This window comes from Populus nigra, chromosome 10 (assembly GCF_951802175.1).
Source record: "Populus nigra chromosome 10, ddPopNigr1.1, whole genome shotgun sequence".
Taxonomy (NCBI): Eukaryota; Viridiplantae; Streptophyta; class Magnoliopsida; order Malpighiales; family Salicaceae; genus Populus; species Populus nigra.
In genome coordinates, this window is record NC_084861.1 from 11975014 (window position 1) to 12025602 (window position 50589).

Genomic DNA, 50589 nt, shown 5'->3' on the forward strand with positions numbered 1-50589 from the left:
TTGAAAACGGAAATTCTTATTCAATGAAGGCGAAGAACTTTTTTGTCATGGATGACGACTAGGATGACGAAATATCAATCAAGTTACATACACAAACCAGCTGGGTATGAGAATTTGGGGTGTTATGTATTTTAATGAATTATATTTTTTAAAAAAAGTATTAAAATATTGTTTAGATTTTGTTTTATTTTTTAATATAATAATATCAAAATCATCATAAAACACTAAAAAATCAATAATTTAATAGTTTTTAAAACTAAAATTATTGTAAAAAAACTGCGACAAACACTACTTTGTCACAATTCTACCTCTAAAATTTCCCTAGAGAATATTAATGTATACAAACACTTTATAAGAATTTTCAGAAGCGGCATTTCACTAAAGATATCTCACTTTTATTTGAAATTTTACTTGACTTTAAATTAACCGGTAGCATCTATATTTATAGGCAGTGAATTATTACAAGGGACTCGCTTGGTATAAAAGTGAGTTACAGTTGCAACTTTGATATGGTTAGAGTTGTTGGTGGTGAAGGACTCTCTGATCAGTAGCCAAATAGAGTAGGCTTTTTCATCCGAAGTTTGAATTTTTGTTCAAGATTTCCCCTGCATTTATAAATATAGCTTTGGTACTTTTACATCCCTTCCCTAAAAATTTACAAATATAGATTCTCCTCTTATAAAGTTTTAATTAATCCCTGGCTTTGATTGTTGTGCTTCGAAAATAATTTGTTGAATAATACTCAAAAGCTCCAAATCCTTCAATTTCTGTATTTTTCAATTTCGAATATTTATTAGCTAATTTCAGGCTTTCAAAAACTCCATTTCGAACAATTTTCGAGAAATACCTTTTCCATGTTGCCTGGTTCAGAAATTTATGAGTATGGGAGGATATTTATCGCTAAGAACCCACTTGATACCATTTTTTATTTTCTATTTTTAGAAAACCAAAAATATTTTATATTTGTTAATTCTTATTTTATAAAAGCTATTTGTGTGTTTACCTAACAAGTCTTTTTATACATACATGAAAACATATTATTAATTAAAAAATATCAATAATTTAATAATGATAATTAAATGATGAAATCACAACAACAATATTTATAGTAATAATGGATATAATAACTGCGGTATAATAATTATTGATACATTGTTAAAATTTATATAATAATTATATTAATACTGAATTTATAATGATCATGACTTTATTAATAAATAATGATAATGGTCGTGAGCAATAATAAAATGACAGAAATGATCCTCAATAATATGATAACAGTGAGGGTATTAGTAATATTTTTGTAACGGTTTTGAAAATAATATTTATGATAATGTTAATAGATTTTATGATAATGATAAAAAAATTTTAAAAAATAATAACAATAAAAAAGATAAAATAAAAATAAAAAACCAGTGATTGATTTGATATTTGAAAACACAAGAACAATCTTCAAGATTGCAAAGAAAAAGACATCTACTACTCAAGTGGGTTGTCATTTTATGCAAACAATTCCAGTAGGGGGGCTGTGTAAGTAGGAAATAAGCATAAATTAAATTGATTAGTTTATTATAACAAATATATATGTATATAAAGATAAATAATGATAATTTTCGTTATTGAAACACCTGTTTTTATAATTAATTATAAGCATTAAAAAGTTAAATAATTAATTATAGTATTAACATGAATTAATTTTTATATTATCAATTAACATTTGATTAATTCTTATGTAACCATAACAAAACTTGAAAATTATGGTCATAAAACAAATGCTTTTTTACTTTGAAAAACTTGTTTAAGATTTGTTGAAAAAATATTGTAAAAATTGATAAGATTCTTATTTTTTTATATGAATAAAATAATGGGCTAGATTGGAATAAATAATTCTTCATATACTAAATCTAAGCTTGGATTTAAGTTGATAAAAAATAATTTTTTATAATCTAAAAAATTATTTTACATTTAACCCAGACTCATATATAAGCATGTACTGGGACCCAAGGCTTGAGCACGAGTTGATACTCTCACCTCAACTTAGGTGCCATTTAAGCCGAATCTTAACTCATCATCTATCCTTTATAAATATAATGAGAAAAAAAACTCAATGTAGAATAGAGTGTTTTTAGAAAGTTTTGAATTTCATTAAAATATATTAACTAATATTTTTTAAGATAAATTTTTTATTTATCATATTAAAGAGCATACATTAAAAATTTAAATTTAAATAAAATTTTAACTCAAAAAATAAATAAAACTTACTTTTAATTTTAACTCAAATATATTGAGGGGTTCTCTGAAAAAATTTCGAACACCCTATTGTCTCTGGAGTTTTAGTTGTACGACAAAGCCGCCGAAAAATTAGATATCAGGGGTTCAGGTATCAGAATATATGTACATGGCACAAAAATCCGTTTCCTGACAATACAATCTACGCGTGTATATACATTAGCTAAATGTTTCTCAAGAAGAATCATATTTAATTAAACGAAATATCTAACTCAAAAGATCGTGAAACCTTCAGTTCGATGAACAAGACAAAACAAGCTTAGTATGGATCACTTAATCCCCCCCAACACCCCCACATGTGTGTATATGTGTGTGTGTGTGTGTGTCTATATATATATATATATATATGCGCCAAATCTTGGGATTGTAGTCATATAGCTAGGCACCTAGGAGTTTACAATCTTTATCACCCATCTATAGATTAAGGCTTGGTTTGATAAAGGGATTGAAACTCCGTTGTAATTTCATTGAAAACATAAAAAAAAAATGTTTTTTGAAATAGAATAGCAGGTTACGCCCCAAAAATGGGCACTAGCATGGCGATTAGCAAGCTTGAAATTCAAAAACAATAGTGTGTGTATGTATGTATATATATGTAACAGTCACCTACCTAACAAATGACATGAACAAAATGGCATTATTGTAGTTTTAAATTAAATGATGGAATAATCAACCCAAATGAAGTCCAAAGAAGTTGCAAGTTGAGTATCAACTTGCATAGCCTGCTTGGTAATATCAGCCTTAAAATATTTCACACACCGAACTAAATCTCTTCCATAAAACATCAAACTAATCCAAGTGGACAACAATTTCCTTATCTAGCTATGCATATATATATGTATCTTAAGCCTAACCGTTCACCGAAAAAAGAAAGCCAAAAGGTTTAAGATGCCTGCATCACTACAGCTCCAAAGAGCAGCAGCCACCAGCACCACAACGACCCGTACTGGCCATAAACAATCACAAACCACCGTGAACACATGGGGGGTCCCACTGGCATGGGACACTCCGGTACCAGACTACGTTTCTTGCCACCACACACGCATTCCGGGGCCCAACCAGTGTTGCTCCGTGGTGGTTCAGACCATCAATGCACCAGTTCCCACCGTTTGGTCTGTCGTCCGTCGTTTTGATAACCCTCAAGCTTACAAACATTTCCTCAAGAGCTGCCATGTCATCGACGGAGACGGGAACGTTGGCTCCCTCAGGGAGGTGCACGTGGTGTCTGGCCTCCCTGCAGCATCAAGCACGGAGAGGCTTGAAATTCTTGACGATGAACAACATGTTTTGAGCTTTAGTGTGGTCGGCGGCGTTCACAGGCTAAATAACTACAGGTCTGTGACAACGCTTCACGCTTCGCCCAATGGGAATGGGACAGTTGTCGTCGAATCATACGTTGTGGATGTACCCCCTGGTAATACCAAAGAGGACACATGTAGTTTTGTGGACACAATTGTGCGGTGCAATTTACAATCCTTAGCTCAGATTGCTGGGAAGAAGGCACGGAATAACCAGATATCAATAACATCATGAGTATTTGTTTTGATTGAGTTTTTTTTTCCCCTGATTTGGATGGATTGATGATCATCATGGAATCTTGATCGACGCACTTATCAGAAATTTCATAGATCGGTGGGTGATGGTATATTTTGATTCTGTACATGTCAACTTTGTTTCCCTTCGAGATTAATTTCTGCTACTCCATGAGCACATAATCACAGTGAATCCAGAAAAGTCGTATGGTCTATGAAATGCCCTTTAATTTTTGTTGTCTCGTTATTTGTGCCAGTTAAATGAAATATTTTTATTCTTCTGGGAACTAAAGAATATCAATAGTTGTGTGAGTACAGCAGTCACTAGTTTACTTGATCTTTCGATTTTTCCCTCTGTATTTGTTTTCTTTCTTTCAAGAAATATGCTGTAATGTTAAGAGCGTTGGGTCTATGCTTTTATCAACCCCAGTTTGCACGAGTATTTCCTTGGACAAATAAAATAAAATCAGCAAGCTGTCTATTAGTGATTGACAGAGTACATTTCTGTATGCTTTGTGTGTGATAATTAATGAATATAAAATTATATAAGATATCTTCGCTAGCTCTCATGGCAATGGTATATAAGCATTGTTCAATGAGTCTTTAACTCTCATGTGTTTGTTGAAAAAATTATGAGTGAATTTCTGCTGGGCACCATTGATTTATTAGCTAGCTGGCTACTAGCAATTTACCAAAATGCAAATAATTGCGCACTGGAACGTATGCCAACCTGATGATAAACAGAATCGTTGAATTATGGATCTCGTGCTGCAGTCATAATTACAGTCCAATACACAGACACCTTTGGCATTGCATTTTATATTTTTTTGAAATTTTTTAGTTTTAAATTAATTTTTTTATTGATTTTTTATCATTTTCATATAAAAAATAAAAGATATTATTTAAATATATTTAAATAAAAATTTGAATAGTAATCTTTTAATTATACTTCTAAATAACTTGGTATATTTAAACCATTTGAAAATATTAAAATAATATTTTTTTATTTTTTAAAAATTATTTTAAAAATTAGTATATTAAAATAATTTTTAAATATTTTTTTTTAAACAGGTTGGTTTGGGCACACTTACAAACAGTGCTCGAGGTGTTAAAGGTGGTTTCCAGCTTTATATTTGCTTCACATTGATGGTTTAGCACGCTTTATTTCAACGTCAAGGAGATGCAAAGGATAGCTAGTTGTTATAAGCTTGATTGGGAGAGTGTAGTTGTAAATATTTTATAAATAATTTTTTATATTAAAATATATATTAATAATATTTTTTTTTAAAAAAAATTATTTTTGACATTAATATATTAAAACGATTCAAAATATATAAATTGTATTAAATTTTAATAAAAATAAAAATAAATTTGTTTAAAAACTCGGGTTGAATTGCATTTACACAGACATGTTCATGATTGGAATGTAAAAGAATGATGTACGACAATGTTCCTTTTTCTCAATTCTTGATCCTGGAGCCGATAATACACTGTCAACCATTGAATTGGTAATCAGCGTAACTCTTGTACTTTCTAGCTGCAGGTCTCCTTAGTCCTTGCAGTATGCTGGGACAAATTAGGAAATTAGCTCACAAAAATCAAGAGTATTTTCGTACTTTAGTACTTGAAAAAAACAGCAGTATAAAAGAATTTAGAAAAGTATGAGATATCATCTATGATTCTTTTCAATTCTAAAAATTAGCTAATAAAATTTACAATAAAAAAAAGGAAAGAAAAAAAACAAATAAAGAAAAAAAGAAAAAAAAAAGTACATAGAGACACATTAAAAATTTAATGATGACATCACCAATACTATTAAAAATATATCAATAAGACAAATCCAATAATATTAAAATAACATCACGAATGATGATTAAAGTAGGCTAAGCAAACTTGAAACCTTTCAAATATGTATAAGCTTATTTGTCTTCAGATGACTCGTGTGATACACTCCAGTCATAGTTGATGATATTTTTTGATATTTTTGAATTCATCTCGTCAAAGTCTTTCAAATGATATCGATGGTGTCATTATCGAATCTTCAATATAACTTCAAGGTCTTTTATATATTTTTCTCTCTTAGCTCTCTTCAAGAGTTACAACAGGGAGAGAGGGAAAGGTCAATGAAAAAAAAGATCCTGAAGACATATTGAAGCTCCAATAATGACATTACTAGTATTGTTGGGAAGATTTCGATAGAAAGAATCCAACAACATCAAGAAAAGTCACCAACAATGATCGAAGTGTGCCACACAAGACATCCGAAGAAAAATGAGCCTTAACACATTTGTTGGTTAAGTGTTACTTTGCTAAATATTTCATGTAATGTGTTATTTATCTTTTTTTTTAGGTGTTAAAGTACAAAAAAACACTCCAAAATCAAAACAATTGGCGAATTAACATAGAAGCAAAAAGTTTTAGCAAAGTAACACATTTTTACCTTGTTGCCCCTCTAAAACACGATAAAGTAAAACTCTAACTATATGGCTCAATCGGTTAACTGGTTCACAATGATAAGTGAAACCAGTCAACTGATTTCAAAAATAACAAAGAAAATCTCAAGATTGCATGGGGTCTTGGTGAGGTTTTTGATATATAAAGATCTGATGGCTCGCGTAGTAATACAATGACTACTATAAGGAAAATAGTCTTTAGAAATTCCTGATAAAATTTAAGTATGATGCAATGGTTGGATAAAAAGTTAAAATATTGTTTAGCTGTTATTTTGGTACAGCCTGACCAGATCTTTTCCTGAGCTTAGACCTATTCTACTAATCCATAAATACATCTGTTAGTCATCCATGTAATCTGTTTAGGGCAGATCCTCGTTTAGTTATGGCAAACCTACATCTGTTTGCTTAAAATTACATGTTATCGCAAGCTTGGCTACATCACTGACATTGAAAAATAGAGGACAACTACTGTGTGAATAATAACTTTTTAAGATTTTAATTGGAATATATAAGTTGAACAAAAATATATATTTTGACTCGTAAAACATATTTGGGATAAAAAGTTCATTAAATTATAGTTTACGTGTTAGACGGTCGACCGATTCATACAACTGGATCCAATCGATCGATTGGTTGAGCCAGACGATTAGAATTTTATCTTGTTTCGTTTCAGAAGCGCGACTTTTACTCAACGTCGCTATTTTGAAGCGTGACTAATTATTTTGTCGCGTTTAAAAAATATTAATATTCAGTAAATATTATGCTTCTAAAACATGATAATATAAAAATGTATTATTTCACCAATTTTGTTTCTTCAAATGGTGCTATTCTGGCCCAAAAAAAAAACTTTGCTAATTTGTAAAAAATACCCATTAAGGACTCGGCAGTGGTATTTATTTTTTCTTTGAAACTTCTTTTCCATTCAAGCTAGAAGTTGCAAAGAAATCTCGACATTTCAACCAGTGCTCTAGTTGAAAAAACCCTAGCTAGGAGTTTTCGAATCGCTAATCATGTTTTGGATGGAGAGCTTGGATACAAATTTGGAAAACTCTCTTTTGCGATTGGGGAATCAAGAGGTGCTGCCAAGTTGATTTTAATTATACAAAACTTTTTATTAGAGACAGAGGCAACTTGTAGTTTTTGCTACCTTTTATATGCTGTCTGCTCTCTTATTTGTTCGGCAAGTTGGTATGCAAGTGGGCAAGCGGGCTTTTATTGAACCCCAACTGCACTTGCTTGTGCACGTAACGAACAAATCAAAGCCACCCCTGATTTGACCTCTCGAAGCTATTTTTCTTATTAAGCCACTATGTACACCCAAATTATAAATCTTTTTAGTTCCTGTTTATTATTGCCGCGTTGCCGATCTTTAATATATATATATATATATATATATATATATTTAAATTAATTTTTAAGTAGCTTTGGGTTATGTACTGAAATAGAAATAAATTTTCAAAAATAAAAGAAATATTATATTAATATATTTTTAAATAAAAAAAACTTTGAAAAGCAATTGAATACTAAACACCACCATAATTATTATTTTTTTAGTGTATTTATTAAAACTCTTACATGTCTTTTTTATGTTCAAATTATAAGTCTCTTTGATATTGTAGTAGTAATTATTTTTAAAATATTTTTTATTTAAAAATATATCAAAATAATATATATTTTAATTTTTTTAACTTTAACAAATAAAAATAACTTTTTTAAAAAATTCAACTCTTTTTTTTTTTAAATACGGAACCACAGAACAAACATGCGTTCAAGCGCAGCAGAAACGCCCTCCAATTTTTCGCATCGGGACTCTTGAGGCTGAGGGAGTGATAGAAAGAAGTCCAGTCAGTCTTAAATGATGGTTATATATATTTAATTAACTAGGAATAGGCCAATAAGAACATAACGGGTGAAGCCAATAGGTATACATGGGCTTGGACGAGTATTCAATTAGGCTCATTATTATCATTGTTATGGATGGTAGAATAGGATGATTATCGTCTATTTAAAATATCTAATTAAAATTTAAATTTACCAACTTAATCTTCTTTTTTTTTTACTTCAATGATAGCACTGACCATCCAATATTTTAGAGGTTTCAATTTGGTTCTTATCATAATTCAGAAAAAAAAATATCAGAAAAAAATTAGTATTCTTATGTTGTTTGCTTTTTGCAGAGGACATATGAAAAAAATTCAAATTTTGTTGATATTAAATAGCAATACCTTTAATGATAACGAGAGCAATGTTAGAATTAAGGAAAGTCCAATGATTTGTGGAGATATATTGCAAAAAAAATATATAAAAAAAGATTTTTACGGTTGTTTTTTAAAGTGTTTTTTACTCGGAAATATATCAAAATAATATTTTTTTTAATTTTTTAAAAATTATTTTTGACATCAACACATAAAAATGATTTGAAAACATCAAAAAAATATTAATTTAAAATAAAAAAAATAATTTTTTTTTAAAATACTTTTGAAATGCAAAAACAAATAGGGAGTAAATATATGTTATTGACAAGGGTATATTAAACATTAAAAAATATTAACAAGTGATTAAACGTGGAGTACGATTATTAAAGATATTAATTTTATTTGAAAATTGTGTCCGTGGAGCTTTAAATTTTAATAATCCCCTGGGCATTTGTTTGCAAAACCCATCAAACTTCAAGAAATTCTCAGTATGAGTGCTGTATAAATGAGCATTTAACGAGATCTAAGGATTGCTGTAAGAAACATTCGTTCAGGGGAACTCAGAAAACATTTTATACATAAGCTGCACATGAACCTGACTTGTGAGCATCAAGCCAAAAATATTCCTATGAGCGGCTGACTGCTCAAACAAAATTAACGAGGCACAGAAAGTAACATGTCTTGGAGAGTAATAAAGCAAGTTTAGTTTAGACTAATTTTTATTTGGATAATAATATAAATTTTATTTTAAAATTTTATTTAAAATTTTAAGATTTTAGATTAGAATAGTTTTTTAACATGATTTTAAGTCTTGATAACTAAATGGTTATGAATTTAAATTTTATAATTTTTATTTATTTGATAAAAATTAAGCATAAGATAATGTGAGTTTGTGCGAGTTTCAAACCCAAAAAACTTTCACTTGAGGAGGTGTGTTAGATAATAATATAAATCATATCTTAAAATTTCATCTAAAAGTTTAAATTTGTAAGTATAGTGTGAAGCCAGCCACCACCAGCCACCAAGATTGAATTAGAGAATGTGAAACCAGCCACCTAAGGAGTCAACAATGGTGGGAGTCAACAATGGTGGTGAAGCCATCCTTCCTTAGTCATAAATTGTAGGCACCAAACTTGTGCCACTTGCCTTGCCCCTTGTATTTACATGGATGCTTGCCTATAAATAGGCAATGCATCCAAGCATTGTAAACACACAACAAGAGAGGAAGAGAAGAGTGAGAGAGGGAAAGAAATCCCACAAAATTGTGAGGTATTTGTGAGAGAGTAAGTGAGGTGTTTTCTCCTATTAATAGAGAGATTTCAGTTGTTCTCCTATTAGTAGAGAGAGAGGTTGTAATTCCCACATTACTTAGTAAAATCCTTCTATACTTGCCCGTGGACGTAGCCAAATTGGGCGAACCACGTAAATTCTTGTGTGTCTAATTTCTCATTTTATCCTATTCTTTGTCTTTTATCTTGTCGGGTTTGCATGCCAGTATCCTAACAGTGGTATCAGAGCCTTCTTGGTTGGTGTTGTTAATACACAAAAGTCATTCGTGTATACAGTTACTATTCACGTCTACGACACTATTCACCTATACGGCACTATTCATCCATACGGTACTGTTCACATACGCTACTGTTGGCGTATATAGAAAGTCAGTGCGGTGATTAAATACAGTCTAGGAAGTTCTGTCTAAGGAGATTGGGTTTTAAGCGGGACCGTTTGTGACCCCTCCAATCTTTCCTGGGAACTTACTTAGTGAAGTATTATTCACACGATACTATTTCTATATACGTTACAGATCTGTGAAACGGTGATAGCTGAATAGATCTCGGTGAATACAATGGCAGCAAAGTACGAGATAGAGAGGTTCAAGGGGAGCAATTTCTCACTGTGGAAAATGAGAATCAAGGCAATCTTAAGGAAAGACAATTGCTTGGCAGCAATTGGGGATCGGCCCGCGGAGATCACTGATAATGCAAAATGGAATGAAATGGATGGCAATGCTATTGCTAACATACATTTAGCATTAGCCGATGAAGTGTTATCAAGTGTGGCGGAGAAGAAAACAGCTAAGGAGATATGGGAGACTCTAACAAAGCTATATGAGTCCAAGTCTTTGCACAATAAGATTTTCTTAAAGCGGAGACTTTATACCCTTCGAATGGCAGAAACCACGGCGGTGACTGACCACATCAACACAATAAGAACTCTATTTTCACAACTCACTACGTTGGGTCAACAAATAGAGGAAAGTGAACGAGCAGAGCTTCTACTTCAAAGTCTTCCAGATTCATATGATCAGCTCATTATCAACTTGACCAATAATATCCTCACAGACTATTTAGTCTTTGATGATGTTGCAGCCGCCATCTTGGAAGAAGAAAATAGGCGCAAAAATAAAGGAGACAGAAATAGTTCAAACCAAGCAGAGGCATTGTTGGTGTCAAGAGGGAGATCAACGGAGCGTGGCTCCAGTGGGAGTCAAAGGCAGGGGAGGTCCAAATCAAGAAGTAAGAAGACTGTGAAATGCTACAACTGTGGCAGAAAAGGGCACTTCAAAAGGGATTGTTGGTTTAAAAAGGGTATAGAGAACACTGCAGAGTCATCAAAACCTCAAGGATGTGTTGCGAGCACCTCAGAAGATGGGGAGGTTTTATATAGTGAAGCAGCGACAATCTCTACAGATAGAGAAGAGCTTACTGAGGTCTGGCTAATGGATTCAGGAGCAACATGGCATATGACTCCTAATCGAGATTGGTTCCAAACATATGAACCCATCTCTAGAGGCAAAGTGTTCATGGGTGATAATCATGCTGTAGAGATTGCTGGCATTGGCACCATCAAATTGAAGATGTATGATGGCTTAATTCGTACTATTTCAGGAGTGCGACATGTGAAAGACTTAAAGAAGAATCTTTTGTCCGTGGGACAATTTGATAGTCTTGGCTGTAAGATCCGAACAGACAATGGAATAATGAAAATTGTCAAGGGAGCGCTGGTGGTTTTAAAGGCGAGAAAGACAGTTGCAAACATGTTTGTATTAATGGGAGAAACACATCATGGGGCAGAAGCGTCAATTGCATCAGCTAGTCCTGCAGAAGAGAAGACGATGATGTGGCATCAAAAACTAGGCCACATGTCAGAGAAAGGTTTGAAAGTTCTCTCTGATCAGAAGTTAATCCCTGGGCTTACAAAGGTTACTTTACCCTTTTGTGAGCATTGTGTTACAAGCAAACAGCACAGGTTGAAGTTTGGCACATCAACAACTAAGAGCAAATGCATCTTAGACCTGATTCACTCTGATGTTTGGCAAGCACCGGTTGTATCCTTGGGAGGAGCAAGATACTTTGTATCATTCATAGATGACTTCTCCAGGAGATGTTGGGTGTATCCAATTAGAAGGAAGGCAGATGTGTTCGCAGTCTTTAAAACTTTCAAAGCGCGGGTGGAACTTGAATCTGAAAAGAAGATCAAGTGTTTGAGGACTGACAATGGAGGAGAATATACCAGTGATGAATTTGATAACTTCTGTCAACATGAAGGTATCAAAAGGCAGTTCACAACGGCATACACTCCACAACAAAATGGAGTGGCAGAGCGGATGAACAGAACTCTATTAGAAAGAACAAGAGCAATGTTGAAGACTGCAGGTCTAGGAAAGTCATTCTGGGCAGAAGCAGTCAATACCGCCTGTTATGTGATAAATCGATCTCCATCAACTGCAATTGAGCTGAAGACACCGATGGAGATGTGGACTGGAAAGCCAACTGATTATTCTCGATTGCATATATTTGGAAGTCCTGTGTACGTGATGTACAATACTCAAGAAGTCAGCAAGCTGGATTCAAAATCCAGAAAATGTATATTCTTGGGATATGCTGATGGAGTGAAGGGGTATCGCTTGTGGGATCCCACTGCCCACAAGGTAGTCATCAGCAGAGATGTTATATTTGCAGAAGATAAAATGCAAATGGAAGAAAATAATAGCATTTTAAAGGAGACTACAGAAGTCCAGATGGAAAATACTCAGAATCGTACTTCTTCTGAAGCTGCACCAGAGCATGAAGAGCAAGAACAAATAGAGTCTGAAACTCCTGAAGTTCGGCGGTCGACTCGTGAAAGAAGACCACCGGCTTGGCACTCAGAATATGTTACTGAGAGCAATATTGCATACTGTCTTCTAACAGAGGATGGAGAGCCATCAACTTTCCATGAGGCTATCAAAAGCACAGATGTATCTATGTGGATGACAGCAATGCAAGAGGAGATTGAAGCTTTGCATAAGAATAACACTTGGGATCTTGTTCCGCTACCACAAGGAAGAAAGGCCATTGGCAACAAATGGGTTTACAAGATAAAACGTGATGGCAATGATCAAGTGGAGCGGTATCGTGCAAGATTGGTGGTGAAAGGATATGCTCAGAAAGAAGGAATAGACTTCAATGAGATATTTTCTCCGGTGGTACGACTTACTACAATCAGAGTAGTCTTGGAAATGTGTGCTATATTTGATCTTCATCTAGAGCAGTTAGATGTGAAAACTGCATTTCTTCATGGAGAACTTGAAGAAGAAATTTATATGCTCCAACCAGAGGGTTTTGCTGAAACAGGCAAGGAGCACTTGGTTTGCAGGTTGAACAAATCTCTATACGGTCTCAAACAGGCGCCGAGGTGTTGGTACAAGAGATTTGATTCCTTCATAATTAGCCTTGGGTACAACAGACTCAGTTCAGACCATTGTACGTATTACAAGAGGTTTGAAGAAGATTTCATCATTTTGTTGTTGTACGTGGATGACATGTTGGTAATAGGCCCCAACAAAGATCGAGTCCAAGAATTGAAGGCACAGTTGGCTAGGGAGTTTGATATGAAGGACTTGGGACCAGCAAACAAGATTCTAGGGATGCAAATTCACCGAGACAGAAGTAAGAGGAAGATTTGGCTTTCTCAGAAGAATTATTTGAAGAAGATCTTGCGACGCTTCAACATGCAAGATTGTAAGCCAATTTCCACCCCACTTCCTGTTAACTTCAAATTATCCTCAAGTATGTCTCCTAGCAATGAAACAGAGAGGATGGAGATGTCTCGAGTACCGTATGCATCAGCAGTGGGAAGTTTAATGTTTGCCATGATATGTACAAGACCAGACATTGCACAAGCAGTGGGAGCAGCTAGTCGATACATGGCAAATCCTGGTAGAGAGCATTGGAATACTATTAAGAGGATCTTGAGATACATCAAGGGTACCTCAGATGCTGCCTTATGTTATGGAGGATCAGAATTTACTGTCAAGGGTTATGTTGATTCAGATTTTGCTGGCGACCTTGAGAAAAGAAAATCCACGACAGGCTATGTGTTCATAATTGCAGGAGGAGCTGTGAGCTGGGTCTCTAAACTTCAGACTGTTGTAGCTTTATCCACAACAGAAGCTGAGTACATGGCAGCTACACAAGCTTGTAAAGAAGCAATATGGATAAAGAAACTTATGGAGGAGCTCGGGCACAAACAAGAGAACATTCTTTTGTATTGTGATAGTCAGAGTGCTTTGCATATTGCAAGGAATCCCGTGTTTCATTCAAGAACAAAACACATAGATGTTCAGTATCACTTTGTTCGCGAAGTGGTGGAAGATGGAAGTGTAGATTTTCAAAAGGTTCACACAAAGGAAAACCCAGCAGATGCTTTGACCAAACCAGTCAACACTGACAAGTATATATGGTGCAGATCCTCTTATGGTCTAACAGAAACGTAAGCAGCATGAAGATGGCAAGTATAGAAAGGATAGAAGAATCACAGAAGATCATGTGTGAAGACTTGATTAAATCATCAAAGTCTTCAAGTGGGAGAATGTGAAGCCAGCCACCACCAGCCACCAAGATTGAATTAGAGAATGTGAAACCAGCCACCTAAGGAGTCAACAATGGTGGGAGTCAACAATGGTGGTGAAGCCATCCTTCCTTAGTCATAAATTGTAGGCACCAAACTTGTGCCACTTGCCTTGCCCCTTGTATTTACATGGATGCTTGCCTATAAATAGGCAATGCATCCAAGCATTGTAAACACACAACAAGAGAGGAAGAGAAGAGTGAGAGAGGGAAAGAAATCCCACAAAATTCTGAGGTATTTGTGAGAGAGTAAGTGAGGTGTTTTCTCCTATTAATAGAGAGATTTCAGTTGTTCTCCTATTAGTAGAGAGAGAGGTTGTAATTCCCACATTACTTAGTAAAATCCTTCTATACTTGCCCGTGGACGTAGCCAAATTGGGCGAACCACGTAAATTCTTGTGTGTCTAATTTCTCATTTTATCCTATTCTTTGTCTTTTATCTTGTCGGGTTTGCATGCCAGTATCCTAACATATAGATGGTTTTTTTGACAACTATCACTCTAAAAAAAATTAGCAAATATTTAAATAAACACATGAAAAATAATCTATCTGTACTTTAATATATATATATATATATATATAAACACACAGAAATTAAATAATTTTTTTTATCAGTAATTACTAATATAAATTACGATAAAATATGTTTCATTAGTAATTACTAGAGAAAATAATAAAAATTTGTTAATAATTCTATTACAAATATAACATGTAAATATCTTACAATGTAATTGCCAAAGGACATTGTAAACTCCTTCACATAGCAAGAGCATTGATATGACCTATTAACGGTAAATGTATTTTTATTACATTCAACTTCAATGTTTTTTTAGTTTATTAGAAACAACCGTTGAGTTAAGCGAACACTATTCCCAAAAATTAATCAAGAATATCTAACAGCGGACGTACTGAAATCCAACTATGCGCCTTGGGATGTTAATTTAAATAGTAAATAAGATTGTTTCTGGCTGTTGTTATTTTAAGTACAGATAAAAATAAAATAAAATAAAATAAAATTATGAGATATGAGTTTTTTGCATATACAAATAAATATAGTTTATGAGTTAGAAATCCAACTTAAAAAAAATGTTAACTCTTGGCCGACATCAAAAACCAAAGCGGGTTAAAATTACTCCCCGATAATGCAAACTGGGGATAAATTTTAATTCAGGTCAGTATCAAAGACCACACATGCGCGCGATCACATCCAAAACCGAGAAGTAAAGCTACGGGCGATTGATTTTTGAAAGGATGAAAGATTAAAAAAATTAAAAAAACATTGCCGGACAATATTGCCCCGAATGATTTTTGAAAGGATGAAAGAAGGCCTTGTTAAACAATCAATGCCCAGTTTTATCCTTTTAACAAATTTTGCTTATGAAAGGTGGTAGAACTAGTTTTTCATTGAATTTTAAATTTTTTTTTATGTAAAACATCAAAAAAAACATAAATTTTAAAAAATAAAAAAATATATTATTTTAATATATTTTGAGCCATTTAAAAATAATATCCTTTACACTTGAAAAGAGGCTATCGGATTGAACAGATGTGTTATGGGATAGGCCCACAATCAAGTTGAGTTCCAGCTGCCTCAAGCTCTTAACCATAACATTAAAAACGAGGATTGATTACATGTCTTTTCACTTTTCACTTTTCATGGATCCAAATTGATAGCTCATGTTGAGTTCTTCCGAAGGAAAGAGGCCAGCTGCATCGCACCTTCAAATGGGGGATGGATCCAACTAATTACGCAGGGAATTATTTTTACTGGAGGGGATAATTCTTTATTTATTTTTCAGAGATGAAATTGAAATTGTTTAAAATTATATCATACGGTTTCATCCTCGAGGGGCCAGGGCCGTACCGCTCCCCGTAGATTCATTCCACTGTATTGATTATCCATATAAATTGCTAAAATCATCTATCACAGTGAAGAGGATCAAAGAAAGGATTTTCCAGGTTGATTAACCTGACGTCAGATTTTATTTTCTGCGTTTAGGAGAAAAACAATGACAGGGGTGTTAAAAAAAGCTGAGGACAATTTCTCAATTCTTGTGTCATCTTTGTGCAGGAACCATGTTACATTTTTCTACATTGTTTCAGTTTTATCGGATGTTTTCAAGAACACTTGTATAAAAGCGGGGACTGTTTTTAGTTATCCAGATCCTCTCATATTCTTTTCTTTATATTTCATATCTTTCTTAAATTCAGAATAAATAAACGTTATTTTATGTACTTTTAGTATGACAACTTAAAAATCATTTCTTTATCCCATTCAATTCAGATCGTTAATGGTAAGATATAGAACATGATTGTTAATGATCAAATCCATTTTTCAGAGTCAAGTGAAGATTACAGAAGGGTAGGAATGAAAAATGCTTTCGAAATGGAGATGGTCCTTACAGTGGAGTCAATGATGTCTTGTGTCCAGGCCACTGGGCTAGTTCGTGTTGATGCTAAAAGTGGTTGATCGACATGGGACCGGGAAGGTTGAATCATGAATGCTTGGTGAGATGGGAGAAGCCTCGTGCGGGCTGGGCCAAGAGGCATACTTTTAGGGATGATCAATGATGGATAATGCTGCGAATCTACATTTACTGCAATTTCAACAGGTAAAGTGTAATTCCCGAAGTATAAGAAATTCAATGCAACTAGAATTTGATTTTGCAACCGGAACAAATCAATTCAATTTTCCCGTGAATTTTCTTCTGCAACAGTATTTTACACATGGTCATCTAATCTCTTTACAATTTTCTCATCCTGTTCGCATTTTCCCATGCACCACAATTTCCAATGAAAATCACACCTCTGTACCAACATCAATTCCCACTTGAAAAAAACAACAGGTTTCACTTGCCAGTGGATGTTAAGGATAGAACAGCTTGGCAAATAAGAGTTCGTTCCAGGTGTCTTGAAGGCCTGGCAAACACCAGTGCACACAATCTGCATAGCTGACAGGATTAGCAATTTGCTCAGGAGTCAGGGGATTCCATTGCTTCTTGTGTATTGAGGTGTGCGCATCTTTGCGGTAATTTGAGAGTTGTGTGATGTTAAGAAATGTGATGGGGAATTTTGATTTCCTAAACACATCTCCAATTACTTCCATTATGCTTTTCCTGCAATCCGATCCCCAGTACGTGGCATTGTTTATCAAAGTCGTTTCATTGAAACAGTTAAGACCCGCTTCGCCTCCCCAATCTATGCTCCTGACAAGCACATCATTTGTTAGTTAATCCCCTGTTTAAATAAACTTAAGACACCTAAATATTTGCAGCTATCTCCCATTCTGTTTATGTAATTCTGTTCTGTTTCTTAGATCCTTGGTCCTTTTTGGTTCGTTAATTTGCCACATCCATGTTTTTTTTTTTTTGGAAATTACATGATCAAATGGGACACAGTCTACTCACTTGCCATGAGAAGGTGACATGCTAGTGAAAAAGACCCTTGTTTTCTTGCGGTCCATATTCTTTCTCACCCATCTCAACATGCTTTTCATTGCCATACGATAGGCATCCTCAGTTGACAGCTCTATGATATCTTTCGTTTCATCTTCAAAAGAACCGTGCCTGAAAAACATAAGCTGTTATACCTTAATTTTTCAAGCTAACAAAACTCAAAAGCTGTGTGACAAGTTAAGAGTAAGAAGTATTTACAAGACTTTCATCTTGAGGCCAGTCATCCACCATAGGTAAGTATTGAAGACAATAATATCAACGCCTTTCCAATTTTTGCCATGTTTATTGATCGAACCTTTCCTCACAATTCTATCTGATATTCTATGAACGATGGCATTATCCGAGTTTGATTCAAGGAGAAATGGTGCCCAATAGAACTCAATTGTTGCATTGTATTCCTGTACAATCATGAACAAGGTTACTTTTCTGTGTTTACGACACATTTTGATTTTGATTAAAGCATAGTGAAGCCAATTAAAATTATAGGAGAAAATCAATTATTGTCACCTTGGCAGTGAAGACTGTTAAAGAATCGAACGTTTCCATGGATTTTTGGCCTTCAGGGATGAGTCTGTGAAGAAGACAGACCATGGAGACATATTGACCTCGATTTAAGGAATCGCCAACAAACATCATTCTTTTTCCTCGTAAGGTCTCAAGCATCAAAGTGGCATTAAAACTGCATAGTAAACATGCGACAAAAGCACTGTCATTTAAATTGGACCGTTTAGCAATCATCACTTAATTAGTTTGTTCCATTCAAAAAATATTTACTCCATGTATTGTTAATTAGATTTAGTTTTATAAAATGTAAAGGTCTATTTTAATTTGCTAGCTAGCTTAGCACCTAACTAATTAATTAAAAAACTAAAAAATAAAAAAACAACCAATCCCTTTTCCTTTAAAAGTTGATAAATATTACCTTTTTACAGTTAGGAAAGGACATAATAGCCACGCAAGATTCTAGCTCTATGGCATTATCATAACATCTAACTACAACTTAAAATAAGAATGCTGGCATCGGTATGATTTTAATTGAAACTTAATTTGCTCAAACTGTAAAATTACAGTCCAATTTAGCTAATTTGGTAAGTTTAAATTACCTGGGAAGATCACAGCCATGAGGTTGCCATCTCCAGTATTGATAATCCTTATCAGGCCTGCCATGCTCTTGACATGTCAACTGTGGCTGTATGTACGGACACTCCGATTCTTCGTAAAGAGGCCGAGTTGAATCGTCCCACACCCATCTCCCACTAAACAAGTCACAACCATCTGGGGTCTTCCCTATTGAGAAAGGTAGCTTCTCCCACCTCTTCTCTAACCCCAAAACATGACATGAACGGCCATCTCAGTAAACCACACATTTTTACACGAAAACTTTTTTTTTCTTTTTAAAAAGAAGAAATTATATATGAATAAAGAGAGTTAAAATTTGATATCCACCGATGGACTCAACTCACCGGTTATGGTTGCTAGCCGGTCCACGTTGGGGTCAAGTTGGCCAAGGAGGCACACGAAGTCCTCGCCGTAAAGGATGGCAACAAAGACAATGAAGGCTAATAAAGTGAAGAGGTAAGGAGAGAGACGGGCCTTTCTGATTAGAGATGAAGAAGAAGAGGAAGCAGTGAACGGTTGCTTCATATTTGTTAGTTTAAGATTACGTTTATTTATGTTCATGGTGTTATATATAGGAACCATGTAGGTTTGGAGCAATCAAGGAAAGGAAATACTCATGTTGTTTTTGATGTGTCGTGATAACCGTTTTGTTTTTTTTTTGTTTTTTTTTGTACGGTTCGAATACAAGACGACATAACTCTCTCTCTCTCTCTCTCTCTCTCTCTCTCTCTCTCTCTCTCTCTCTCTCTCTCTCTCTTCCCTCTTCTTCTTCTTCTTCTTCTTGTTTTTATTAATATATATATAATTGATATTCATTAATAAATTAATTTAAGATGAATGGTTGATGGCTAATTCCCACACATTATTGAATGCGAATATATATAATTGTCTTGTTCAAATGCATGATTGTAATTAGGTGGATTGATATTCGAGGATGATACAATGTTTTTGTAACTACATACATGATAAATCGAGAAAAAAACACACAATGGTTATGATATGTGGAGGAAAAGAAAAAAAAATACAATTCTGGTTCTTGATCCTTTGCCTTATCTTTCTGGCAATTTTAAAGGAAGTTCAATGACAAAATAAATCGTTTTAATCAGTTAATTATCTATACAACCATTGATTTCTTGGCGTGGAGTTTAACAAAACCTTGTGCATTTATTCAAGTTAATATAAATATATATAAAGGAAAACGAAATTCTAAAAATATAGCATTACGGAACACGTTGTTTGTTGATCTGGCCTACGACCTTACAATTTGCAATTTCACCGAACCCCTGACCAACTAACATGCATGTGATTTGTGTACCTTTTTAGTATTGTATCCACGATGTTTTATTTGACTTGTTTGGATGATTAGAATTAGTTCACCAGAGCAATGATCTTCTTGAAAGGAAAAAAAAAAAAAACAATTTGTAGACATAAAAACAAGCAGCTTTTTTCCCCTCCTCGTCCAAAAAAAGAAAAAAGCAAGAAAAAAATAATGCAAAATCAGCTCCTGGAAGATTCTGGAAATGGAGACATCCAGCTACTTCCACGCAGATTACAGCAGTATCTGATAAAAACTGAAAATTGTCCGAGATTTTAATATCTAATTTGCTCACTGTAGCTTTTCATTTTCATCTAATATCCTGGTTTTCATGTCCGCATCATCCGAGGCCTAGCGTGTTGCAAAGAGGCACCCGAAATGAGAGTCAAAACTCAAGAGCACAAGAGGAGAGAAGACCAAGCCCTCCTGGCAAGGGGCGATGATAGATAATAATTTCTGAGTTGGCCCTTGTGGGCATTGCATGATTGATAGAGGAAGCAATGATAATTTCTTAACTTATACGTTAAGATCAGCAGTGAGAGATGGCTAGCACATAATTGTCTTCACTTGTCATGGTAGACCTGACATTTTAAATACACAAACGATTCATTCACAACTATAACAATACGATCAAGAGAAGATGAGGAGGAGTTGCAATTCTTTATTCGAGAGGTTTAGGTGAGCATTTGGTGGCATTTCCGCTTCGAGTGGTTGGCCTTTTATTTATTTATCTTGTATAGTACTTTACGTTCCCCTTCACTCTTCAGTCCATATCATACAAGCTACATAATAGCTGCAATTACGCTGACTCTAGGAAGTATGTAATGGCGATGGATTAACTAATACTAGGATTAAAAAAATCGTTACCTACTAATGATCCTCACCTCCCTTGTTGTTTATTAGTTGTCTATTCGTTCTTGTTGTGCCGTCGACTTTGAGAATTCGTATAGAATAAGCTTGTGGTTTAATATAAACATGAAGAAATATTCGAATGACGAAATGGAAAAGAAATAGTGACATTTTATAGATTATTTATGATTCGTGACCTGGCTGTAACTTCTTTTTACACTATTAACCATTCACACACACACACACACACACACACACACATATATATATATATATATATATATATATATATATATATGCGCTTTATTTTCTTAAAGGCAAGCAAATACAAGTAAATTATCTCAGCTAATATTTACTGATTTTTGGCGTAAACTAAAGACTATTTAGAATTATGATTGTAGTTCAAAATATTTTTTGCTTATAAATACATTAAAATAATATTTTTTTATTTTTTAAAAATTATTTTTAATATCAACACATCAAAACAATTTAAAAAAATTAAAAAAAAATAATTTTAAATAAAAAATATTGAATTTTTTAAAAATACAATTTAGCCTAAATTTCCAAACAAGACCTAAATAACACGAGTCACACAGCAGACAGCTCTCCTACTATCTAATAGTCTTTATCCAGTGTTTATACTACTAGGATCTAGCGATTGAACAACACATGGCAACTACGGGCCTAATAAAATCTTCATCGTTTACACATCGAATTAAAGTTGGGTTAGATCTTAGAGCCATGATTCAAAATGATATCACATAAACCCTCGAGTCTTCCATACTACTCGAAACCATATTTTCATCAATCCATGGCTCTCCGTTATTTTGCACTTCTATCTGGTACAATTTTAATACCTTTTGCAAGATTCCTTATGTTCACCAAAGAATGATGCCATTCACCATTTTTTTTTATAAAAAAAAGGCATTGTGTCTTTGCTGAATTGGCGACACACAAATTGAATAGCTTAAAATACAAACCGCTGTGGAGGAAAGCAGGAAACCTTCCGAAATCATAGTTGGGTATTAGTTAGTTCAGATGCAAATGGAAGTAATCATGCCAAGTACAATATCCAAGAACGTCACTTGAAATGCGAACATTCAGATTATAACATGAGTCAGAAGCAGCTGAAGGCTTCTCATATGTGTTTACCATCTCGAATTTTTTTTTCTCAACAATTCCATGGCATCACTAGATTTCCTCATGCACAACTATCGGCTATCTGTGGTTTCCAATCCTTCATGCATTTCCTTTCTGCCTCTTTTTACCCTTTACTAGGCCAAATATGGATGTAATGAAACTTTATATTCCATCGCTTAATAAAACATTAAATAAAGTGCTTCTAATAGCTATAAAATAGGCCAGTTTCCAAAGTAAATAAATTAATTCTCTGACTATATCAACCTCTTTTTGCCTCGTCAAAACACTTTGATAACTTGCTGTAGATTGTTTAAGACATCCCACTATCTTTAGGCAAAACTAACCAAGCTTGCAGGTTCCATCTGGCAGATCACCTCGCAGGTTCCATCTGCTCCTGTCCCATGTTTCAATTACACACCCTGTAACACTCATATCAAGTTCTTATACAACATTTATCTACACACCTGTTCTATCTTTCACAAACTTCCTTTTGTGCAAAATCCAAGTTCGGAAGAAAACAAGTTCTAGAACTCACTTAAATTACCTACTGCCTGGAAAAGATTCATCACGTTTTTGAGAGGAAAAAAATGAAAAAATAAATACCATTGCAAATTTTGCTTCGGCAGGAGTGATCTAAGATTGGAGTGGGAAGGAATGTGCGCTTGGAGTAGGCAGAGTTTGAGGTGTAGCATTTTGGAGCACCTCATAATGGCTGAGAGGTTACTCATCAGGGCTATGAAAAAATTAGAATGCTTTGAAGAAAAAAAGGAAATTGCAGAATAGACCTCATTGAATTCGAGATACAGTGATAAACATTTGAATGCTATGAATGAGATAATAAAGAAAGGAAGGAACAGGCACATGAGGGCACTAAAGGTGTTAGTGGAATGTGGGGGTGCAATACAAAAATGCATAATCTAACATCAAAAAGGAAAGGAAAGAAACTTCAACACATCACATAAAAGAAAATGAATGATAATACTTGATATTGTCATGTCAAAGAGATTACAATCTATTGAATATCATCAATGAAAAAAAAAAGAGGAAATATGAAACCTGGATATTGTGGTGTAATCGTGAACAGGATGGTTGTGCAAAAGGATTTTCAAACCCTGCTTCAAGCATACACTTCAGACTTGACTACCAGCAGCTTTTCTAAAATGGAACCATCAGCATGGTCGGATTTACTTGCATGAGGTTCATACAGAAATTGGAGCCTCATCACCAAAAAATCGCAAATCAAGTCCCAGATCTTCAAAAGTTGACAGGAGAATAGGAGCTTCGATAACCTTCTGTAGGTCCTCTAAATCTCCGTACCAAAGATGCAAAAAAACTCTGCAAGTGAGAAGCAAAAAAATATAATATTGTTATATTGTTTTCAGATGTCTGTATTCAACATTTCTATAATTGGTAAACTAGCTAGCAGTTAGATCTTTCTGAGCAGCAATTATATACTGTGAACTATGTAAGCATCTACCATACGCTCACTTCAAAGTAGACCACCACCACACCAGACTTCAACTTCAGGAACTTTACAGCTGATTGTTTTGTTCTTTTCCAGTGAAACATTGGTGAACTTTAGAAACCATCTTTTAAGACAACCAAAATGTGTCAAAATCCCATAAATCATCTAACCACTTCTATTCATAGTTGGGTTAGTAAGTATCCCATGGGATCCATTCTAAAAAGAAATACCCCATGGAACCAAACATAAGACTTGGACAATTGAGAGAACTCTTTCTTTAGAGATATTTTCCACTCTAATTGTGCAAGAAAACTAGTTGAAACTAGGCATGAATTCTGTTCCTCCTCGGCCAAATTCTTTATGGAGAAAAATCAGCTAAAACATTTGCAAGATAGGTACATGATAGTAAGGTCAGCGGATAGTAAGGTCAGCGGATAGTAAGGCCACAGCACTAACCAAGGAAACACAGCACATAAAAGGAATACCTGTGTTCTGTGAGGTAGCCTGGTCCAGAAATCCAAGTTTGGAATCATCTGATGAAAGAAGGAAAACAAAATCAGTTAAATTCACAACTGCTTGTGTGACTGATTGGTTGCAGGAGGTTCATGTCATGAATGATGTCTTTCCTACAACAATGAACATGCTTTGCTATTTGCTTCTCATGCATTCGTTAGCTGTTTGGTGCTGAAAGAGAGGAAAAGAAATTTGGACACCAAGTAAAATTGAGACAATCCATCACCCCAAATCAAGCATGACAACCCTACTGCTACAAGAAAGAAATTTCTGCAGTCACACAAGAAACCCTAGAAAAGCAGAAGCATTTAGGAAATTGTACTAATACCCCCAGAATTACATCCTAATAGACTAAGATAGAATTGCATCATAAGGTAGAGACCAATTAACATAATCATAGCCAAAAAGAGGACAAAAGAAAAGGATAATCAAGGGAGAATGAGATAGAACTTTTGATGTCTGAATCCAGAAAGGTTTGATTTTACTTCTTATGTTAGCTTTACAAGTTCTAGCAGCTCAGATTTATATATAATAACATCTAGATCATGCCACCATCCTTTGGCCTACTGGGGAACAGAAGCCACTATATTGAAAAGCAAATTCAGGCTTGTTTAAAAAAATGTAGCAGCATTTGGCTAACAATATTGAAATCATATAATGATCATAGCCTAAGAAGATCTCACTAGATCTCGTATTAGCCCGCAATGAGGAACTCTTATCCCACAGCAGAGAAAATGTCAATCCCTAAAGTCAGATGATTTAAACCACCGTATAAGTTGTTTTACTGGGATGAAGTTACTAACTGGACAATATTGCTGCTAATAGCCATCTAAACAGTTCAGACAATCAGAATAACAGCTATGAGATGAAACATACATCTAACCCATGAACTCCAATGTAGAAATGTCGATAAACTGCACCCGCCAATAAATAACCTCCAAAAAGACAAAAGACACTGAAATTTATAAAAAAACAAAAACAAAAAAAGAATCAGATAAGCATAACAGCTTCTTCAAAACTCAAAGTGTCACCAAATGAATGGCATTCATAATAGGAGGAAAAAAGAAGAAGAAAAGGAAACCCTTACATGATCATCAAGGTACCAAACCAGCCCCATCCTTTTCCATGACCATTGATTGTGGCACAACCAGAAGGGTGCTGTAGCACTGCGGCCTGTCAGAAAGAGAAAATTAGAAGCCTGAAATACTGAAATGCACATTAAAGCATGTCCACCAACATTTTCAATGTCCGAAACGTAAAGTTGACTACACAGAAGAAAAATGACAGTGGGCGCCTTTACTAGTAACACAGGCTATGATATGACCAAAAGCTCCATATCCAGTAGATAAGCAAACAAGCAAAAGAAGTAATTTATAAGAGCCAGCAGATGGATTCTCTATAGATCTCAATTGTATGATTTACAGGATTCAGAGAAATAATGAAATAAGTACCAACATAAAGAGTAACACTTTAAGGCTACATAATTCTGGGCCTAGTCTGTATGCATAATAAGCATGTCATTCACAGCACATATCAGTTGCGTCTAACAATTCCCAGAGAACATTGTGTCACTAACTAATCATTAACCACAACCACTTTAAGTTATAAATGATTTATTCAGTAACTCACATAATCACAGGTCCCTAGTTTCTCCAATGAGTGTGGCCCCTGTGAAACAGAATTATAAATGAAGTCAAAGGGTGTAGATCAGGTATTAACAGCTCCAGGAAAATTAATGTAGTAGAATAAGAAAGTTTGGAGGGAAAGATTCAAGGAAAACTCCCTCACATGAACTCTATTTGAATCACAGATGACAGAGACAGAGAGTGAACAATTATGCTTTGATCCACTGCTTGTCATCTTAACAATCACACCCTTGTGGGGATTTTGATTATCTGCAACATTGATGCGTATAAGACAAAGCATTAGCAATAATTTAAAAAGGTAGACGTGAAATTAGGGGAAGGACTCTCATAAACCACAGGATCATAAAGGGCTAGCACACCCACGCTGCCATAACCAACCCATATTGGAGACCCACGCATAAAGAATTAAATAGATATATCATTTATATTATGTATAGAAAAAGGGAAAGATAATTATCTTACCAATAATGTTAGTGCTAGTGCTAGTGACTTTTCCAATAGTGGTGCATACATCATAGCCTGCAAACATGTCAGGATCTAATCATAACCTGGGTCTAGTTTAACATGTTTCAAGAATGGTTGTCTCTAAGACTAAAATAATAGAGCTAGGGAGACATTTCCTCGTCATTCTGATTTATTACATGGCAATATAATATTCAGACAGCTCAATTGAAATGGCAAAGAAACATTTTGGATAATGATGACAATATTACCTCTGTGATTGAAATTTATAATTAATTTTGAGGCTGTGACATGTCTAAATGAGTGATGAAAACTAGTTCAACAAGATTATTACTACTCGGTTGAAACAGATACAATGCTCTGCCAACATTAATGATGATGCACATGTCGTGTACATATAGCTATCTCATATTGTAACTTGTGAGAAATGATTTAGCTAAGAACATGATGCTCATTTAAGTCAAGAGGAAACAATACTATTTGTCTTCGTAGCATAGGGATGCAAATTCTTCACATTCCGAATTGAATTAACACCTTTTAGACCCGGTGCATTTGAATGTATAATATTAATTTACACTGACTAGTTACAAATAAGATGGCACTAAAAAGCCTTATCAGTTAATCTGACAAATGACACATTAGATAAGGATCTGCACTATTTACAAAACCATGTTTTTTAAAAAAACTGAGTTAATCATGCTTAATGCTTATTTTCAAAACAGACTCGGATATTGGGGAAACCTGATATTTGAAAAGAAAAACTTTAAAGTACATCAGTAGGGTTTAGGTATAAATGCAAGTATGGTGCAACTAAAATATCAAACATATATAAACTCTTTAACATTGTTTACCTTCAATATTCCTTGCCATGAGAGCACTGCATTCCATGCCACAACGCGATGCCCCCCCGCAGTCCTGCAGTAACCAAAAGACAGTAAAATAAAAAAACCTTTTGTAACTCTGATGGTAAATAGAATATCTGCTTCTTGGCTAACAGGGTACATAATTGAGCATATTAGCAGGCATCCTAAAAATAAAAGATTGAAAGAGATCACATGGAATCTGATGGTTCTCCACCCAATTCTTCATTGATGAAAAATGCCAGCAAACTTCTGCTGCAGCGGATGAACAAATGCCACCTGACTGTAATGAGATGTTTCAACAATCCACTGGAACATCTCTATATGGTCTACCTAGAGAGCATATCACATGTTCTCTAAACCAATCTTGTAGACAATGATTTTATCCTTAAAGGTAGATAGACAAGATAACCATGCAGTGACAACTCCAATTCCATATGACAACAATATGCCAAACTAAATGAAGATGAATCAGATGCATACAATGGGAATGTTTGACTTGTGCTGGTTCTGAGTCCATCTCGTGCCAATGCCTTAACAATATTCCTTTGACGATTCATCATCGAGAACTTCCACCTCCCAGATATATATATATATAAAAAAAACTATAATTAATCTTGATGAGAGGAATTTACCAGGCATTCAACACATCTAGGGGGGTCATGATTAAAAATCATTCCATCACAGAGCTGCTCCATGAAACCAAGAAGAAAAAATCAATGGAAAATCAACTGGAATAATTCAGCTATAATTTCATGTAGAGGGATCATTACTGAAAAAAAATAGAAAATTAATAGCAAATCGTCCTGTTCAAGTTCAACACCTCTAACCATAGCATTGGTTTCAATTTTTCATCGGATCGAGTATATTGTTGAATTTCAATCTACAAGATTTTGACTCCATACAAAATACCAGCTCTCAAACAGTGGAAATAATTCAGAATCAAGATTGCTATTGCAAGAAAAGGTTCATAAAAGAACCTTAATGAATATGCAGCGTTTGCGGCATGGAACCATATTTCTGTGTTTTCTAATTAGGTAATAAATTGTTGAACTTGAATCAGCAAGATCTTGTTTCCGAATTTAAAAGGTATCAACTTTATAATTTGCAAGTCAGATTCATAAATAACAATCCTGGAATGTGATTATTCTTTACATGATATTGTGGAAGTTCTAATGTGGAGTTAGCTAAGTGCGTGTTTGTTTTTGAGGTTGCACCGCATCTGATAAACAGGTAAGCATACTGCTTACACAAATAACAAAGATCACTTAGAAAACGAGTAAATAAAGTGTAACCTGATGGAGCCAACCTGAAACCAGAGCACAGTCTCGTTCACTGCTGCCTTATAAAACCTATATCAGTCACACCAACCAAAAAAGAATAGAAGTTATAGATCTCCATCAGAATCCATCCCTATTTGATAAAATCAGGATTCCCTGAATCTTGCAATACATGTGACATGGTCCAGCAATGATTCTATGCTGGATTTGATATGGAAAAAGCATACACACACATGTATACAGATCGATTTTTAATGTTTGCTATGTTCATTTCTGATAAACCCTTCACATAAATTAAATATAAATCAAACATTCCAAGTTTATTATTCTCATTCTTGGCCTTAAACAACAGCTCAATTTAACTAAGTCTCCCTTCCACGCTCATAAAAAATTCATTGGACCCACTTTGCTCTCTCCTTATTCTGTCCATGGATAAAATCACTTCTTGTACCAGCAAATTCAAAGTCTACATGAATACATGATGAAATCATATCACATGGCTGTCTTTCAATTTATCATCACATAAGTGGCACCTTCACTTCCTTATGGCTGCAACTTTACTTTTTATCCAGTCATTTGTCGTGTTTCCACGTTTCCTACATACATCTCCGCAGTATTGTCTCCTACTAGCCTAGTTCTACTCAATTAAAAATCCCACTAAGGCTCGACTCTTGCCACTTTCTATTACTACATCATCAAAATTTTAAACCAAGGGTATAGAAGTGATAATGTAAAGAAAACAAGATCATTATTTCACCTAATTTACATTATTATTATGCCGAGCTATTTTAACGCAAAATTAAGCAATACAACAGTATCTAGTTGAACAGTGAGCCGGGAATGCCATCAAAGTGAAGCAAGCACAGAAAGGTGAAAACAGAAGCAATAAGAGAAAATTCAATGAAGATAGGAAAAACCCAGATCAAGAAAGAGAGAGAGTAAATGAATACCCATCTTCGCTCAGGACACCGTGAGGGAAATTCGGGAGCGGAGAAACCAAGTTGAAGCTATAAACCTTGTCTCTAACAACGAAACTAAGCTCGCAGACTGCAGAGACTGGGTCGAGAGACCCAACTCGGTGTAGAATGGCAATGATTAGAAAGTAGTATCTCAAAGAATTGAAGAAACTTATGGTTATTTTCATTTCTCTCTTCTTTTCCTGCTTTGCTTTTTAATGCTGTTGAGGTACGGCAGGGAAGAGCAGCGAGAAATTGCCAAAAAAGAGAGCGATAGAAGCGCGCAAGGATCCTTCCCCGTTTCCTGAGTCGCAGTCGATCCTGGCTAGCAGGGAAAATCTGTCTGTCTGTCGTTGTTGTTGTCAATTAATTCATGGAAATGGGTCAAAGCCCAGGTTGGAAACAGAGGGCAACGTGGGCCCAAATTTAAAGTAATCCAGACCTCAAAAAGGCCAGGAATTCTAGCCCAGTCCTTATATTTTTATGTCTCAGAGCTGAAACTTATCTAGTGTTTACGATAAGTTAAAACTCGCGATTCAGCTCAGAAATGTTTTTATCTCGAAATTGATTTCAGCTCACCTCGAGCTTGGGTAATTATTCTTTTGGAAAACTAACTGGAACGACTGGTCGTTAAATTTCCTCCTTTCATTTCAAGAAGAGGTCATCAGAATAATATCTTCTCTGAATTCATTTATTAGGATACAATAACCTCTAATTGGAAAAGGAAGTATAATTTTAATACGTGGAATCATGTTCAGGAATATCTTATGTACATGTAAAGTGAAGCACCCCGACTACTCAAGGGCCTTGAATGCATTAATTTTGAAATTAATGGTTTTGGTTTTTTCAATAAAAAAATACTGATAATTTTAATTATTTATTGATTGGATGAGATGAAATCTTAAACAGTTAAATCAAAACTAACAATCCAGAAATTCCTTGTATACTGTATTGTCACTAACCTTAAAGAATTACAGTGCTCTACTGGTTTCGATAATCAGATCCCATCCGGTCACCTGTTTTTCTTTATTCTTCTTGTTTTTTTTTAAACTTTGGGCTATTTGAAAATATGGTAGCTTTTTGTTTGTTAAAGTATTTTTTACTCAAATATATATCAAAATAATATTATTGTTTTAGAATTTAGTTTTGACATCGACATATAAAAACGATAAAAAAATACTAAAAGAAATAATTTAAAGCAAAAAAAATCAGATTTTAACAAAAAATAAGTTAAAACTCAATCTCAAACACCCCTTAAATCTTAGCTTTGCACTTGATAGGCCGCTCGAGTGTCATGGACCGACCTAATTTTTTCAATGTAGGAAAAAAAGATGTTAGGATGATGCAAGCATTTCTATATTAAAAAAAAAAAAGACTAAACTTGGGTTATTGACTCGGTTGAATTTAATAAGCTCGGTTGATATATAAAGATAAGTAAAAAAAATACAATAACAATAAATAAACTGAAGAAAATACCAACAAAAAAAGGTAAAAAAATCTTGACTCGCGCTTATTGGGATTAGCACGCCAAATACATAACTTGATCGTGATATCGGATTAACCATGTTAAAAACAAATTGAATAAGATCATAAAGTTCAATTGTCAAATAATCTAATGTTAAAGGATAAAATTAAAAAAAAAACTAAAAAAAAACTTATGTTAAACAAGGTTAACTTGCTAACCTCGTGATTATGAGCAATAGATTGGAATAATCCTGTAAAAATAAAAACAAGAAAGAAAACACAATGATCAATTCTCGATCAATTGAATGTCGAACTAAGACAAGAATATTTTTTTAAAAAATCAAATGTTGAGAGATCTTATCTAATAATGAAACAAAAAATAAATGTGAACGCAATAACTTCGTAAAGAGTGTGCGCGTGCGCGTGCGCGTATATATATATATATATATATATATATATATATATATATATCAAATCTCAAGTTTTAGCAAACAAAATATTATGATCCTAGCTTTCTCGAGTCAGCATATAAATTTTGCAATTTAATTGTGATATTGGGATAACCTTGATGAAGATAAGTTAAATAAAACTATAAACCTTAATTGTCAAACAACTTAATGTTGTTAGGTGAGATAACTTATATCATTTTTAAAATAAGTAAAAAATCCAATAGAAAGCAAATAACAAATATTAATTGATCCCAATCTCCAATTAACTAGACGCTGGATGATGAAACAAAAAAAAAAACTTGAATATATAAAAAGAAAAAAAACAAGCAAAACAACAATCCTTTAAATCATAGACATGAATTTAATTGAAAAGCTCAATTATCAACTAATTTAATATTGAAGGATAAGATCGAAACAAAAAATAAAAAATTTTTCAAAGTAAAAAAATAACAATTAAAAGAACAATGATCGAATATGATAGGAGAAAAATTAAAAGATGATGAAAACATAAAAAAAATATATTGAATAAAATAAATAGCAATCAAAATAGCAAAGACCAAACTTGTAAGGTTTAAAAAATTAGAAGAGGATGAAAAAAAACATTTCAATTTTATAATTCTTTTCAAGTAAAATAAATAACAATCAAAACAACATGGACCAAACATAGACAAAAAACAATTTGAAAGATTGTCATGAAAAAATGAAGGGTTGGACACCGAAATCGAGGGGGAAAGAAAAGAAGGGAAAATAGTAAAGGTCGTCGTCACTAAACTGGAGGTTTATCAGCCACATGTGCGCACCTAAGAATGGAGGCGTCGCCAAGACAAATCGAACGCTGTCTAGAAAGCCATCGTTTGAGCATCAAGCGATGTTGCGCAAGCTATTCAATGACACTCGTGACTTCTACACATTAGCGCGCGTGTTGCACATGCTAATCATTTTTTATTTTAAATAATATTTAATATTTATTAAAACACAAAATTAGTCATCAATCTACTTGATTATAATAAAAAAACCAAGTTGAGAATGCAAAAAAAAAACCCTGGACTCAAGCCTAATAATTTTTTTTTGTTATTTTAAAGGTAATTTAATAATTTAACAGTGCTTAAATAAAACAAAGAATTCCTATATAAGTTTAATACTTTTTAGCTTTTAAGAATAATTTTACTGTACTAAAAGATACAAGAAAAATGATATATCCAAATCAATTCAATAATTACTAGTAATTAATGTGAAAAAGATAATACTGTCCCTGATAACAAATTAGTTAATTTTATCTGACAATGGTAAAATAGTCATCCAATGCACAATGCAATGAATCCAAGGCTAGAGTAATTTGCTGCTTCCTTTTTTTTTTTTTTCTAAATGCAGCATCCGTGCTCGCAAGCAACGCTTAACAAGCCTGTACAAAAGACTGGGCCAGGCTTTCGTTCCTTTGGTGTCATGGAGCTAACCTAAGTGCTGCAAAAGAATAAGAAAGCGTAAGAAACGTTGCTTTTCTCTTTGGAGAATTATATACTTCTCCATTCAACTATCCTTGAAAAACGTTTCTGTTAATTCCAGACACACGAGCAACAAAAGCCGCAACATAGATTTTGGGAATCAAAGAAGCGGCGGTACCTGAAACCCTACAATGGACACCACCGAATCACCGAACCCAAACAGAGCATTAACAAACACCCGCTTCTCCGATTTAAAGCCTTCAATATCCGAGCCAGTTCTCGAAGCCTTAACCAATTCTGGGTTCGACTACTGCACACCGGTTCAAGCCGCTACTATCCCTTTACTATGCAGCTACAAAGACGTAGCAGTTGACGCCGCCACTGGATCCGGAAAAACTCTAGCTTTTGTTGTACCTCTCGTCGAAATTCTTCGCCGATCCTCTTCTCCCAAACCTCACCAGGTGATTGCTTTCTTCTCTATTTTTTATGCGTTCTGTTCGACTGCTGAAAACTGGGAGCGAGCGAAGGAAAGTTAGTGTCTTTTGTTGTTTGAATTGAAAATTGGTGATTCTCGGGTCCAGTTTAGGTTCAGTGTTCAAGTTGCTTAATTTAATAGACTGGTGTAGTTTTGGTCTGTTTTAGTTGCGTGACTATTTGTAATTTGGTTGAATCAGCATTTGAATTGTTGAAAAATAAGCTGTTCACCTTTTCTTTGATTTTCTTAACCCTGCCTAGTTGCTGAGATAATTTGAAAAATGAGAAGAGAATTTTAATGCTTTTAGCTGTTTGGATATTGAAGGTGGAAAATTTTAACTACAGTGACTTTTGGGAGTTTGTATCATAGTTGCTTCCTTGCATTTGTTTTTAATTTTGGTTCTGTAGCTTAATAATTAAGCTGATAATCTCAGTGCTTTACGTGGTTAACAGGTGATGGGAATAATTATTTCTCCTACAAGGGAGTTATCGTCGCAAATATATAATGTTGCACAACCCTTTATTGCAACCTTATCAAATTTTAAGTCCATGCTACTTGTTGGAGGCATGGATGTAAAAGCTGACGTGAAGATGATAGAGGAGGAAGGGGCTAATTTGTTGATAGGAACACCTGGGAGGCTGTATGATATAATGGATCGTGTGGATGTCTTGGACTTTAGAAACCTCGAGGTAGTGATTTTTAACCACTTGATGAGGTTGAGGCTTCTTATACCCTCTTGCCTGTTATGTTTCATATGTTATCATTCTCTAGGAATGCAAAGCATTTACCTTGATTATTTCTTTATAAAGAAAACATGACCACTGAATCAGGGACATCTGATAAAATGTTGCATGCCTTTTTAAGAAGTTTATTGAGATAACCATGTTCTGAATTGCGAATTATGGAGATTGTGAACAAGGATGATTTGTGGTGCACAACAAAAGCAATCATGAAGATTACTGGTAAATTTGTCCATTGGTTGAACAGGTTTTGATTTTAGATGAGGCTGATAGGCTATTGGATATGGGATTCCAGAAGCAGCTAAACTCCATTATATCTCGCTTACCCAAGCTTCGTAGAACTGGCCTTTTCTCAGCTACTCAAACTGAGGCTGTTGAAGAGCTATCCAAAGCTGGACTGAGGAATCCTGTGAAGGTTGAAGTTCGAGCTGAAACAAAATCATTAAATAACTCAGTGTCTGGTCAACAATTAGCACCTTCCAAAACACCATCAGGCCTTCTACTTGAGGTATATTGTATGTTGTGTTATGCTAATTCTACATGGCATTAATTTGCCATTCAACCTGGGTTATCCCTTACATGTTAATGGAGAATAGTTCTTGGTCAATATTTGTCTTTAGTGGAGTCAATATGTTAACTTATCTTTTCTTTCTGTAGTATCTGGAATGTGAAGCAGATAAGAAACCGTCTCAGCTTGTTGATCTCCTTCTTAAGAACAAATCTAAAAAATTTATCATGTAAGTTGTGTTCTATATTGTAAAAGGATGGCAAAGCAATCTACATTGTTAAGGTCTGATGAGATATCATTTGTTACAAAATTTTTTCCATAATCTGCAGATACTTCATGACGTGTGCTTGTGTCGATTACTGGGGGGTTGTTCTTCCACGTCTCACTGTATTGAACGGCTTCTCTCTGATATCTCTTCATGGGAAGATGAAGCAGGTAAAAATTCAAAGATGAGCAGAGGTTGTTGGTGAAGAAATCTCCAGCAGATCGCCATGTGTTCCGACATTTTCATATTTTTTTCTTTTTCTTTTTTTTTATGCCTGACAGACAGCAAGAGAGAAAGCATTGACTTCATTTACATCTCTCACAAGTGGCATTCTTCTGTGCACCGATGTTGCTGCACGTGGACTTGACATTCCCGGTGTGGACTGTATAGTGCAGGTAGTGCAGTAACTATCCACACTCTGCAGCGTTGTAACTTTATGAAGAGAATGTTACTTTTAATTTTTTATTTCTAAGGTTAATTGATAGTTGAAATATTTTTTTCATTTAATCTTGCAGTACGACCCCCCTCAAGACCCAAATGTCTTTGTTCATAGAGTTGGTCGAACTGCTCGGTTGGGTAGACAAGGAAGTTCCATTGTTTTTCTGTTGCCAAAGGTGTAGCTTATCACTTCTGCATTGAAGCAATTTTTATTAGCTCTTAAATATGTTATTCTGAATTCTTTTTGTTCATGTTATTTTCTATCTATTGCTTCCACTTACAACAAAAGTGATCAATGTAGTCACTTCTTGCAGGAGGAAGCTTATGTGGAATTCCTGCGCATAAGAAGGGTTCCTCTTCTGGAAAGGAAATGTGCAGATGACGCACCAGATGTTGTTCCTCAGGTGACCTCAATTTTTTCCAAGCAGTAACTTAGAAGACGATGATAGAGCAAAAAACCTGATTAGGTTCACAATGCTATTAGCATAACTAACCTTGATGCCATGAAGCACTATGGTCAATCCTGAATGACCATTTTCTCTTATGGTGCATGTATCATTGTCAAGCTTATTTGGATTTGATTGCCAGCACTACACACTGAAATAATTTGTGATTAATTATGGTACTCAATTCTGCTAGTTGTGTCACATGTTGAGATGATTTTTTGCCCACATGTTTCAAAGGTTAACATCTTCACTGCTATTATTGTTATATTCTAACCACCGGCTTGCTTTCTAGATACTGTATCTAGCATATTTCATAGTTTTCTTTTCTGCTATGCCCTTCTATTTTTGGTCATTGATCCAATATTTCTGGTCGTTACCTGTTTCAGATACGATCTGCTGCTAAAAAGGACCGTGATGTCATGGAGAAAGGACTGAGAGCATTTGTTTCGTACATTCGTGCATATAAAGAACACCACTGCTCTTACATTTTCAGGTTAATAATCATGCTTCATGCTGTTCCTAACCTACTGCCCCCCAACCCACAAAAAAACATAACCCCTAACTGGATAAGACCATCTTTAGGTTTCCCATCCTAGAACCTTTACTTCTGTTGGACTGTAACTGGGTTTACCTTATATTTGTATTTTACAGGTGGAAAGAACTTGAAGTTGGGAAGTTGGGCATGGGATATGGCTTATTACAGCTCCCATCAATGCCAGAGGTAAAGCACCACTCACTTTCAACCAAGGATTTCACTCCAGTTGACGACCTCAATTTAGAGGAGATCAAGTACAAGTAAGAGTTCTTCACTATGCCTTGCTACCACGTTAATTGTGAAGAAGGGACTGTTTGTTATGTAGCAGCAATTACAATACCAGTGTATGAGCACTCATGACTAGACATATTAGACCTGAAATTGTTGAACGTTCTCATCCCTAGTCTGATTTATTATTTGTTTCATATTATTCTGTCATAGTTCTGCAGCTTCAAAAATTGGTTTGTCCCCTCACTTGAGCTTTACCTGTATTTACACGAATCGTTAAGGCTCGAACTCCTTATCCCATGCATATCTCGTCCAGTGTCCACATGGACATGGTGTCATAAAACTTCATCTTCTTGTTTTCTTATAGTGACCGAGTGCTAATAGCCTATAATTGTGATTAGGGATAAATCTCGTCAGAAACAAAGACGGAAAAATTTGCAAGCCAAGAAAGAAGCACGGCAGCAAGAATCAAAACCCCAAAAGGTAAGCAAGACCCCTAGTGCTGCAGCTACTGTCATGAGAAAGAAAACTGCTAAACAGAGACGAGCTGCCCAGACAGTTGAGGATGAAGAAGAGTTGGCTCGGGAATATCGTTTATTGAAAAAACTGAAGAAGGGGACAATTGATGAAAGTGAATTTGAAAAGTTGACAGGAACCGATGAACTACTTTGAAGTGCATGATTTGCAGATAGCTATCCTGTGAATTTACATGAATGGATTGTCTCCTGCGACCTTAATATGGGCTTTAAAGTTGAGGAACCAACTTAAAACTCTTCTTACCCACTGGCAAAGACATCTGAAGCTTGCCCCGAAGACTAAAATTCAGCAAATGCTGCAAAGTTTTGATGCAGAGAAACTTCACATCCGATAGAGCGACCTCCGATTCCCTCCTAGTTTTTGGGTTTGCATGAGTGATTCAAGTGGTTGCTTCTGTTGCCATTTTTTTTGTTCTCTCCTTACCTGTATGTTGATGTTAGTGGTTGTCAGTGTACGCTTTTGATGTTGATATTAGTACGAATTCAAATTGGAAATACATCAGTGGTAAAAGGCTTTGATACGAGAGATGCACTTGCTTGAACCGCATGCAACCGAAAATATTATTAAAAACAACTCAAGTTTCGCTCTCCATCTGAGCAGATCCCATCTCGTGGTTCCTAACCATGTGATGACATAAACTTTCAGGTCACAAGAGCAGGCGTGCATAAAAAAGAAGCATGGTAGACTTAATTTGGAGCAATCTCCTTTAATTGTATGCTAGTCTGTGTACTATCTGAAGCCGAAGTCTTCAACCCTTCCCGCGGAAAAACCCAGAAACCACAGATATTGACTACTAACGATAAAACACAAGGACTAGCGACACTGAAAACACCAATCAAGAACTTGAATACAAGCATGCATTCAATGATAAAATCGAATACAACCCATCAATTTCTTGTACAGCGTTATTATATTGCATATCCTTTCTCCATCACCATCTCTGATATTTCTATGATACAATCCAATGGAACATGTTAATTTACCTATTACGAGAGAGAAATGCGAATACATGGTAAGACCTAGAGAAAATCACCAAATCTTTATTTTCTGCAAGGACCCCTGTAAAATAATAATAATAATAAAATGCATCATTTCTTCCGCAGGATCCTTGCCCCTGATGTATACAGTATCAGCATTGATTATATCAAATATTTTTAGCAGTAACCATTTACCTATAAACTATCCTTTAAAGAAGTATGGAGCATGGACATCCTCAAGTCTGTTTCCTTATTTTGCCGTATTTGTTGTGTAACAATGAACGTGAAGCACATGTCCACACGTGCTTTCAAGTCTTTCAAAATAGTCGCACCAAAATCCGCACCAACGGCAAAAAACGGCAAAACAAAGTAATACTACACAAGACTTTCTATCAGAGAATCAGGTTAGTCTGATTACACTTGATTCTCTGATCAAGTTAATGGAAGAACTTCCTGCCAAAATCTTATATTACAATCACCATTGTCAATCCTTGGATTCAATACATGTAAAAACTGCCAAATCCCGAATCTCTTCTTGCAATCTCCTCCTCCTAAGTCCTAACCATGTCTGGATCAAATGAACATCAGTCCTCTACCGTGGACCCTCCTCCTCCTAAGTAAATAACTTCAAGTGCTTTCACTACCGTTTTAACGGATGTTACGTTCCTGTTGAGATTTCTGTTGAGTTTGGAGACAATAAAGACACATCAAGTTGGAAAGGAAGGGAAGAATTCAGTGCTACTAATTAGGCTGGGGGATTTCATGACTGAAAATTAGGGGAAGATTTTCTGATAGTTGGTTGGGAGAAATCATGGTTGAAAATGAAATGTGTGCTCCCCCATTTTCAGCTATAGATACTGGCCATCAGTAAGAGCAAGATAGAGCCGGCAGAAGTAGCTTGAAGCAGCAAGCAAGGCAGAGAGATAGAAAGAAATGTGAGGCGACTATATAAAATGAGAGTTGAGTTGAAGTGTTCCTCCTCCTCATTTCTCCCCTCGTTTACTGTAGATTGTAGTTTTCTCTCTATTTAATGAAATTGGCTGCTCTGTTAACATAGATAGTTGCCAGACATTGTGTTCTGACATCAATTAGTCCTAACAATAGCTTCTACTTTTTTTTTCCTTCAGAGTAAGTCAAAATTTCTCTCCTTTTCGAAGTAACAACTTGGAAAACGAAATACCGGGGAGTATTGCTCGACCAGAAAAGGATACTCGTAAAAGAACATGCCTTTGCGTTACCAGAGCATAACCTCTCTCATAATTCTTTATTTTATTTGTGCTAACGTCTCAAACCGCAATCCAGAATCTTAAAAGCCCATCACTACTTGCGATACATGAAGTTTCCTGGTAGTAACAATAAACAAAGCATTTGCTTGTAAGTAGAAAATAGATTTTCACTCCTTTTAGATTCCCTCCGAAACCATACCAATGACCATAACACACCATAATGATGATGAAAAAAATACTCCAAAACATAAACTAAAACTATATAAAGAGATTACTTCCTACTGTCTTGTCTCTCAAAACAAACTGGCAGATGAGCAAGTGCTTATATCTCTCCTTCCGTCCTTCGTGCCTACATCAACCGCCAAACCCTAGTCACTCTGCAATTTCCTTTCTCTAATACTAAAAAATATGAAATCCAATGACCCCCCCGCAAGATCAAGAATCCTCCACCATTGATCACACTCCTCCATTCCAATCTCATACCCAATCAAAACCTTTGAAGAGCTTGAAACTCGTTCTTAGTTTGAATCTTTTCACTGCCCATTTAACAAATCTTATGTTCCTTTAAAACCCAAGTCTTAGCCAAATAGGCCTAGGCTTCTTGTTCGCCATGATATGCAAGGAGGTTATGTGAATGACAAGTGGGTTCAAGGAGGGACTAATCCTGATGCTTATGCTACTTGGCATTGGTATTTGATTGATGTTTTCGTTTACTTCTCTCATAGTTTGGTTACCTTGCCTCCTCCTTGCTGGACTAATACTGCTCACAGACGTGGTGTACTTCAAATTTCTTATTTATGTCTTTGCAGTTCTTGAGCTGGAATGTTTATATATATATATATATAAGTTAATTTAGTATTAGAACTAGTTTAGTTGTTGAATTTAGCGAATTGTTATTGATTTTTGGATAATTATACGTCAGGAGATTCTTTTTAAATTTTTTTGGAATTGCCCAGGAGGCTGGTTTGCGTTGGCGGGGCAGGCGACAGAGCTAGCTAGTTGCAGAGGTGAAGGCCTCCGAGTATAAATTATGGCCATTTTGGAGTTTACGAGTGAAAAGTTTTTTTCTTTTTGGATTATTTTGAATGGGCAGGAAGCTGATTTGGTAGTGAAGTTGTGAGTTCTGGTTCTTTTGTAGTTTACCAAAGTCTTTTCCTTTTCAGTTTGTATTGATGTTTGAAAATGAAGAAAGATTTGGTGCAATAATGTCACATATGGTAGGCTTTTGCATTGGTTATCAATAGTTCAAATCTTCTAAATAACATATTTAGTTGATTTTAAAAAATGGCTGGTTCAATGGTAGTGTACGTTATTGGTATAACCTTTGCCGGGAAAATGTAGACTTTTTTGCTTTGAGTGCCAAGTTCAGAGCTTGTTCGTAGAAGATTTTTGCATTTAACTCACAGAGATCAGAATTTGGTGTATCCGAGATTCAATTTTTACTCTCATGGAAAAAGAATTCGGTTGAAATTGAAAAAGAAACCACTTGTTTTCTGTGGCAGTCCAGGCATTATGGTAGTGGTTTCCTTGGGTGTATTTTTTTTTTGTAACCTATATTATTCCCACTTGATGCATTGTTACAAGTGACTGGCTGGAGATATTGATGCATTCGATGTTATTCCCTGTGCCTGTTGATGGAAGGTGTTTGGGACTTTCATAACAGAATGGGATGAAGGAAAACTTGTCCGCAATAAATTGCTTGCAACAATGAAGTCTGCTCGGATGAATGCTGAGCGATTGGCGGAGCTTGCTGTTGATTTGGGCTTTGATGGATGGCTGGTATGTAGTTTGTTAAATTTTCCTATGTTAAAGAATTTGCAACATGTCATTTCAATCACTTTCTGGATGTGCGTGAAAATACTACTTAATTAGTGCAGTCCTCAATATAAAGCCTCTTTCTTTGACAATTACTGCCAGAGAAATTTGCAATTTTCTTTCAATCTTTGATACTGTCGTGTATGATACAAAGAAATATGTTAAATATTTGAAGCGACAAAGAATGCTTTTCCGGAAGAAGAGCGGAAAGGAGTTTGGATGTGTTTTTCTTTCTATTTTGTTTGCTGTGGGTATTCAGTTGCGGTGGCAATTGCTCATTGCAGATTAATATGGAGGTTAATTTGCACAAGCAGCAAATTCTTAATCTTGAAGAATTCGTGAGCCATCTAACCCATACAATGCATTCCTTGATGCCTGAATCTTTGGTCATATGGTGAGTATTAAAAGTGCCACATTCTACCTGTCTATCCTGAATTTTCTTTTGTATTGCTTGTTACAAATTATGCAGCTATGACAGTGTCATAACCACTGAATATATTTGGTGGTAAGATCAACTGAATGAAAATAATAAATGTTTCTTTGATATATGTGATGGCATATTTGTAAACTACACATGGAAGGTACCAGATTATCTTGTTCTCTTCCATATAGAGTTAATTTTGTTGTTCCATTTCTTCATGTGTGCAAATTTAATCATTTTCTGAGCAGAGTAACTATCCAGATCTTTCAGCTGCTGTGGCTGGAAATAGAAAGTTTGATGTCTACATGGGAATGGATGTATTTGGAAGGAAAACTTTTGGTGGTGGACAATGGAACGTTGGTATCATTCCAATCATTTAGACATGTTAATCTTAATTACAAGCTCTATTGTATGATGTAGTTTCGGTTTCATCATTTTGATCAGATTAAGTCCGTGTCGAAGATATTCCACAAAGTTATTTTGTTCATTGCACATGCATTTTCTTTTTCTTATTCTTTTTTGTCCAAATGCAATGAATATGCCATTAGTTAACAAGCATGGTATCCACCCATATATTTTGCTTGTGAATATTCTGGTTCAGTTTCTGGAACTAACATCTAGTTTAAAAGGTGAAAGTCAGTGATGATCTCACTATTTTTTTAAAGCAAAGAAAAATGTTAAAATCTGATTTACTTCATTTAAAGGATCATGACTATCTTCTATTCTTTTAGTGGGGTGGAAGCTCTGTTATTGATTCATTTAGTGGTTTTGTTTGTCTGGGGTTATAGGGAGTGGAACTCTAGAATCTTTTAGAACTTTTTTTTTAACCAACTGTTGTAGGGAGAACATTTTTCTTGACCACTTTATTATGTTCTATTTCTGGGACTTTTAGAGGATTTCCTTACTTAAAACTTAACAGGGCCAGAATGCTCTTTATTTTGATCTTTTAGTTCGCTTTCTTTGTTTATTTTTTTGGGTGTTCGAGGGGGGTGTCTTCCTCTCTAGCAGCTCTTCATTTTTTTTAAATGCTCTTTGGTGTTGATTTTACAATTTGCTATCTCAAATCTTGTCAGTTTTATTGCTGCATTGTTGTGGTAAATCGTAATGTCTCAAGTATCCACTTAAAGAAAAAGAAAGGGCATTATGCATTGTACATGCACTTGTTAATGTGCAGAACTTAGGGAATTTATTTTGCTTAAAAACAAGACTTTTGGAGCAAATACTGGAGATTCAGCCTTTAAGACATGGACAGTTTTTTGCATATACAAAAACTAATTAGACAAGTTCAGTTCTCAAGGAGTTTGTTCTTCTTGTTGCACATGATGTCCTGGTCCTAATTCTGGCTAGTAGGCAAATAGTCGGTTCTTGATAGTGTAGCTACTAGCAGGTGAAAATGGTGAAAACTCGAAACTAAACTTGCATGAGACCTTGAACAAATTTTTCCAGCAGAACCTGGTTCCTTAAAAGTGCCAGGAGTTTGTTAAGCATCCAAATGATCCCTCTTCGCACAGGCTCTCCTCATCATGCACCAGGAAATTACGTGGATAAATCCTTAAAGGTGGCCTCGTGAGGATGGAATGATTCTGGGCCTGTAGGGAGGATCAATGTCATAACACAATTGTAGATCGTATTCACCTAGGTCGGGGGAACTACAAGATCAACCAGTTAGGTCACACCTCCTTCCAATTGAAACAATTGGATATCTGTCCTTGTATCGAAAATGATATTGTGGACTTGTAGCTTTCTTGATGCTTCCTGCTAGGAATGGTACCAGTTCTGGTCACATATGACTCTTATATTTAGGCTGAGTTGAGCCATATATGCTGTACATTTGATAGGAGTTGGCTCTCGTTTCTTTCAGGAAATCATATCATAGCTCTCATGGGTGAATTAATATGATCTATGGCAATACATATAGTGGATGGTGATTTGGAGGAGTTTTCCTTGTTGAATCTTCCTTTCTTTTCATCCATAATGGTCATATCCTTTTGTGCCAAAAACAAAGGAGTGGTGAAGGAATGTTCAAATCATAAAATATAAACTCCCTTTTCTTACTAGGCATGTTGTGAGATCATTTGTACATAAAGGATGGCATTTAGTTGTTAACTTTGTCATTTCTGTACTCTAAGTTGTGGATATAGTTTATTAATATTTGTTAAATTTACATGTTTAAACTTACATGGGGTACTATGGCTACTTCTTAATGAAGTATGGTGGTAACTGTGATATCAGACAAATGTCGTAGTTGACGTAATAAAGAAGGCTAATGTGTCAGCTGCCATATTTGCTCCTGGATGTTTATATGAGACAAAGCAACCGCCTGATTTTCAGACTGCTCGAAATTGATAATCCTGTTGTCTCTTTTTGCAAAATTTCATGAATTAACAATGTTTTGTCTCTGATATGGCTGTATGCTATACTGCTTCAACTTCTGGTGCTTCCTTAGCCTTCTAGGTCTCCTGCAAAACTTGTCTAGATTATGAGCAGTGTTTCCTAATACCTGACACAAATCAGCATCAATTTTTCATTAGAGAGGTTTAGATGCTCTGTAATTTTTATATTGTTTTCTGGATAACGAAAGAATATGATGCGCTTTGTGCAATGCTTTCTGATGCTGGCTGTTTTGAATATTGCAACTTAAGATTCTCTTAATGCCTTTCTCCTCTCTAGTTGCATGAATGAACTCAATAAGGTCAAAAAATATCATTTTGTATCCCTACCTTTTGATATGGTTACTCTTTTCAGAGAAATTTTATATTAAATTATATGTGCATGCAGCTAAAATAACGCTTTTTTCTTAGAATTCATGATCTTGTTCCCCTGATTTGTGTAAATTTGTTCTTTTCCATTGAAACTGATATCATCTGTTGTTTGCTATGAACTAAAAGTTTTTCCAGATTGCCTAGATTCATTAAATGGCACTCTTTATTCCTTGTTACTTTTCTTCTTGAAAGTCAATTTTTATGCGGGCGTGAATTTTGCATATTCAAGGTTAAACGTGGTCTACTCTTTAAATCTCAACACAATTTTCTTTTTCATGAGTTCGATTGTGATGTAATTTGGTGTTTGGAGTTGGTGGGAACTTGTTGCTGAATCACGGGGAAGAGTGAACAATTATCCTAAGTTACTACCATTTCACTTAAATTTTGATCAGGATGCAACTACATCCTACTCTTTACACTGATTTTCCTGAAAGCTGGAATGGATAATTCTTGAAATGATTTAGTTGCATTTCTATAGATCATTGGTGATACATAGCCTTGTTGCATTCAGCTTTCAGACTGCAGCAGAAAGCATTCAATAAAATAGCTTAAATCCAGATAAGAATTGTATGTTGTGTTTTATCTCTGCAAGTGAGAGCCAGTGATAGGATTCCTTTTCTCTTGATGCAGTTTCTACGTTGTCCTTGAGTAACCATGTGATTCCGCTACTTGTTGGGACTGATCATTGTCTGAATGTCGTTCATGATCTTCGCAAGTGTAAACGTCAAGCATCCTTCCAAGCACTGACAAACTTGATATTGTTCAGGGTCAAGGCTATCGTGTTTCTGTCAAGGGCAACCAGCTAACAGATGCTCCTTGGAACAACATGTCTTGCCAAGGCTTTCAGGTGTGCACCAAAAGAGCTGCTATTAATTTCTTTTAGTATGGCTTGATGGTTTGACATGTTTTGTTTTTCAATATATTTCTTGGAACTGCGAGTTTTCCCCCCCCTTTCACCATTTGATTTCATTTTTTATGAAATGGATGGTGTTTTGGAGACACTTCCAACTGTCTCCAAAGTGCATATGGGGAAACTTTGGATATTCCATGACAGATGTGGTCACACTTGTTCTCTGCTCTCATGTATTTTACTAACAATATCAAATGCTCAACATTCAATGAAGATTGTTTATTCTCACAAAACATTATGACCCTGACGTTATTATTAAGACTAAATTATCTGAAATTACACTGAACTTTGATCAAACTAAACTTAGCCGCTGAGCTTTATTTATTTTTATTTTTTTATTCGAGTGAAATGAACTATTTTTTGTTAAAAACAGGCCTTTTCATCCAGGTTTTCATCCCTACGTTAATTTTTTGTTTTCAAATCACATGTTTTCATGAACCATGTTATGTTTCAAAACCATGATCTGCAATCAAAATTAACAGAAAGACCTAGTTTTTATCAAAAAAATAGTTTGAGGTACTCAAATAAAAAAAACTTAAAAGTTGAAGAGTTAAGTTCAGTTTGACCCGAAGTTCAAGCTAATTTTAGCCTATTATTAACTCACAATTTATTATCCTTTCTGAGTTCAACCTGCATGGAAGGGAATTTAGTGCAGTTTCAGTGAATTCACATGAGTAGTATTTTTATCATATTCTCTTTTAACACAAGAAATAACCTACGATTCTAATCAGGAGGTATGAAATATTTGCACTCTCTCTCTCTCTCGTTGATAGAATAGAGAAATTTATGTAGAGGCAGAAGAATGCAGGTAGATAGGACAAGAATCCTCCTAGAGGAGGAAAACGAAGCAATTAGAAACTAGACAAGAGGGCTTTTCATCTCTCTCCATGTCCGCTAAGGAAACTCACATGAAAAGCCTTTAGTAAAGAACCAAAGGAAGCTAAAAGCACTACTGTATCCCAAAGCAATAAGAAGGGTAATTTTTGTTCTGGAATTGCGTTCCCGAAAAATACACTGTACCATAGCAAACAAAGCACACCTCCGCAACGCTTGCCCCACTTTTGAACTACCAAAGCCTGCTAACCCAGTGAAAAACATCTCCCCCATGGCACAAGTGCACATTTTCCAAACAAATACTAGATTCTAGCTTTTATTTGGGAACAGTGAGTTCAATCTTGTCACTCATATAGCTTCCCCTTGAAGCTAATCATTGTCCTGTTTATCTTCATAAGGTTTTGCTCTTGCCCTATCCCCGTTTGGCCTTGCTGTCCTTATAAGCTAAGCAGTTTTTCATGCAACTTTTAAGAGTAGAAGTGTTTGGTAAAGAAGCTTAAATTGATTATAAGAGAAGCTGGTCTTCCCCCTACTTTTTTCTTACAACCAGCTAATAGGGGTGCTTTACTCATAAGCACAACAGGGCCAACCAGACCCTATGAGTGTGATGGAGGTGGAGAGGTATAATTGGTCAATACATTTGGCAAAATTTAGTTTTCTGTGTTCCATCTGAAATATTCCAGTACCTGCAATTAACTGATCAGCCATCACTGGCATCGTTGTATGATGTCTTGTTTTCTTATCTATCATAATTGGCAGACTTGTCTTGAGTTTATTGACGAGCCGATTCCAGATGCTATTCAAATTCATTATTGAGTAAGCTTTCGTGCTTTTGATATCTTTTATTTACTCGACATTAATAGTGTTGATTTAGCATATATAAATACCTTCATGGACACTAGTCAAATAACACCCCCCCCCCCCCCCCCCCCGCGCGCGCGCTCACCAAAAAAACAATAATCACGAACTGCTTTATAAACATCTCATTTTGCAATTTCCTTCCTGATCTTGAATATCAAAGATAACCAATCTGCGGCGTGCCTTAATATTGAAGAAAAAATGGTTCTTCTTTTATTGCTCTGTGGGCCTAGCATCATTAAACCATATCTGTGGATGGTAGCATCCCGAGCCTTGACAAGTGGATGCTTCTGGTTTATGCTAGCTCTTTCAGTCTTCCACAGACTTAATCATGATAACGACATCAGAGCATGCTTGTATCTTTCCTCGTATCTTTCCTCGTTTCGAGATTGGTGGCTTTTTGCTAGCTTACGTAGCCCCACAACATGACATTGGTACGGCATTCCTTAATTGCTCTCATTTTGATTTCGGCTTGTTGATTGTCACTTTTCTTACCTGATATTTGCAGATGATAGCAACGCTCCTTTCTCAGCAAGGCTCTCTTTCAAGGGGAGCTTCTTTTGGACAACCTACCTCTCCACCTTGCATACTCTGTAAGCTTTCTTATTTGGTTCAAGTTTGATGACACAGAAAGTATTCCATACAATGCTTACTTATTCCGTAACAAAATGGCAAGCCCCTGTTTCATGTCCATCCTGTAAATGAACTCAACTGCCTTCAATTTGAAATGATAATTGATGCGAACCTTGTGATTGTGATCATTGATCATTTGATCACACAACTCACAATTAAGATTGTGATATGATTTCAGAAAATCAAAATAGATTTGATAGGAGTGTGATACAATGAAAATTTGTTCCAAGACACCAGCACTATTGGAATAAAGTTGAATGACGCCACGAAGTCAGTTAATCTTCAATAAGTTAGATTCAATTCGTTCAAGAACAAAAAAAATACAAAAATCTCTCTTACACGTTAAAACTGAAAAGTTCAGAAGTGTTATTCATCAAACGTCCGAAATTTAGGCTTACATGTGCTTAAATAGTTCTAAGAAATTAATCCTAATGGATTTACTATTATGAGCTGAATTGGTCCACTTACAAAAACTAACCCAAAATCTTTACTAGTAAGTTAAAGCCTTGATCCAAATAAGCCTTGGATCCTAACTGAAAACAAAGTATTAATTAAGCCCAAACAAGCATTGGACTATAGCTAAAAAAATAAAAATAAAGCTATTAAGTCCTAAATCTTTATCTCCCGTGAGAAGAGAAAAGGAAAGAAAACATTGTAGGTCTGATACAAAACTTATTTATAGTTTATAATGCTGCTAAATAATCCTAGGAACTAAAGGAGAAGTTACCGTTTCTTTGGTTTTCAAGTTAGAATAGAATTTTGATTTCAGCCTCGAATTTATTCTTTTGGAAGAAAAAGGATGCTCTCTTTAATGCTCATCTTTGTCACTTCTTGATATCCTTCCAATACTAGAAAATACAATTAAATTGCTGAATTATTCTTTTTGCACAACAAGGAAACTTTGTTGCCACGTGTGTTTTGTAAATCAGTTTGAATTCCTTTGTTTTTTTTGTTGTGTTTTCTCCTCATATGACAAGGAAATAAAATAAAAATAATAAATTCTAATATTTAAAGAAAATAATTAATTTTCTCATACATAATAGGAAATCCAAAAATAGTTAGGAATCCACTAAACACATAAAAACATTACATAACAAGGCTGGCCGAAACTGATACAAAATTGACAACCTTGTTGTCGAAACTTAATAGCCCAAATAAAGTGGATTGGGTCTTTCTTGCATATGAATTAAATGTACTAAGATCTCTTCTTGATGCTTTAAAGGATTTCTAAGTTTAATCTTGACCGAAATTTACACAACCAGTCCATTCAATACCTTCACTTTAGACCTTGTGATGGGTCTGTTTGGAACATGTAATAAGTTCTTGGTATTCGTGGGTTGATCTAGATCAATCATGCTAGATGTAAAATAATAATTTGAAATAGAAATACTGTGAATGTACAGTTATTAAGAATAATATAAGCATAGATTAGAAATATATTGAACAAGGTGGTGTGTGTATATGTTCCCGTTTCTCTAGATAAACAGAGTTCCCTGTTGTTTGAAGACTGAAATTTGAGATACATTATGCAAACAGAAATTAAAACTGATAAAATAATTACATGTTTTTCATCCACTTCCATCTGGTTCAGGTGTGGCCACCTCAAGTAATGCACATGAAATCAAAGGGGGGACTCGCAGCTGTAATGAATGAGAGAATAAGAGCACTTGTTGCACCATCAGAATTGCACGGATTGTTTCACAAATTCAGTGGAGTGATTATGCCACATCAAGCTAGCAAAATGGCTTCAGAATGGATCATACATGGGGTACTGTCGCCATGGATGGGCACGTATTAACAGAAATCCATGCTGCGTGCTACAGGACAAAGTCTACACATACTGAATTGCAATCAGAATTCGGCTTAGATAACCAAGATACAGCTCTAGATCCCAGTCCTGCAGAGTATTTTGCAGTGCTTGGTCACTTCACATTTAAAAAACTTTCAGAGAACTTATTTTTTCCTCCATCAACTGCATGGCTAACCGAGAGTCAATATGTTAAGTATAACTCGATTTCTCAGGGATTTAAAGCTGCCAGTTTGAAAATCACTTCGAAACTGAAAGATGGAAATGATTTTCTATTCTCAAAGTACAATATCTATGTAGAGAAACTAGCAAAACAAGTTGAGGAAAATGCAACTGGAAAACTAGAGAGTATCTTGGGACGGCACGTGTTCAAGGGTTTTATATGTCTGGCCTTTCTATTCCCTGTCATGTCGGCAGTCTCAAATTCATTATCCAAGTCTGTGCTGCTGATGGAACCTGCCTGGAGCTGGAGGATTCTCCATATATGCTACTAGATGTTGGAGGTCAGTAAATTTTGTTGCCTCGATTTGCTTTTCCATTTGTATCAGTAATTCGGTATTATTCCTCGAGGAATCGCAAATAGCACTGCTTATGTCTGGCTGGTGTTGTATAGCGTCAATAAACATGATTAAAATGATTTACGATAAACTTTTTCCTTGCAACACTATGTGCTTTGAAAGATGTAGTGATCGTAAATTGTTTTTAAATTTCTAAACTGGTCTGATGTGCCTTTCCTTTTTCTTGTGCTCTGTAGGAGATCAAGTAGATCAAAATAAATAAATAAATAAAAGGACTACCACATAAAATTACATGAATATGAAAATCCCTATTTCACCCACTGACATGCAACTACTAATTAATAAAGCCCAATTTTCCCTAACTGAATAACCGACTTTCTCTTTCTGGGAGTTAAAGATGGAGGTCTAGCTAGGGATAGGAAGATTATTTGATGTCTTAGGTGACAGCCCATTAATTTCACTAGCTGGCATGCTAGCCAGCTTCCTTCCTATATTGTGTAGAACAGATAAACAAGCAGCCAAATAATGCACTGTAGAGAACAGAAAAAGAAGAGGTATGCCATGTCAGACTTTCGAGCAGCATCTTTGATAACGAAAGAAATAGCCTACATTACTCCCGAAAAAAAATAGTGGAACTAGGTGAGTGACCCAGATTACAATTAAATGGTAGGAGAGTGCAAGTTGGCATGTGAAGGAATACACATGCTTGAGTAAAAACTGGACGGCTCTTGTTGTTCGGTCATGAAGGCATTCTTGAAAGTCCAGTGACTGAAAATGACTGCTCGCACTCGAATTACAGCTAGAAACTTTGACACGATGAGGTTTAGTACATGTAACTTCCATGGTGGAGACTAGAAGGAGTCGAGTTGATGTTGAAAATA

At 35.1% G+C, this 50589-nt stretch overlaps 5 protein-coding genes, 1 non-coding gene and 1 pseudogene across 9 annotated transcripts; 4 read left to right on the forward strand and 3 right to left on the reverse strand.

Moving 5' to 3' along the window:
- Window positions 1-3012: 3012 nt before the first annotated feature.
- Window positions 3013-4320, forward strand: LOC133705018 (abscisic acid receptor PYL4-like). The gene has a single exon (XM_062130114.1). The coding sequence runs from the start codon at window positions 3178-3180 to the stop codon at window positions 3820-3822; it is 645 nt and encodes a 214-aa protein (XP_061986098.1). The 5' UTR covers window positions 3013-3177; the 3' UTR covers window positions 3823-4320.
- Window positions 4321-16385: 12065 nt separating this feature from the next.
- Window positions 16386-16488, reverse strand: LOC133706094 (U6 spliceosomal RNA). The gene has a single exon (XR_009844439.1). It is a non-coding gene; the product is annotated as a U6 spliceosomal RNA (small nuclear RNA).
- A 529-nt stretch (window positions 16489-17017) lies between these two features.
- Window positions 17018-19487, reverse strand: LOC133705758 (protein trichome birefringence-like 33). The gene is made up of 6 exons (XM_062131147.1): window positions 19279-19487; window positions 18919-19135; window positions 18323-18494; window positions 18014-18213; window positions 17768-17926; window positions 17018-17566 (listed from the first exon to the last, which is right to left on the reverse strand). The coding sequence occupies exons 1-6, from the start codon at window positions 19457-19459 to the stop codon at window positions 17227-17229; spliced, it is 1269 nt and encodes a 422-aa protein (XP_061987131.1). The 5' UTR covers window positions 19460-19487; the 3' UTR covers window positions 17018-17226.
- Window positions 19488-23197: 3710 nt separating this feature from the next.
- LOC133704091 (uncharacterized) lies at window positions 23198-29762 on the reverse strand. 2 transcript variants are annotated; one of them, XM_062128833.1, is made up of 11 exons: window positions 29415-29762; window positions 28494-28536; window positions 27820-27873; window positions 27176-27239; window positions 26325-26381; window positions 26005-26111; window positions 25846-25884; window positions 25304-25389; window positions 25093-25171; window positions 24189-24236; window positions 23198-23573 (listed from the first exon to the last, which is right to left on the reverse strand). In XM_062128833.1, exons 1-11 carry the CDS (start codon window positions 29606-29608, stop codon window positions 23493-23495), a joined length of 852 nt encoding a protein of 283 aa, XP_061984817.1. In that variant the 5' UTR covers window positions 29609-29762; the 3' UTR covers window positions 23198-23492. The 2 variants fall into 2 exon arrangements, with proteins under 2 accessions (XP_061984817.1, XP_061984818.1); XM_062128834.1 differs by lacking the exon at window positions 25093-25171 and having other exon boundaries at window positions 23483-23573.
- Window positions 29763-32755: 2993 nt separating this feature from the next.
- Window positions 32756-37467, forward strand: LOC133705894 (DEAD-box ATP-dependent RNA helicase 18). The gene is made up of 11 exons (XM_062131321.1): window positions 32756-33236; window positions 33703-33939; window positions 34238-34498; window positions 34648-34727; window positions 34828-34933; window positions 35045-35158; window positions 35279-35377; window positions 35516-35605; window positions 36034-36140; window positions 36299-36442; window positions 36812-37467. The coding sequence occupies exons 1-11, from the start codon at window positions 32967-32969 to the stop codon at window positions 37080-37082; spliced, it is 1779 nt and encodes a 592-aa protein (XP_061987305.1). The 5' UTR covers window positions 32756-32966; the 3' UTR covers window positions 37083-37467.
- Window positions 37468-39019: 1552 nt separating this feature from the next.
- LOC133704406 (uncharacterized) lies at window positions 39020-49153 on the forward strand. Of its 3 annotated transcripts, XM_062129216.1 has the most exons (6): window positions 39021-40929; window positions 41250-41359; window positions 41635-41746; window positions 44915-44995; window positions 47259-47343; window positions 48975-49153. In XM_062129216.1, exons 2-6 carry the CDS (start codon window positions 41357-41359, stop codon window positions 48991-48993), a joined length of 300 nt encoding a protein of 99 aa, XP_061985200.1. In that variant the 5' UTR covers window positions 39021-40929; window positions 41250-41356; the 3' UTR covers window positions 48994-49153. The 3 variants fall into 3 exon arrangements, 2 of the variants coding, with proteins under 2 accessions (XP_061985200.1, XP_061985199.1); XM_062129215.1 differs by having other exon boundaries at window positions 39037-40929; window positions 41250-41746; XR_009844059.1 differs by lacking the exons at window positions 47259-47343; window positions 48975-49153 and having other exon boundaries at window positions 39020-40929; window positions 41250-41746; window positions 44779-45291.
- On the forward strand, window positions 49125-49852 carry LOC133705317 (cytosolic endo-beta-N-acetylglucosaminidase 1-like; annotated as a pseudogene).
- The last annotated feature ends 737 nt before the right edge of the window (window positions 49853-50589 follow it).

Bases quoted from the DNA above. Each gene is read 5' to 3' on its own strand.
- LOC133705894 (XM_062131321.1), top strand. From the start codon at position 32,967: ATGGACACCACCGAATCACCGAACCCAAACAGAGCATTAACAAACACC. The intron at 34,499-34,647 runs GTATATTGTATG...TTCTTTCTGTAG, and splicing joins CATCAGGCCTTCTACTTGAG to TATCTGGAATGTGAAGCAGA. The intron at 36,141-36,298 runs GTTAATAATCAT...TGTATTTTACAG, and splicing joins CACTGCTCTTACATTTTCAG to GTGGAAAGAACTTGAAGTTG.
- LOC133704406 (XM_062129215.1), top strand. From the start codon at position 41,540: ATGGAAGGTACCAGATTATCTTGTTCTCTTCCATATAGAGTTAATTTT. The intron at 41,747-44,914 runs GTATCATTCCAA...GATATTGTTCAG, and splicing joins TGGTGGACAATGGAACGTTG to GGTCAAGGCTATCGTGTTTC. The intron at 47,344-48,974 runs GTAAGCTTTCTT...CATCTGGTTCAG, and splicing joins CTCTCCACCTTGCATACTCT to GTGTGGCCACCTCAAGTAAT.
- LOC133705758 (XM_062131147.1), bottom strand. From the start codon at position 19,459: ATGAAGCAACCGTTCACTGCTTCCTCTTCTTCTTCATCTCTAATCAGA. The intron at 18,495-18,918 runs GTAATTTAAACT...TTTACTATGCAG, and splicing joins CATGGCTGTGATCTTCCCAG to TTTTAATGCCACTTTGATGC. The intron at 18,214-18,322 runs GTGACAATAATT...ATGATTGTACAG, and splicing joins TAACAGTCTTCACTGCCAAG to GAATACAATGCAACAATTGA.
- LOC133704091 (XM_062128833.1), bottom strand. From the start codon at position 29,608: ATGAAAATAACCATAAGTTTCTTCAATTCTTTGAGATACTACTTTCTA. The intron at 25,885-26,004 runs GTGAGGGAGTTT...TCTGTTTCACAG, and splicing joins GTGATTCAAATAGAGTTCAT to GGGCCACACTCATTGGAGAA. The intron at 24,237-25,092 runs GTATGTTTCATC...TTCTTTCATCAG, and splicing joins TTGGAGTTCATGGGTTAGAT to ATGATTCCAAACTTGGATTT.
- LOC133705018 (XM_062130114.1), top strand. From the start codon at position 3,178: ATGCCTGCATCACTACAGCTCCAAAGAGCAGCAGCCACCAGCACCACA.